At 32.7% G+C, this 59,905-nt stretch overlaps 1 protein-coding gene across 8 annotated transcripts; it reads left to right on the forward strand.

The window, feature by feature from the left end:
• The first annotated feature begins 2,577 nt into the window (after positions 1-2,577).
• On the forward strand, positions 2,578-56,428 carry LOC139502818 (voltage-dependent L-type calcium channel subunit beta-1-like). 8 transcript variants are annotated; one of them, XR_011658950.1, is made up of 13 exons: positions 2,578-2,888; positions 5,133-5,184; positions 18,842-18,912; positions 35,343-35,456; positions 36,331-36,453; positions 39,287-39,432; positions 39,764-40,004; positions 40,515-40,654; positions 41,341-41,447; positions 42,989-43,140; positions 50,916-51,011; positions 52,057-55,359; positions 55,508-56,428. XR_011658950.1 is itself a non-coding variant. In XM_071292429.1 (12 exons), the coding sequence occupies exons 3-12, from the start codon at positions 18,856-18,858 to the stop codon at positions 52,522-52,524; spliced, it is 1,644 nt and encodes a 547-aa protein (XP_071148530.1). In that variant the 5' UTR covers positions 2,593-2,888; positions 5,133-5,184; positions 18,842-18,855; the 3' UTR covers positions 52,525-56,428. The 8 variants fall into 8 exon arrangements, 4 of the variants coding, with proteins under 4 accessions (XP_071148530.1, XP_071148527.1, XP_071148526.1 ...); XM_071292429.1 differs by having other exon boundaries at positions 2,593-2,888; positions 52,057-56,428; XR_011658948.1 differs by lacking the exons at positions 2,578-2,888; positions 5,133-5,184 and adding an exon at positions 17,341-17,657.
• The last annotated feature ends 3,477 nt before the right edge of the window (positions 56,429-59,905 follow it).

Raw genomic sequence — 59,905 nt, forward strand, 5'->3', positions numbered from 1 at the left:
CATACATATACTACGAATAAAGAGTATTTTCTGTCTGATATCATTTTCAAGTTAACTATCCACGGCGGTCACAGAGTTTATCAGATAGAGATGGTCTGTATAATATATCAATGACCGCCGTGGATCGATTATTAAACTGAGAATTAAAGTAAAAACAAAATACACTTTATAGTAATGAATGAGAGGGGGGGGGGGGGGGCAGGACCTTTTCGGGACGTCGGAATCGGGTGCTTTTAAGATCGGAGTTTCGGGATGACGGGTTATTTAATTCTTATTAAATTCTGGACCTCGGGATTTCATGTTTGTACATGTAAGCCCGGGATATCGGGATCAGGAACCCTACGACACCACCACCCCCCTTTATGAATGTTCATAATATACAGTTAAGCGCTTAAATTATTCATGTGTTATTAAAATTAATAGAGAACATTTTTTTTTGGGAAAAGGAGGAACTGGGCTAGAAAAACAATTGTCCTGTCCTAAAGTACCTATGACTTTTGATACCTTTTCTGCAATTCTCCAGTCTTTAAATCCTTTACATAAATTCATTGATTACAAAAAAAAAAAGATGTGGTATGATTGCCAATAAGACACCTCTCCTTAAGAGACCAAAAATGACACCGAAATTAACAACTATAGGTCACCTTACGGTCTTCAACAATGAGCAAAGTCAATACCCATAGTCAGATATAAAAGGCCACGAAATGACAATGTAAAAAAATTCAAATGAGAAAACTAACGGCCTTATGTGTGTACAAAAAACAAATATATAACACATAAACAAACGACAACCGCAGAATTACAGGCTCCTTCCTTGAATGCTCATAATATACTAAATGTATGTTCATAATGAAATAAATAGAAAACCAAAACTTGGGAATTTCGGAAATAGGAGGAGGGATACAAAAAACTTTTTCCTGTCCCCAAGTACCTATGACTTTTGATACTTTTCCTAAAATTCTCAAGTCATTAAATATTTTACAAAATTCTTCCTACAACACTTTACATACTTTCAACCACGCTCTGAATGCCCGCGATTTCGCGGGTGTGTTCTAGTAGCAAATTGAATTAAGGATATACTAAAATCAATTAAGTGTATACTAAAATCGTTATTTCAGTATGATCTTGATTCCGCGCCAATATTTCTGTATATGCCAGGGGCGGATGCAGGAATTTTCGAAAGGGGGGGGGTGCTAACCCAGGGCACCCAGGGCAAAGGGGGGGGGGGGGGGGGTGCAAAACATATGTCCCGATACAAATGCATTGATCGGCAAAAATAAAGGGGGGGTGCGCACCCCCGGAACACCCCCCCCCCCCCCCCTGGATCCGCCACTGTATGCTGAATATTTCAGTATATACATTCTTAATTGATTTTAGGGTATCCTAACTTGAATGATTTTAGTATATACTAAAATCATTTTAGTATATACTGAATTGACTTTAGGATATCCTAAAATCAATTTAGGGTATGCTAAAATGTAATTTAGTATATACTGAAATCATTTTAGGATATACTAAAATCGATATTTATGACCCTGATTCCGCGCCATATGAAAGGTTAGTAAAGGCTGGATTGTATGTTAGAACAAACGGGACTATTTTGCTGCGCTAACATACAATCCAGCCTTTACTAACCTTTCACGTTTGATCCGTGCCAATACACCTTATCACTATTTGTCCGACATTACTGCATGGATATCACACAGGTTCCCATAAAATATTGACGTCACAAAGCAAAATATCTGACGCCACAATGGAAAAGTGATTGTTGTATGCGTCAAAAGTTCAAGCGGCCGGGTCAACCGGGATTAGCGATAAGGGGTATTTGGCAAATTATTGCCAAACACCCTAAACTATTCAAGATCTTTCCAGAGACATATATATATATATACACATATGTGTATATATGTCTCTGATCTTTCCCACTGCCGTGGCAATCCTCCTGTCTTACTTTTCGGAGACCAGCAAGTCTGAAAGACTTATTTGTAAGAGCTGACGTCTCCTCAAATAAAAGCTGTTCAATATGCAGGACGATATATGTCTAACTTGCAACAAAAACTATAAATACTCAATGTAACGTTATAGTACATGTCTCTGACGGTATCTATGCTAATCAATGTTCATTTTCCTAATACTCTATATATACCTTAATAATAAAAAAAAAAAATATCTTATCTTATTATTATAATATCTAAATCTTTAATATGAATGTTCTTGCTATATTACGGGTCAGTTGTGCACATGGAGCCTCTAGTAAGAATTCCAGCATCTGAATCTGTATTTTATCAAACAAGTTTTGATTAGTTAGTATTTTGAGATGTAAAATAAGCACCAATGAAATTATGTGTTATATTAGAGTTCATGTCGTCACGATAACTTATGCAGTAATGAGGACCAGAAGGTAATCTTTTTCAAGGGTAACATTAAAAAATCCACACCTTGATAATCTTCTGTAACAACTATAATAAATTATATGTTATTATATGAAATATTTACAAACACATGTGTCATGCAATTAACAAAATTAAGAAAGCAAATATTGAAAGTAATTTTCTAAAAATTATATTCGGAAACGATATAGTTCATCCGGGCGGTTTTCAAAATCGAGGACCTGCTTCTTCATTCATCGCAAAAGTACACACAAAATAAAAAAAAGTTGAATTAAGATAGAATGAACAGTCTGTGAAACAGAGACGAACCTCTGCAAACAATTTAACACAAAGACTGATAACTTCTGATTAAAATTGGTTTGATAGCATAAGAGAAAGGCACAAGAGATAGACAAAAATAGCTCTAAGATCATTTTGGAAAATGCATAATGATACAGAACACTTTTAGATTTTGAGGAGGATTTTTTGTGTATTTCGATTATGTGTAACAACAAACAGGTAATGGTTATTGATATTGTCATATCCCGTGCTCATAAAATCATTATCAGTTCTGCTGAATGCATTTCAGGACTCTCTTCATCTCATTATTAATATCTTGACCATTTTCATCATCAAAAGCTAAATGGCAAAGACAAATGAAAGAAATGTAACAGATTAATGTCCAAATGACTTCAAACAACATGCCTTCTTACCAACTTATTGTATAAGTGTTTTTCACCATACTTATCTATAAAAATATGGAGCATTGGCCTTTATTATTATGATCGGGATATTATTTTCCTTCAATTTTTTAATCAGTTCAAATACAACAATCTTGAGTTGTATTTTTTAATGCGTTATATTGGGTGACCTTAGGTCAATCTGTGTGAATGACATCATAGAACAATTGGATTCTATTGTAATGTACACTACATTTTTTATAACATAGGCAGTGTGACAGGTACATGTAGTCCAAATAATAGTCCAAATAATTATGACGTCTTGGAAGGCTATTTTAAATTTTAGCTTGGACGACTTCCTGCGAATAATTATGACATCTTGAAAGGCTATAATATTTTTTTTCTTTGGCTCATCGATGTTACTATGCGTCAAAGAAAAAAATCTTATAGCCTTTCAAAACGTCGTAATTATTTGGACTATATGATAATGACAGGAAAATAAAGGGAAAACTGCAGAAAATCAATATCATATATATTACATTTGTAGTTTAAACATATTTATTAATCATGTTACATGTAATAGTGGATTGGGAAACAAGTTATTACAACTTTTATCAATTTCATTCCACTTTGTGGTTGCGAGTGCTGCCTTCTAGCGGCATTAGCTATATATAGCCTGCTCTTTTTCATAATCTACAATGATGTCTTTTACGTGCAAGAGATATAAGCCTTATATACATGTATGATACGTGTTAAGCGAGAGCAATATCTCTTGCACGTAAAAGACATCATTGTAGATTATGAAAAAGAGCAGGCTATATGCTTAAAGGTTGGTGTTACCTGTGAATTGGTACGAAGACTGCAAAGCTATAGAATACTTTACTATATCCTGTTAACGGTAGATTTATATATGTGAACTTTTATTGTAAAATATGTCCCAGGATAAGGTATGGTGAAAAGTATCTGAATCCAATTGTTGTTAAAATCTATTTCAAAACTATGCAACCATTGTGGGGGTCATTTGTGTAAAAATTGTAGAATATACATGTACAATGTAGATCTGACGGATTTAGAGTATTTGTTTATGAAAGAGTTGCTCCAGTTGAATTCGTGTTATTCATTAACCAACTCTTTGACTGTGTAAATGTAATTATATAATAACATTACTCAGAAGCATTGATGATGAAAATATACAAGGAAATACATGAATGCAATTTATCTAAAATGAAAAAGATGCTAACACACAGTCATCTGATATTTAAGAGATTTGAGTAGGAAGAAAAGTGGAAGTTTCTTAGAGCCTCAGAGATCGGTAGTCACTCATAGGTGGTGGTTTTATCAAAAAAAAACATTGACAATTTGTTCCCAATAGTGAACAACAGATCATTTTGAAAATTTTACTAAAGAATATTAGCTTGCTATTCAGTGTGAGCCAAAGCTCTGTGTTGAAGACCGTACTTTGACTTATGATGATATACTTTTACAAATTGTGACTTGGATGGAGTCCGACAGTTGTCTCAAAGGCACTCTGACATACCACATCTTATTACTGTATACATGTATATACCTATTAAGAACATAATGCATCTTTCAATCATACAAATTACAATGTGACTTTCAAATAAAAAATTCAATAAATTAACTTTCTACTTAAAGTTTTTGACAATAAAGTTTTCTGACTTTACCAAAAAATGTGTTACAATGTATATTGATAAGCATGCAAGCAAAATTTGCATTATTTATAGGGAAAGGGAAATAAACAATGACCTGATAAAGAAAGAATAGAGAACTTGATTATTACAAATAAAGGCAACTTTTGAAGATTTCAGCAGGTAGCTGTGTACTAAGCATGCTAAATTTTATGAATACTTACATTTTATATCTGTTATTTGTCATGTATGTAAATATTAACCCTTACATCAATGCAGGTCATTGATCAATAACTACATTTTGATGCTGTTTTTGTTTCAACATATAATCATCTCCTTTTATTCATATATCATGTACAATGTATATAAAACACAAATTCAGTCTTTAGTCTATTGTTGAAAAATCTATAATTAATAAATATATATAATTTCAGGCAATCAAAAAGATTTGAAGAAATATCAAATGGAAATAAATTTAGAATGCAGGTATGTTTTGTTCATAAGAGTCATGTCATCCAAAATACCTGTACATGTATATACTCACAGTGATCTTTTACCAGCAAAGATTCTGGCAATCTGTAACTGTGGTGTTCTGTTGTTTTTCATATGATCTTTCAAATTGAAAAGAAAATATGAATACATTTGTATACTTGATAAAGCATGCTAGGCTTTCCCATAGAATACATGTACCTTTTTGTACATAAACTTTCTTTAAAAGAAAATCCTTTATTTTGTTCAAATCATCTGAAAAGTATTGCTATTGAATTTTTTGTCTTTCCGTAATCTTATCCAACCAAGTGCAATAGATTGTCAATATGCAGTGATTAAATTCAGTATTGAAGAGCAAAGAGAAAGAATGATTGCAAAAGAGGAGAAAAATCAAACGAAGATCTAGTATTAATATTAACCAATTTTTAAATGAAAATTTTAATACACCAAAACTTTTATCAATAGACAACTTTCGAGTTCGATTCATTTCTGTCTAAAACTTTGGTTTTAGTGAACATCATTTGTGTGTTTAGGGGCATCATCACTTCCATTCTCATTTTAAGCGAGTGGTTAGAAAACTATGATGCTATATTGCACGAAATAATCGGCAAATTGAATTCTCATAATTGAAAATCAGAATGCTGTCATTAGAGAATTGCGATTAAGTAACTACAGAACATTGAACAAATATTATTTCAAGTTTATCCTCCACATTGACGATCACTAAGACGCTTGATGAACGTTGATAGTGCAGGGATACAGGCAATCCCCTCAGGTAAATGATGTCATAAAGGCGCGCATAAATGAACAGTTTTTTTGGGTGACGACAAACACAAAAGTGGTCTCTTGTTTTGACAAAGTTAAGTGTACAAATGTACACGTGTACTCATAAAATTATAACATCACTCATTAACTCACTTAATATAAACAATTTATACAATGTACATGTGCATCATAGTGATTATGTGTTAATTATTCATTAAGGTCCCAAATGATAAACTTTCAGTACCAAAACATAAAAGTTAAGAAGCAGGCAAATTTCATTGATCTTTGTGTAATGGTATGATGTTGCTGTCGTCTGTGTCATCCAAAGACACATTTGATTTCCAGACAATTAATTTAGTTTAGTGCATGGATCTCTATGAAATTTTACAAGAAGGTTCAATACCACAAAAGGAAGGTCCGGATTTATTTTTGAGGTTATGGTACCAATTCAACAGTTTAGGAATTCAGGGGCCAAAAGGGGCCAACAAGCATTTTTGTAGTTTCTGGACAATTACTTATGTGTAATTGTATGGATCTCATTGACATTGTTTTTCAATGTTCCATATCACAAAAGGAAGACAGGGATTGAGTTTGGGGGTAATTGTCTCATACATGCAGGAATTAGAAGCAAAAAAGGAGCCAAAGTAAGCATTTTTCTAGTTTCCATACAATAACTTGAGTTTAAGTGTATGGATCTCTCTTAATTTGTACTACAAGGTTCCGTACTTGAAAGGGAAGGCTGTGATTACGTTTAGGGGTCATTGGTTCAAAGGGAGGGTGGTTAAAAATTAAAAGTTGGGGAGGTGGTTTTTAATTATAAGGGGTTCATATTTTTTTTCATTTGTTGAAATCTTCAATTACACATTTATTTTGTGTCAGAAACCTATATGATGCCATTTTTTTTTTTATCAGAATCCAAATGCAGTCAGCATCAAGCTTGAATATTGTCCAAATTTGCACTGTTCAGGGTTCAACCTCTGTTGTTATATCTGGCTTCAGCTGGAAGCATTTTATTTTTTATTACACTGTTTCATATGAATTAAAGCAGGTAGCATTCTAATAAGGGATCATGTTCATTTGTCTGTATGCAAGTGCAAGATGTACATATTGTTTTTTCGGGGCCTTTTATAGCTGATAGTTATTAATGTCTGTGTCATTTTTGTCTCTTGTGGAGAGTTGTCTCATTGGCAATCATACCTCATCTTCTTTTTATACGACCGCAAAATTTGAAAAATTTTTCGTCGTATATTGCTATCACGTTGGCGTCGTCGTCGTCGGCGTCCGAATACTTTTAGTTTTCGCACTCTAACTTTAGTAAAAGTGAATAGAAATCTATGAAATTTTAACACATGGTTTATGACCAGAAAAGGAAGGTTGGGATTGATTTTGGGAGTTTTAGTCCCAACATTTTAGGAATTAGGGGCCAAAAAGGGCCCAAATAAGCATTTTCTTGGTTTTCGCACTATAACTTTAGTTTAAGTGAATAGAAATCTATGAAATTTTGACATAAGGTTTATGACCACAAAAGAAAGGTTGGGATTGATTTTGGGAGTTTTGATTCCAACAGTTTAGGAATTAGGGGCCAAAAAGGGACCCAAATAAGCATTTTTTTTGGTTTTCGCACCATAACTTTAGTATAAGTAAATAGAAATCTATGAAATTTAAACACAAGGTTTATGACCATAAAAGGAAGGTTGGTATTGATTTTGGGAGTTTTGGTCCCAACAGTTTAGGAATAAAGGGCCCAAAGGGTTCAGATTTAAACTTTGTTTGATTTTATCAAAAATTGAATAATTGGGGTTCTTTGATATGCCGAATCTAACTGTGTATGTAGATTCTTAATTTTTGGTCCCGTTTTCAAATTGGTCTACATTAAGGTCCAAAGGGTCCAAAATTAAACTTAGTTTGATTTTAACAAAAATTGAATCCTTGGGGTTCTTTGATATGCTGAATCTAAAAATGTACTTAGATTTTTTATTATTGGCCCAGTTTTCAAGTTGGTCCAAATCGGGGTCCAAAATTAAACTTTGTTTGATTTCATCAAAAATTGAATAATAGGGGTTCTTTGATATGCCAAATCTAACTGTGTATGTAGATTCTTAATTTTTGGTCCCGTTTTCAAATTGGTTTACATTAACGTCCAAAGGGTCCAAAATTAAACTAAGTTTGATTTTAACAAAAATTAAATTCTTGGGCTTATTTGATATGCTTTATCTAAATATGTACTTTGATTTTTGATTATGGGCCCAGTTTTCAAGTTGGTCCAAATCAGGATTCCATATCAAGTATTGTGCAATAGCAAGAAATTTTCAATTGCACAGTATTGCACAATAGCAAGAAATATCTAATTGCACAATATTGTGCAATAGCAATTAATTTTCAATTGGAGTTATCTTTCTTTGTATAGAATAGTAGTTGATAATATATGTTGGAAATTTACCAGACATGACTATGATGTCATTTTCTATTTTTATTTGGCAATAACTTTATGTAAATAACTTCATTGGAAATTTGCCAATATAAAATGTTGCTGATGAAGCTTTTTTTCCTTATCTTATCTAAAATGTTTTTAGATAATGTATGTTGGACATTTGCCAGACATGACTATGATGTCATTTTCCATTTTTATTTGCCAATAACTTTATGTAAATAACTTCATTGGAAATTTGCCAATATAAAATGTTGCTGATGAAGTTTTTTTTATTGTTTTATACAATAAACAATGTATATTCACTTTTACTACCAACCAATCTTTACCATTCAGTGATAACAAGCACTTTATTTTACATTTTAATATCTTATGATGTATTTAAAAGAGTAGTTATTGTTGCAAACTCCATTAGAAATTTGAATTGATATCAGTTTTGGAAAAAGGGAAACGGGGATGTGAAAAAAAAGGGGGGGTTTAAATTTTTCTCATTTCAGATTTCATAAATAAAAAGAAAATTTCTTCAAACATTTTTTGGAGAGGATTAATATTCAACAGCATAGTGAATTGCTCAAAGGCAAAAAAACAAACTTTTAAGTTCATTAGACCACATTCATTCTGTGTCAGAAACCTATGCTGTGTCAACTATTTAATTTTAGATTTAAAAAGTTTGAAGAAATCTTTAATTGATTTGTAAAATCTTGACATTTGTTTTGTGTAAAAAAAAAACCATATAATGTCAAAAATTTGATCACAATCCAAATTCAGAGCTGTATCACGCTTGAATGTCTTGTCCATACTTGCCCCAACTGTTCAGGGTTCGACCTCTGCGGTCGTATAAAGCTGCGCCCTGCGGAGCACCTGGTTATATATATGTCCAGATTATATATTGACAGGTTCATTTATAAAAAAAAATCTACACAATAACTTTTTTAAAATATCCTGGATTTCTACCAAGCTTGGACAGAAGCTGTGATATTATGATATTAAGATAGTGTCCAGAAGTAAACATTGTAAAAAAAAAATCCTGTTTTTCTGTATTTTACTTACAAATGTACTTTGTTTGTCCTCCAGTTAACAATACATACATGTACAGTGCAGTTAAAGTTTTTAAAACATTCATAAGAATCATATACCATCCTGGAGTCGATTTCACAAAAAAACTTACGACTAAGATTGGTCGTAAGTATACTGAATTGTTAATGACTTACGATCAATCTTAGTCTTAAGTTTTTTTGTGAAATCGAATCCTGGATATTTACTCAACTTGGACAGAAGCTTCTTACAATCAAAAGACAGTGTTCAGAGGAAAATTTTTAATAATTTTTTGCCATTTTTATTGAGCCTGCAACTAACAGCAAAAGTAGGTGAAACACTTGGTTAACACGGAACCCTTATTCCCCCCGGGCCTTAAGAATTTTATGTCAATCATTGTTTTAATATGTGATGCTCAACTTTTACCAAGATTGATTTTTATTACTAAGTCTTAAGAGATTTATCCAGCTGGCTCAAATATTTTTTGGAACACTGGTTCATTTGTACATGTATTGTAACCTTTACAAAACGTTCAGGTTCCTGAGAGCCTGCTGCCTAGCTATGATGGTTACTTGACATCATTTGTACATGTATTGTAACCTTTACAATGAGTTCAGGTTCCTGAGAGCCTAGCTGTGATGGTCACTTGGTATCATTTGTACATGTGTTGTAACCTTTACAATGAGTTCAGGTTCCTGAGAGCCTAGCTATCATGGTTACTTGACATCATTTGTACATGTATTGTAACCTTTACAATGAGTTCAGGTTCCTGGGAGCCTAGCTATGATGGTCACTTGATATCATTTGTACATGTGTTGTAACCTATACAATGAGTTTAGGTTCCTTGGAGCCTAGCTATGAAGGTCACTTAATATCATTTGTACATGTGTTGTAACATCTACAATGAGTTCAGGTTCACTGGAGCCTAGCTATAATGGTCACTTGATATCATTTGTACATGTGTTGTAACTATACAATGAGTTCAGGTTCCTCGGAGCCTAGCTATAATGGTCACTTGATATCATTTGTACATGTGTTGTAACTATACAATGAGTTCAGGTTCCTCGGAGCCTAGCTATAATGGTCACTTGATATCATTTGTACATGTATTGTAACTATACAATGAGTTCAGGTTCCTCGGAGCCTAGCTATAATGGTCACTTGATATCATTTGTACATGTGTTGTAACTATACAATGAGTTCAGGTTCACTGGAGCCTAGCTATAATGGTCACTTGATATCATTTGTACATGTATTGTAACCTTTACAATGAGTTCAGGTTCACTGGAGCCTAGCTATGAAGGTCACTTGATATCATTTGTACATGTGTTGTAACTATACAATGAGTTCAGGTTCACTGGAGCCTAGCTATAATGGTCACTTGATATCATTTGTACATGTGTTGTAACTATACAATGAGTTCAGGTTCACTGGAGCCTAGCTATAATGGTCACTTGATATCATTTGTACATGTATTGTAACCTTTACAATCAGTTCAGGTTCCTCGGAGCCTAGCTATGATGGTCACTTGATATCATTTGTACATGTGTTGTAACCTTTACAATGAGTACCTAGGAGCCTCTAGTTTATAGAACTGTCATGCCTTTGTAACATGTTGTGCTGCAATAGACTTTATTGATTTACATGGTAATTAGTCCAATTGTCCTCTGCTTAATGAATTAATCATGTATTAAAACACAAAGTATTCTCCTATGGCCTCACATGGTAGTCAATTAGTTATACACACAGGAATTCATACCACAAAATATTCATCATGTACACCTTGTAGAGTTTTACATACAAAGAACCATGTCCCCATAATTAAGCTTGGAGCCTGGAGAAAGTCAAGTGATACTTGGATCTATATTAAACCTTTTAGAATGACCCAAGATAGTTCTGATATTGTAGCATGTGTTTGTTAGAAAGGCTTTTACAACTTATAAATACTTGTAGTTAAGACTCTTGGCAATTCTTAACAAGCCTTTTTAATTAATACTCAGGTATATACATTCATACTTTATTAACCTATATTTAGTATAATTACATACTTAAGTAATTCGTGTAATTATACATGTAGCAGTTCAAAATAGATTTAGACTATTTTTTGAAAATGATTGAAATTGTTTTCTATAAAGTAGACTCCTTTTTGGTCACGTTAAACGTTGTTGTCTCTTTGACACCATGGTTGCCCAAAACTTTAGGAAATATAACCAGAGTTATGCCACTTAATTACATATATTCTATATTTATAAAACAAAAATTGACTCAGTATCTGACAGTTTCACTTGTTAAGTCTTTATGATCTAGATATCGGGTCAAAAAATAGTTTTTTTTGTGGTTGACAGAACACATGTTCACTGTCTCCATTAGTCTCAGAGTTTCCTTGAAAAATTTTGATGTTTTGGTTGCTCGCTCATCAACTGGTAGCCTAGGCCGTGATTCATCCATAGCTTTTAGTTCTGAAGTTGGGTGAATTATTAAAATCATTGCATAATAAAATAAATCAGTAACAAAATAGAAGGCAGGTTTCCATCCTGGGAAAACAATTCATTCTTTGTAGTAACTTAACATGTTATGATTTAAAAATTTGTTTTTTCTCTCAACTTATTGGTCTCAATTGATCTGTTTTACAGTTGTTGCAATTTACCAAATACGGTACAAAATGTACTTTGAATTTTGTACGTATCAGTTTTTTTAACCAAAATAATTAAATATAACCTATGATTACTTTAAGCTGGCAGTTAAACATCAACTGTCACTCTGACGCTGATATAAAATATTCTTGGATTGGAAATTTGTAGTTGACAGTTACTGCACTGTAATGAGCTGAAGTTATCTCCCTTTGACCTCACCAGAAAATTATGGAATATTGTGATTTACAACTGAAATTTCTACCATTTCATTCGTAAGCAAATATGTTTTCAATTTTCAAATGATTTCAGTCAAAAAATTATCTTTTAGATGTGTATAAATTTTCATTCATAAATAACCTTTACATGTAGTATGGATTAGAATATGTAGTTTTGAAAGGAAAGTTTGCATCCTCTGCAAAAGAACAATGGAATTAAAGTCAAAGTGAATCATAAGTTTAAAAAGTAAGGGGACAAAAAATGTTGACCTGATAACTTTTAAATTATTTCTGAAAAAGGATTCCTATATGAAAGTCAACATTTTGAAGTTTCTTGAAAAAGGATGTCAACATTGAAAGTGAAACAAAGGTAAATAATTTGATTAAATGATTCGATCCACACAAAATTATTCTTTTAAAGGTAAAAACGACAATAAATGACGATAAACATAAATTTTGAATCTATAATACAAAATTTAATAGACCTATAAAAATGGATGGCGTCTTGGCTAAAATTTAAACGAAAAAAAGCTACATCTAATTGAGACCATGTCCTGTAAGTTGTTTATTTTATACTTTTGATAGTTTGGAAAAATGTTTTACATTATTATAAATAAAATATGAGAATTTGAGTCAAATGGGTGAACATGAATTTGGCAGCTAGTGCCCCTATGAAATGTTCATCAAAATGATTTATTAACTATTCTATTTGATCAACAATTATAGGATCCAAATTAAACAAAAGTTTATTCAATCATCAAAATAGTTGTTTGTTGGATAGAGGTTATTAGATAGAAGGTTGATAGGTCCAAGAAGTTGTTATATTTGGCTTGGACGGTTATTTATTACCTTTCAATCTTTAATCCTTAATTTAGTTTCTGTATGGACCAGTGATCTTCAATTGAGGTTAAATGTATGTAAGGTAAGCAAGGTTAATAGACATAGGCAGTTGTGAGTTCCTGTGATATTTATCTAATGTATTTTATGTGTGTAAGCTGCATTTCATTTTGTATTCACAAAGTTATATTTATATATATGTATCTATACTATTAAACGAGAAGACCTCATTTTGTGTGTCGCTTCTCTTCCTTCCATAATAAATTAATCATCATGACTCTGTGTTCTTTAGGTAACATGCATAGTCGCATTTGTCATCCATTCTTATGATTATTAGGGCCCAGCCTTTAGGCGGGTCACCATATAGTGATCAGTCTGTCCGTCCGTCTGTCTGTGCGTCCGTCCGTTCAGGTTAAAGTTTTTGGTCAAGGTAGTTTTTGATGAAGCTGAAGTCCAATCAACTTGAAACTTAGTACACTTGTTGCTTGTGATATGATCTTTTTAATTTTAAAGCCAAATTAGTCTTTTGACCCCAATTTCACGGTCCACTGAACATAATAAATGAAAGTGAGAGTTTCAGGTTAAAGTTTTTGGTCAAGGTAGTTTTTGATGAAGTTGAAGTCCAATCAACTTGAAACTTAGTACACATGTTCCATATGATATGATCTTTATAATTTTAATGCCAAATTAGATTTTTTACCCAATTTCACGGTCATGAAAAATGATAGTGCGAGTGGGGCATCCGTGTACTTTGGACACATTCTTGTTAATTTTAAATACATTTGACTTTTACCAAAAAATGCATTGTAGCAAAGGGGAAGAATAATTGTGGTGTAAGGCCAGAAACACGAAAAATAATTGAATTTAACAGAAAGGAAACACATAACGGACTTTGGAAAAAAGGGAGAGGGCTTTTGATAACCCAGTCATAATATCTTTTACAAAAATTCATCCTACAACACTTTACAAGATGTATATGCCCGCAATTTTGCGGGTGTGTTCTAGTATATTTAAATATTATTAGTTACATAGTGTGCTAGTAACCTATTATGGTATATATTGGGTGAGAGCGACCCCATATATACCGTATTACGGCACTAGCACACTATGTAACGAATTTATCTTACCAACTCCACGACTAACTGTGTATGAAATAAGCCCTGCCTCCCTTCTAACCTAATATGGAATATAAAGGGACGTAACACCACTACTAACCGTGTATGAAATAAGCCCCGCCTCCCTTCTAACCTAATATGGAATATAAAGGGACGTAACACCACGACTAACTGTGTATGAAATAAGCCCTGCCTCCCTTCTAACCTAATATGGAATATAAAGGGACATAACACCACGACTAACTGTGTATGAAATAAGCCCTGCCTCCCTTCTAACCTAATATGGAATATAAAGGGACGTAACACCACTACTAACCGTGTATGAAATAAGCCCCGCCTCCCTACTAACCTAGTATGAAGTATACACGGTCTCCACGTGGATGCTTTTAACCAATCATTCCTAGAAATGTATAGGAGGTAAGATAAATATATTTACCTACAGCAAAATTCATTAGGAGAAATGCACTACACAAAAAGTAGATATATACAGTACTATAATGAAAGATACCAATTTAAAAGTAACTTGTCCTGACTGTCAATTTTTTGCTTAAAACATTAAAATTGACAAAAAGTAGAGACCTGCTGTCATTTTGAATTTTATAAAAGAACAATATAGAAATCTGTTCTAACACTAATTTACTGTTCTGAATAAAATTTTACTAGTCTGGGGAAAAAAAGAGTTGGGTTTAAGGTTGAAAGTTTTTATTGTCACTTCATGGATGAACTATACTAGAGGAGTTTGAATATTTGTCAAAATTCTAAAACAAGAGTAGGTTGGTAGTGTTGTGCCATGTATCCACATACATGTACATCTATATGAAAACCACATGTAAAAAGCATATAATTACATGCAATACTGCCAAATGTTCCCCACATCTGTAAATAATCAGTATAATACATAGGAGGGAGAGTAAATTGGAGAAAAGTACTAGCTAGGTATATGTGGGGTGGAGAATACGTTTGGGGAGGAATTCAAAACTAAAATGGTTGAATGGTTTTGATCTGACAAAGTTCCATCCATGGATATTAAGTCTTTGTATAAAATATAGAATAGAAATCAAATGGGGAATGTTTCAAAGAGACAACAACCCAACATTTATAAAATTCATTCTTTATTTTTGTAGTTGTCCAGTGAGTACATTTCTTTTTATTCCACCTCCAAATTTTCCTCTTTTTCCTGATGGACTTGTCAATTTTTACACACATATATATATATATATATATATTTTACTTTTTTAAATTGTTATTTGGATGGAGAGTTGTCTCATTGGCACTCACACCACATCTGCCTTTATCTATATATAATGGGAAGTAATTTTTTTTTTAATCAAAACAAAAACAAATCTGCAATCATTGATATGCAGCAGATGCACTTGAAAGATCAAGTGAAAACATGGTTGAAAATCATTTATAAATTTTATGCATGTCATAAAATTTTCAGAGAGAATTCAATAATCATCTAAATAAAATTGTAAATTTATTCTGTTTCTACAATAAAAAAAATAAATCACAATATATAGAAAGAAATGCATAACTTTGCTATAAAAAAGAAAAACAAGAAAATCTAGTTTGTCATGTTTCATGATAAAGTTTGCTAAAAATAGCTTATAGTTTAAATATATATATTCTAAAGTGGAACTTTGTTCAAGGTAGGGGATAATAATGAGTTTGTACCTACATAACTATTAATGAAATCATATTTACGAACTAATGTAATTAGAATTGTATATATATAAAAAACCAATTCCAAGGAAAAAAACTAAAATAAAAACTTCCAAGGAGAAAATTAATTTGGAAACAAAATTTGCTGCAAGGTAAAATAGTATTTTTAATTCCAAAAGTAAATATTATTTATACTTTCCATTTGGTTAAACATTTTGTAAACACTATTGAAAGTTCATAGTGTGACTGTCTTGTGATGTACTTTAAATTTGTAAAAAGATATACATGTAGGTATGTATTTATGTTATATAATGACCCTAAAATTTAACCTACTGTTGTACTGGTAAGTTCTAAGACATATTCAAAGGAAAATGAGATAATTTGTATGCATGTACTATTGTGTAGAGTTTTATAGTCAGAGGACAAAGGGATAAATTTATACAGTTTTGTAATCAAATGACAAAGGGGTACAATTGTACACAGTTTTGTTATCAACACACAAAGGGGTACAATTGTACACAGTTTTGTTATCAACACACAAAGGGGTACAATTGTACACAGTTTTGTTATCAACACACAAAGGCGTACAATTGTACAGTTTTGTAATCAAGACTCAAAGGGGTACAATTGTACACAGTTTTGTTATCAACACACAAAGGCGTACAATTGTACACAGTTTTGTAATCAAAACACAAAGGGGTACAATTGTACACAGTTTTGTTATCAACACAAAAATGGGTACAAAGTTTTGTAGTCAAAGGACAAAGTGATTCATTTGTACATATTTTCATGTGCTCATATATAGGATACATTTAGTACAAAGATTTGTATATTTGTAGTCGAAGCACAAAGTGATTCATTTGTACATAGTTTTTAAGTCAATGGAACCAAAGTTAAATTGGTACATTATTTTGTATTCAAAAGTCCAAGTGGTTCATCATCTTCATGTACGCATTATTTTGTAATTAAGGACAAAGTGGTACAATAGTACATATTTTTGTAGCTTTTCTAGTATAAGGAAAAAGTAGTTGTACAATTTGTAGTCTAAAGTAAAAGGTCGACAAAGTGGTGCAATTGCAAATGGACAAAGGGTGGTCAAGGACAAAGTGGTGCAATTGCAAATGGACAAAGGGTGGTCAAGGACAAAGGGTGGTCAAGAACAAAGTGGTAAATTTGTAAATGGATTTTTTTTCAAAGGACAAATGTATAAATTATTGTACAAAGTTTTGAAGTCTTATGCCAAAGTGACACAGTTGTACATAGTTCAGTAGTTTTTTGTTGCATATGAATTATGTCAATACATATAATGTTAATGGGTAAAGTTTTTTAGTGAATTGAAAAAGATTTAGAAAGTTTACTGGTATTACATGTACTAGTTAAACGATGGTGAAGATAAAGTGATTATATTCTTACGCTATTTGATATTACAGATAGGGCTAGTACACTCACAGACTTATCCTGTTGTGAGCCCCTGATTAAAACAACACACATACTAGAGTACTCATTAATGAACACTTCTTATTTATATATAGTTATTATCATAATTTAGGTGTGAAAAAGTGTGAAAATTATTTTTCACCTCAAATTGGATATTGCTTTTAACTTCTTCAGGATTTTATGTGAAATTCATATGATGAAAGTTATAGTTGAGAATTTAAGGAATTTTTGTGTGTAATTTGTGAATAAGATAATTTTCTGGGATGGTACCGATTTGTAGTGAATTTGGTGCTGTGTATAATTATCTACAATAGATGAAAATATATGATGACAATAGATTTTGGTAAGTCAGCTTGACAATTTATTTCTGAATTATATAGATTTTTCTTTATCATCAAAAACCAGATTTTATCATATATATATATGTATATAGTTTGAGATGGGGAATGACTGACACTAGCTGACAGTACAGTATTTATATATTTTATTCACTTTCACAAGAAAAATGTTTGAAGTTTATGGAGATTTGAATAATATTCAACACAATATATAATCAAACATTATATTTTTTCTCACTTATAAGAAGGCTATCCTTTTATTTTAAAGTGATCTGTTCATAGTTCAACTTATATAGGACTTGTATGAACAATTTATGAACATGCTTCAAAATCGTAAAAATACTCTTATCAAAAGTGGTTGGCATCTCAATGAAGAGGAATAATTTGGAAGTTTAATATAAATGTCTACTGTTAATATTTTTTTATGGAGAAACCTCTGCTATTTATCAATTCAAAAAAAGGGCCTCCGTTACGGTGTGTCTAAGTTGCTCATCTGCTGTGTCTCTAGTAAAGACTCCAGTGGTTGATTTTGAACCCAGCACATGGCACCTTCTCTGAACTCTTAAAAAAGCCTTGCCACTGAGTTCTTTGAATAGAAACTAAATTTAATTAAATGTATATATATATAATACTAAACTCAGTTTAAGTTCAAATTTTGGCAGCTTCACTTTTATAGTTCTTGAGTTATGTCCCTTTATAACATTGTATTCTAACTGGGACATCATCTGTGTCCCCTATGGAGACATTCCCCATATACTATTTCACAATAAATGGTTAGAAGCAGATTGTCATTGTGATCTTTTGTACATCTTTAAACGGGTCAGACTACTATAAAAAAAGTTTTAACAAACCTTCATTGGATATATCAGAGGCTACACTGGTTCTATAAATGCTTGTTGAAGTACCTAGTTATTTGAAAGACAATTTTCATGTGATTTAAACTGAGTGTCTGGATCGACCACTGTTTGAGGTGTTCCAAATGAATTTTTATCAAAGCTGATAACTGTATTTTCAACTCTTTTTTTTCAGTTGTAGTACATGTAATGGCCTCAGATAATTGTATTTTTTCCTCTTTCATTTCAGATGTAGACATGTAGTGGCCTCAGATAATTGTATTTTTCCTCTTTCATTTCAGATGTAGTACATGTAATGGCCTCAGATAATTGTATTTTCCCCTCTTTCATTTCAGATGTAGTACATGTAATGGCCTCAGATAAAGCCTTCCATAAGAGAGATTCCTCAAATGTTCTAGTCAAACAGGTAATACATAAAGTTATATAAAGTTTTATTAAAGTAACTATGATGGCATGAATAAAGTCTTCTGAAAGGTCTCAGGGTATGCCATGTGTTAGTAGACTTTTTATAAGTTAACTATTTAGAACTTGGTAATTTGTACTCTGCCTACAATAGTTGTGATTTTTTTGAAATTTATGCTTGGTAAGGGTTTCCACCTAACTGTCCAACCTCATCTCTTGATAGCTGAAGTATGCTTCTTGTTTTTATACCCACCCAGTTTATGGTGTGCGTCTGTCAGTTCTGTATCAGGTTATAGCTTTGGTTTAGTGTAGTTTGAGGTCATATTAACATGAAACCTTGCACTGTACAATTCATTTAAAAGTGAACTGTATGTTATGTTTATGCTACATAACTTGTTTGACCACAATTTCACTGGGAAGTGAAAATGGATAAGTGGGGCATGTTGTCCTATGAACAAATATTCATGTTACAATCTGTTCCTTGAGAAAAAAACATTCTTATTCGTTGGATACCAATCTTCATGGGTTTCATGGGTGCAGTTGAACCACAAAATAAAATGTTCAACAAATTACAAACCCACTAAAAAAAGAATAATACTCACTAAAATAAATGAATCCACAGTAATTACTTGTACATGTATTAACATGATGACTTTAGGTAGAAGTAGGGTGTATCATGTCCTCATAGTGTAGCTGTGTATTTTATACTGATCAACTCGATAGAAAAAATGCTAAAAGAATCATCTGTTACAAATAACTGTCAGATGTAAAAAAAATAAAAGAATAACTTGAGGTCAATTTGAAGACATTTGATTTGACCTTGATTATTAGTTGATATGTACATGTGTAGAATGCTGAACATTTGAGGAAAGAGGACAATCATGTTTATCTTATTAAGCTAATTATTATCTACAGAAAGATTGGAGATCTTCCAAATGAAACAGACTCTGTCTGCTAACATATGTTATAATAATGATAATATTCTGATAATATTCATTCATGTAATTATGATGGCAAATTGATGGCATCAGGTCATTTTACTAAATACTTGGCATCACAATAATGTAAAGTTGCCAGGCACACATTTAGGCTCCGGGCTGTTTAACTTAATGTTAGAGATAAACCATTGCCCCCAATCCCCAACTATAGTCTTAATTGATGGCATAGGGTCATTTTACTAAGAGTGCATTTGTTTCTAACCCGAAATTTTGTCATCGATGACTATCGTTTAGTAAACGTTAAACTGCTAGAAACAAATACATCGTTTAATAAACTTTATCGACCCCACTGTGTCAGACAAAAATAGATTACACTCACGCACTGTAAACAAATAGGTAAAAGTGCGGGAAATAAATAACCAGGACTTTGCGAAAACAACACGTTCTCGTAATTATTTAAACGACAGATGCAGAAACAAATGTATCGTTTACACGTCTCAACGATAAACGATCAACGACTACGCGACTATTTTGCGCGTACATCGTTTATGTGAACGATGTCAACGTTGACCAAAAAATGTAAGAAACAAATGGATTAAACGACTACGCGCGTAGTCGTTTACATCGTTTAGGTTAGAAACAAATGCGCTCTAAATACTTGGCATCACAATAATGTAAAGTTGCCAGGGACACATTTAGGCTGTTTAACTTAATGTTAGAGATAAACCATTGCCCCCAATCCCCAACTATAGTCTTAATTGATGGCATAGGGTCATTTTACTAAATACTTGGCATCACAATAAGGTAAAGTTGCCAGGGACACATTTAGGCTGTTTAACTTAATGTTAGAGATAAACCATTGCCCCCAATCCCCAACTATAGTCTTAATTGATGGCATCAGGTCATTTTACTAAATACTTGGCATCACAATAATGTAAAGTTGCCAGGGACACATTTAGGCTCCAGGCTGTTTAACTTAATGTTAGAGATAAACCATTGCCCCCAATCCCCCAACTATAGTCTTAATTGATGGCATCAGGTCATTTTACTAAATACTTGGCATCACAATAATGTAAAGTTGCCAGGGACACATTTAGGCTGTTTAACTTAATGTTAGAGATAAACCATTGTCCCCAATCCCCAACTATAGTCTTAATTGATGGCATAGGGTCATTTTACTAAATACTTGGCATCACAATAAGGTAAAGTTGCCAGGGACACATTTAGGCTCTGGGCTGTTTAACTTAATGTTAGAGATAAACCATTGCCCCCAATCCCCAACTATAGTCTTAATTGATGGCATAGGGTCATTTTACTAAATACTTGGCATCACAATGTAAAGTTGCCAGGCACTAGGTTTGGTGGCTGTTAACTTAATATAAGAGACTTATAACCAATTGCCTCAAATCCCAACTATAGTCTTAATTGCTACAGCCATTCTTTTACACCTATATCCCAAATGACCTACATATGTTTTGTAAGAAATGCCCCAGCTGAACTGTGTTGGCAGCAGGGAGTTCACTTCCTGGTGTTTTCAGATATGTTGTTACAAAAATATTAAACCATTATTAATGTATGTTCTTCTTAGAGATAAAATTTAAAAAACTGAAATGTAGCTGAAATCAGATGAGGTAAGAGCTATTTGAAGTTAGTAGGTTTATGGTTTAGGTCCTAGGTAATAACTGTTATCATTAACACATTCAAAGGATGCAAGGAGGTATGATCATGATTATATAGAGAAAGTTGGTCTGTAAAGACCATAAGGGGAGATAACTGTTATGTTCAAGACATATAAAAAGAGGCATTTTAGCAGACTTGGCTTGCCATTTTTCACTAGAGAGTCAATTGTACTTCCAATCAGTATGCATGGATAGGTTGCTATGAAGTAATAATTGAATGAAGAAAAAAAACATGTCATCTCCACAGGTCATGAAGAGTGTATGTATTTAAATGGAAAATTGGACTTAAAATGATTTTTATACGACCGCAAAATTTGAAAATTTTTTCGTCGTATATTGCTATCACGTTGGCGTCGTCGTCTGCGTCGTCGTCGTCGTCCGAATACTTTTAGTTTTCGCACTCTAACTTTAGTAAAAGTGAATGGAAATCTATGAAATTTTAACACAAGGTTTATGACCACAAAATGAAGGTTGGTATTGATTTTGGGAGTTTTGGTCCCAACATTTTAGGAATTAGGTGCCAAAAAGGGCCCAAATAAGCATTTTCTTGGTTTTCGCACTATAACTTTAGTTTAAGTTAATAGAAATCTATGAAATTTTGACACAAGGTTTATGACCACAAAAGAACGGTTGGGATTGATTTGGGGAGTTTTGGTTTCAACAGTTAAGAATTAGGGGCCAAAAAAGGGCCCAAATAAGCATTATTCTTGGTTTTCGCACAATAACTTTAGTTTAAGTTAGTAGAAATCAATGAAATTTAAACACAATGTTTATGACCACAAAAGGAAGGTTGGTATTGATTTTGGGAGTTGAGGTCCCAACAGTTTAGGAATTAGGGGCCAAAAAGGGACCCAAATAAGCATTATTCTTGGTTTTCGCACCATAACTTTAGTATAAGTAAATAGAAATGTATGAAATTTAAACACAAGGTTTATGACCATAAAAGGAAGGTTGGTATTGATTTTGGGAGTTTTGGTCCCAACAGAATAAGGGGCCCAAAGGGTCCAAAATTAAACTTTGTTTGATTTCATCAAAATTGAATAATTGGGGTTCTTTGATATGCCGAATCTAACTGTCATGACTGTGTATGTAGATTCTTAACTTTTGGTCCCGTTTTCAAATTGGTCTACATTAAGGTCCAAAGGGTTCAAAATTAAACTTAGTTTGATTTTGACAAAAAATGAATCAGTTAGGTTCTTTGATATGCTGAATCTAAAAATGTACTTAGACTTTGATTATTGGCCCAGTTTTCAAGTTGGTCCAAATCAGGGTCCAAAATTAAACTTTGTTTGATTTCATCAAAAATTGAATAAATGGGGTTCTTTGATATACCAAATCTAACTGTGTATGTAGATTCTTCATTTTTGGTCCTGTTTTCAAATTGGTCTACACTAAAGTCCAAAGGGTCCAAAATTAAACTTAGTCTGATTTTAACAAAAATTGAAATCTTGGGGTTCTTTGATATGCTGAATCCAAAAATGTACTTAGATTTTTTATTATGGGCCCAGTTTTCAAGTTGGTCCAAATCAGGATCTAAAATTATTATATTAAGTATTGTGCAATAGCAAGTCTTTTCAATTGCACAGTATTGCGCAATGGCAAGAAATATCTAATTGCACAATATTGTGAAATAGCAAATTTTTTTTTAATTAGAGTTATCTTTCTTTGGCCAGAATAGTAAGCAAGAAATATCTAATTGCAAAATATTGTGCAATAGCAAGATTTTTTTTTAATTGGAGTTATCTTTCTTTGTCCAGAATCAACTTAAATCTTTGTTATATACAATATACAATGTATATTCACTTTTTACTACCAACTGATAAATTAAAATAATCTTTACCATTCAGTGATAACAAGCAGTTTTTTTTACATCTTAATATTTTATGATGTATTTAAATGAGTAGTTATTGTTGCAAACTCCATTAGAAATTTTAATTGAGATTAGTTTTGGAATAAGGGAAAGGGGGATGTGATTAAAAAAATTGGGTTCAATTTTTCTCATTTGAAATTTCATAAATAAAAAAGAAAATTTCTTCAAACATTTTTTTGAGAGGATTAATATTCAACAGCATAGTGAATTGCTCTAAGAGAAAACAAAAATTTTAAGTTCATTAGAACACATTCATTCTGTGTCAGAAACCTATGCTGTGTCAACTATTTAATCACAATCCAAATTTAGAGCTGAATCCAGCTTGAATGCTGTGTCCATACTTGCCCCAACTGTTTAGGGTTCAACCTCTGCGGTCGTATAAAGCTACGCCCTGTGGAGCATCTGGTTTTTTCTACAGGAGTTTCTTCGCATATACCTTTTGCAATACACATACCATGTATACCACCAACCACCAGCTGCCATCTACCCCTCATCTCCTTTGCCATCTTGCCCCCTTTACATACCCACCCATCCTTTTCTTGAATAAAAGAGGAAATAAATATAATATTTAGACCATTTGAACAAACCATCAAAATATTCTTTAGATGTTATAGACATCGATTCTGTCAAATATACATTCTTTTTATACGACAGCAAAAATTGAAAATGTTTTGGTCGTATATTGGTATGACGTTGTCGTCGTAGTCGACTGAAGACATTTGGTTTTCGCACTATAACTTTAGTATAAGTAAATAGAAATCTATGAAATTTAAACACAAGGTTAATGACCATAAAAGGAAGGTTGGGATTGATTTTGGGAGTTTTGGTTCCAACAGTTTAGGAATTAGGGGCCATAAAGGGCCCAAATAAGCATTTTTCTTGTTTTTCCCACAATGACTTTAGTATAAGTAAACAGAAATCTATGAAATTTAAACACAAGGTTTATGACCACTAAAGGAAGGTTGAGATTGATTTTGGGAGTTTTGGTCCCAACAGTTTAGAAATTAGGGGCCAAAAGGGTCCAAAGATAAACTTTGTTTGATTTCATCAAAAAATGAATTATTGGGGTTCTTTGTTATGCCAAATCTAACCTTGTATCTAGATTCTTAATTTTTGGTCCTGTTTTCAAATTGTTCTACATTAAGGTCCAAAGGGTTCAAAATTAAACTTAATTTGATATCAACAAAAATTGAATCCTTTGGGTTCTTTGATATGCTGAATCTAAACATGTACTTAGATTTTTTATTAAGGGCCCAGTTTTCAAGTTGGTCCAAATCGAGTTCTAAAATTAAACTTTGTTTGATATCAACAAAAAATGAATCCTTGGGGTTCTTTTATATGCTGAATCTAAACATGTACTTAGATTTTTAATTTTGGGCCCAGTTTTCAAGTTGGTCCAAATCAGGGTCCAAAGTTAAACTTTGTTTCAACAAAAATTGAATATATGGGGTTCTTCAATATGCTGAATCTAACCATGTATTTAGATTTTTAACATTTGGGAACGGTTATCAAATTGGTCCACATTGAGGTTTAGAGGGTCTAAAATTGAACATTATTTGATTTCATCAAAAATTGAATTCTTGGAGTTCTATGATATGCTGAATCTAACCAAATTGTATTTAGATTTTGATATTGGACCATAATAGGTTAATGTCCAATTTAAAATTTTTAAGTTTTTAAGTTTAAGTTCTTAGACCAGACATTTATTCTGTGTCAGAAACCTATGTTGTGTCAACTATTTAATCACAATCCAAATTCAGAGCTGTATCAAGCTTAAATGTTGTGTCCATACTTGCCCCAACTGTTCAGGGTTCCACCTCTGCGGTCGTATAAAGCTGTGCCCTGTGGAGCATCTGGTTTTAATTTGTATCAGATAATTTAGAATAACAAGAGGTTGTGTTTATTTCCAGCAGAGAAACAAACTGAGAGTGATATGTGGTTATATTAAATCCTGATATGTCATGTTTAGGTTTTCTGCCCTTTGACCTTTGCAATCATATGAATGGTTTGACCAAATAAATGAATTATTCATTACAAATATCTGACTTGTGAAATATATTGACATTTAGTTGTAATGAATTAATGATATTCATTGTTGTATAATTATGTCTTTTTATAACTGACTCTCATCCTCCAGCCAGCCATGTCAATTGGAGTATTGATTTTCTTGTGTGTTACTTCCCCTTTCTGAAGCCATCATTATGGAAAGGACAGGAATAATTATCATTGTCTAAACGTAAATAACCCTATTGGTAGTGAATTGCTGTGGAATTGGGCGACATTTTGTTTCTATATTAGGTTCTGGGACATCTTTCACTTTCAAAATGCAATTTTGTTGAAGATGGTGTCGTCTGCTAATTGGAGAAAACCTTTAATGTGATGTATATATTAGTTAGACGAGACTGTTGTGCAAATGTAATTCAAGTATAAACAGTTATAAATTGTAGTTAGACACAAACTTTGGCTCAAATTGTATGGACCAGAATATATATCAAGTATTTCCACCATATTACTGCTGGATATTGTGTATTAATGAGGATTTATGACTCTAAATGTCGTGTGACTGCTTTCCTAGACAGATGGACAAAAATTAACAGATATTAAAATGTCTTAATGGATGTTTAAAGGTTGATGTTAACTTTTGTGAGGTATTCTTTTAAGTGGAAAGATTGATAGCTACATTACTTTTGCTATTCTTTGACAGATATTTTCAGTATTATTTTTATCGCTCAAACTTATAGGAAAAGGCATGCTTCAAACACAGACATCTATAGTATTCAGTATCTATACTAGTATATAAAAACAAAATTGTATTAAGTTGAAAAAAAGGAAAAAAGGTGAACTGACATGACTGAGCATTGTTACTGATCTGCCAACATGTCCCAGAACCATGCTGGAATAATAAGATTGCTAACTCAGGAAGTAAATTAATATGGTGATCAATGAAGTGGAACGTTTCACAGGATGAACCCCTCCTCGATATGGGAAGGATTAGGAAAGTTGTTTCAGGACTCAGCGATAATGACTCCCTTGTGGTAAGGTCATATTGAACATTGCACCTTATATTTGGGGGAGGGGGGATGTTGCAAACGACAGAATTTATTAGTATTACAGAGTAAATTCATATATGGAGGGGATAGAATTTATTTTGTTCTCAGCACGAAAAAAAATACCAATGGACTAGGTAAATATCAATGAGACATAGTAGACAGTGGTGTAATACTCAACTTTTTTATGACAAATCTTCGTCAAGACTATGTGCCTAGGGTAATCATGGTATGCTTCTAAGATGGGAAATTTCTTATTATATTGGTGTATGCAAGTACATATGTATACTGTTTTCCAAAGAATGTGGCTTACATGGAATGACTCAATCAGGTTAAGAACTTTTCTCTTTTGTACAGTTTTCTAAAAATATTTACACAATGACTAGTAAATACATATATATGTTAATGGATTTCATTGGTTTCTAGTAGTCATTTACACTCTGACACTGGCCTAAAAGTGATTTTAAAGTCTAGGATGATGTGTCAATATTCCTACGATTCATTTTGTCTTAACTTTTATTTGAGTAAAACGTAAAGGCTTCTTCAGCCACTGACTGAAATTTAGCCAATTTTTGTGGATTTCGTGGGTACATACTTAAACTTACAACTCTCCTTATCGCCATGTGTCGCATAGGGCGCGAATTTGTGGGTACAAGTGAACCATGAATTCAAATGTTCAACCAAAAACAAATTTTCTTTAGGCTTTGCTTGTCATTATATGTAGAGATTGGCAAAACCACGAAATCAAATATCCACGAATATGTAAGTTTTCAGCAATCCACGAAAATTTATACATACGAAAATAAATGAATGTACAGTATATGGATAAAGGCAGTTCTGACACCTTTGATGGCTAAATTAAGATCTGCAATGTTGCTGTAAAGTGCTATTTCATGATATACAACAGGGGCGGATGCAGGAATTTTCGAAAGGGGGGGTGCTAACCCAGGGCAAACAGGGCAAAGGGGGGGTGCAAAACATATGTCCCGATACAAATGCATTGATCGGCAAAAATAAAGGGGGGGTGCGCACCCCTGGAACCCCCCCCCTGGATCCGCCACTGTACAACTTTAGAATGCAGGTGCACTCAACTTCAATCTTAATTGACTAGGATTGTTAGTTTTCCTATCGAAGGTATGTGATTTTCTCCAGGCACTCAGGCTTCCTTCACCAATAAAAACTAGAGACCACAAAATAGCCCAAAAGTGGTGCTTAAAAGTGGCGTTTAAACACTAAAAATCAGATCACATCATCTAGCATGTGCTTCAGTTTATGTATTCACATCACCTAGTATGTGCTTCATTTATGTGTTCACATCATCATAACATGTGCTTCAGTTCACATGTTCACATCATCTATAATGTGCTGCAGTTCACATGTTCACATCATCTTTAATGTGCTTCAGCTCACATGTTCACATCATCTATAATGTGCTTCAGTTCACATGTTCACATCATATATAATGTGCTTCAGTTCACATGTTCACATCATCTATAATATGCTTCAGTTTATGTGTTCACATCATCATAACATATGGTTCAGTTCACATCAGCGTAACATGCATGTGCTTCAGCTTACATGTTCACATCATCATATCCTGTGCTTCAGTTCACATTTTCACATCAGCATAACATGTGCTTCGGTTCACGTATTAATATAATCATATTCTGTATCACTGACACTAAAAACATCATTTTCCAAAATTTTATAAGCCGGTAGTTAGTGATTTACATGTTGATACTGTAATTAATACAGTTAAACCATTTTATTTGAAAAAAATAAGAAGCCCCAGTTTGAATACATCTGTATCCTTAAGTTATATGATTGATGTTCCCTGCGACATAGAAATACAGGGTGTGTGTGCATCTGTCTGTCCGATCTTGTAAGTAAAATTCTGTCCAGATTTTTATGAAACTTATATCATAGGTTTATATATATCAACATTGTCTCTGACAATTTCAAAAAACAGTGCCGATCAACAATTTTAATATGACCGCAAAAAAAATTGCGGTCTAATATTGGTATCATGTCGTATAATATATATATTATATAATATTTTAATAGGTTGTAAAAAAATTTTAAAGTTATACACAAGTGCCAAATTTAATTGGCTTTTTATTCAAGAAAACCTAGAGGTATTACAAAATATTGCTATTTATATTAATAAATGTTTGGAACTGAGAAAACTATCAATATAGTATAGATATTGTTTTATTTAAGACGTTGAAAATATTTGCCAGTTAATAATAGATATATTGTTATGCCTTTTTTATGTGTATGGCTCTGATAAGTCCGAGATTACTCTGACGTCCAATGGCTGTTTGGCCAGTCAAGCTGGGGCAGTGGTTGACTTTCACTTTCAAATGGACGTCAAGTTACGAGAGAGTTCGTGGCCTCGAGACTCAAATATGCAAATATTTATATTTTTTCATCTCCTTTATAGGAGATCGATGTTTAACATTTAGTAGCCAACCATGATTTTTCACCTCCTTCACAGGAGATTGGTATTAAGCATTTAGTTCCGACCACGAGAATAATCGGAAGCTCTCGGATATTTAGATAACTTGCATCGTAAATGAACGAGGTGTTACATTATGGTCATTTGCATAAATCATAACTGTTTTCTCATGGTCACGTGATCATCTTTGAAAATGAAAGGCAAAATGCAGAAATCGATGGGTCTATGTGAAAACTGTAAATATGGAAAAATAAAGGTTGGCAGGTAGGTGAAACTTACATAAATGAAAAGATAAATGAAAAAGGAACAGATTGAACCCGATTTATATAATTTCAAGGCTGTCAGTTGGCACCAGAAGTGAGGTCAGAGTAATCTCGGACTACAGCCCCAGCTTGTCTGGCAAAACAGCTGTTGGCCGTCAGAGTAATCTCGGACTAGGCTCTGATCTGGCTGTGGATTAACATCTAAGAATTGAAATAGTTAAATTCATATTTATGATTTATGTCAACATTATTGTAACAATTATAAAAATCTTTGTATTAAATTACTTTGCTCTTCATGAGCCCTTTGATTGGAATAAAAATATCTTATCATATCTTATCTGTCGGTGTCGTCCGAAGACGGATGGTTTCCGGATAATAATTTTAGTATAAGTAAACAGAAATCAATAAAATTTAACACAATGTTTATAATCACAAAAGGAAGCTTGTGATTGATTTTGGGGGTAATGGTCCCTAAGGTTTCGGAATTAGGGGCCCAATGGGCCCAAAAATAGCATTTATCTAGTGTCAGAACAATAAGTTGTTTATAAGTATTTCAATTGTTCTGAAATTGTACCACAATGTTTAATACCATAAGTAGAAGGTTGAGATATATTTTAAGGGTTATGGGGCAAACAGTCTAGGAATAAAGGCCCCTTTAAAGGCCAAGGGGCCAAAAACAAGCATTTTTGTAGTTTCAAGTCAATAAATTGGAGTCATCTTTGTCCAGAATGGTTGTTGAATCACCTAAAACCAAAGCTTGAAATAATCTTCTTTGAAAATTGGAGTTATCTTTCTTTGTCCAGAAAAGAAGTTGAATCAACTTAAATCAATGCTATATTATATACAATATATAATGCAATATTCACTTTACTACCAACTGATAAATTAAAGCAATCTTTACCATTCAGTGATTACAAGCACTTTGATTACCATTCTAGGGTTATGCCCCTTTACAAGTGGAAAAATTGAATTTTTTAGTTTCTGTTCTCTTAACTTAAGTTTGTCTCAACTAAATTTAATGAAATGTGAATTAAGTTCACTAGACTACATTCATTCTGTGTCAGAAACCTATGCCAGAGTTCGCAAAAATGGTCGGTCCTGTCGGTCCTATTGATCAAAATGAGGCTCGGACCAGTATTTTGAAAGCTAGTGCTGGTCCCGATGACCAATGTAAAAACAGCCGTTGCAGTGCCTTTTTATCGGTAATTAGTTGTACCGCAACTAATTCCTATATGTGTTTACATCGGTCTTCAGATGTACCTGCTGCTAATTTCCGGTACTGGTCTCCTGTTATAAACAAACTGAAACCTATAGAAACCAAAGTGCTGATCTACACGTGCATGGCCTGCTGTTCATGGCAAACAATCGGCGATTGAAATCTTAGATGGAGATAACAAATACTGAGAAAATGATTCAGATGATGAAATGGATAGAGAAAATGACTTTAATTAAGAACAATCAGAAGATCAGAACTGGTCCTGCATTATTAATTTGTCTGTGGCTGTGAAAAATAAAACTAATAATAATAAAGTTATTTTTGGATAAAATATGTTATTACCGGGTATTTTTATTTTAGAATCAAATTGACAGATGTTTTAGGACTGGCTAAAATTTTGTAGGACTGACAAATAATCTTGCTTTGTCGGTCCCATGACCAACGGGTCAAACAAAGTTTTCGCGAACTCTGCTATGCTGTGTCAACTATTTAATCACAATCCAAATTAAGAGCTGTAACCAGCTTCAATGTTGTGTCCATTCTTGCCCCAACCGTTCAGGGTTCGATCTCTGCGGTCGTATAAAGCTGCGCCCTGTGGAGCATCTGGTTACAAGAGTTATGGCCCTTAGTAATATTATTCTATGGAAAATTTCATTTGTTAGCACTCTCTTGTGTTCAATTCTTTCAAGAGTTTTATGAAACTTATATCATAGGTTTTTATCTGGAATGTCTAGTATAAGTTTGAAAATCAGTGCTGATCAACTATTTTTGATAGAGTTAAGCCCCTTGGAAATATTAATTATAATGGAATTTTCTCTACATTTATAAAAAAAAAAATTAGGAACAAAACATATTTTTTAGACATTGCCCTTGAACAGATATCATATGTGCAACATTGGAACTCTTTTCTCATTGTATAATATAGTTGAAAGAACAAGCCTTTAGTTAATAGACAAATTATAACCCTTTATATTACTTCATATTGTATTTTAGAAATGGATCTTCTTGTGTATAAACTAATGTAGATGTTACTTACAATGTATCACATATTTTAAGTGAAAAAAGAAGCCTCAAGTTTATAATGGGAAAAAGGATTCCCTTATTTTACTCTTATTTACTTAAATTTGAGAAAGTTATGGCCTATAGATTTTAGACAAACAACCCCAGATGTTGCTATATGAAGAGGGATCCTTCATTTGTAGGCATATGCATATGGATCCCCAGAGATTTCTATGCACTGTACTATGCAAGATATGTTTACTGGTGATTGATTTACAAGATATTCTCCCCAGTTCTATTGACTTTGAGATATTGATTTTCTTCTGTCATCCATTTGTGAACATTGTCACATAACCATATGTGTGCCATTTCATTGGCGATGACCTCATTTTAATGTTGCAGTGCATAATTCAGCACTTAACTTCCTCTTTGATGTTATATAAATATTCTAGAATGGCTATATGAATGATATAAGCAATATGATTCAGAATAAGCACAATTAAATATTTATATATCATATTCCTAACAAAATAGATTAATGAATTATGCAAGATAAAATTTCCCATCATCACATATTGTGTTTCCCTTCTACCCATAGATGACTAAGTACTTAAGTGTAGGAAGCAGATTCTCAACTTTAATTATTCAATTCCTCATGCAAACAAGAAAGTGAGATATTCACTTTTTACAGGGGTTTTGGCCAATAACTAAAATTGAATTAACCTTGACTAATTTTTTAAGCCAAAGATAAAAAATACACATTTTCAGGTTAAAATATTTAATTTTTCCCTGTCTGAAGATAGATAAAAAATTAAGGGGGATTTGTTTTTGTCGAGCCTGGATTTTGTCCCAGAAAACTCGACATAGGGATAGTGATTTGATGGTGGTGGGGGCGGCAATGTTAACTAACTTCTTAAAAGCTTTATATTTTAGAAGTTTCGGTCTGTCACATCTATGAACATTGAACCTGTGTTTGCTTAGTCACTACTGAACATTGAATCTGTGTTGGTTATATACTAGCTGTAATTGAATCAATTCTATGTTTTCCCCAACAGATTTTTATTCTGCTGTTTCTGTTGTTGGACAAAGTGTTAATATGTCCGTCGTGGGTGTGCATCTGAGGTTTCAATCATTATTTAATCAACTTTTCCAATTGATTATATATGATTATCTCCCTTGGTTGACATTGATCTGTTTATTGAGAGGAAGGAATAAAAGAATGGATGGTAGTCTCAAGAGAGTTTGACTTGATTAAAAATGACAATAGATAGAAAATGACATGTTTGATTGTCAATTGTTTGATTGAGTGTGGAGAACTAGTAATGATTCATAGATTTTTATAAAAATCAATAAGAAAACTGATCATTTTGTGTATGCATATTATTGTGTGTAATGTTTCAAGTTGAGTGATCTGAGGAATTTATTGGAAAATCAACATGTACAGTGAAATGCTGTTTTGAGTTTGGTGTTCTATGGAAACAAGCAGATTATACACAGTAGTAACTGAAATCACAGGAGAATTTGTGCAGTGTTTAAATATTTGTTAACCAGATTGCTTAGTGTTCGATGATATCTATTTATTAAGGACTTCAATAAAGTACGTAGAATTTTCTAGAATTTGATTGTATTGACTTTGTTGAAGTGATGTATAGGATATTTGATTAAGCAATGAATGATTCAACAGATTGGGATTATAGACAGACAAGTTGTCATTGTATTTCAAATCAAAAACAAATTACAAGTCTTCCAGTAGTATACTGTATTTTCCTAGAAATCTGACGAAAGGATTTACGAACAGGAAATTCACCAAAAGTGTCAAGGGAGATAATGAACATTGTCTTAAGATTATATTATTATTATGGTTGCTGTAAAACTTCAGTCACAGGATCAGTATAATTTGTTAGATAGCTCATCTTCAATATCACAGGTAAGTCTGTGGCCGTCTATAAATAACCTGCTAGTTGTGGTTTATCTGGATCACCGGTAATGGCCTCTGGCTAAATTATCTGGTTGAGACTGCTTTACATCTCTGTTTTTCTGAATACATGGCCTCAGTCTAGATTGTCTGGTTGTTACTGCTTTACTTTGTTGTTTATCGGCCTAAGTGACCTCAAGCTTTGTCAAGATAACCTTGTGGTTACTGCTTCAATTCCTTGTCTTATGGACTTTGGCGGTGTGTTGACTTATTGACAATCATACCACAACTTATTGAGTTTATATTTATGGTAAAATTAGATTCTTATTTTTACCTATATTGTGTTTTGAATTTAAGCAAATCAGCACAAATATTTTAACCATTCATCTTAAAAGTATGATTAATCAAGTTAAACATTTACAATATTTAGATTGTAAAAATTAAATCTGACCTATTTATGAGTGACTAAGGGGGAAAACAAAACTGGAAATGAGTGACAATGAATAAAATCTTGCCAATGCATAAATGACTAGGAGTTAAATCATAAATCTTGCCTATAAATGAGAGACTATTGGTGAATATTGTCTGTCAATGAGTGCATGACGTGACTTAGTATATAATATTGCTTATGAATGAGTGACTAAGGATAAAATCTTACCTTTCAATTAGTGCCTAAAGCATACAATCTAACCTCTAAATGAGTATCAAAGGTTAATCCCTTATATTTTAATGACTATAAGGGTAAATTTTACCTACGAATGAGTGACTACAGGTAAAAATCTTAAGTATGAATGAGTGACTACAGGTAAAAATCTTAAGTATGAATGAGTGACTACAGGTAAAATCTGACCTAGGAATGAGTGACTACAGGTAAAAATCTTAAGTATGAATGAGTGACTACAGGTAAAAATCTTAAGTATGAATGAGTGACTACAGGTAAAAATCTTAAGTATGAATGAGTGACTACAGGTAAAATCTTACCTATGAATGAGTGACTACAGGTAAAATCTGACCTAGGAATGAGTGACTACAGGTAAAAATATTACCTATGAATGAGTGACTACAGGAAAAATCTTACCTATGAATGAGTGACTACAGGTAAAAATCTAAGTATGAAAGTGACTACAGGTAAAATCTTACCTATGAATGAGTGACTACAGGTAAAATCTTACCTATGAATGAGTGACTTAGGTTAAAATCGTGAGTATGAATGAGTGACTACAGGTAAAATCTTACCTATGAATGAGTGACTAAGAGTAAAATCTTACCTACGAATGAGTGACAACTGGTAAAATCTTACCTTTGAATGAGTGACAAAGGATAAAACTTACCAATGAATGAGTGACTTAGAGTATGCAGCAGTCTCTTGACAGATAGAACACTACTTATTGACAAGAAATACCTAACGAACTTGAATGTTTTAAAATTTAATGCTATTATGAACCAAAAACAGAAATCTAAACTTCGAAAATTGTGCCAATTTATTAGAATTATAAATGAAAAACTGGATTCTCTCTGATGTTAACCTGTCGGCTATACTGATCATACCGTTGTAAAAAACTCATATTTAATGCTTCCTCAACAAATGTACATTTATGCAATGTAATGTAAACTAATGTGTTTTTCTGTATACCTTTGTCCAACTTAGGTGATACCAGAATAAAATGATATATAGTAAAAACCTTACTTATGAATGAGTGACTAAAGTTAAAATCTTTCCTATCAATGAGTGAATACGAGTAAAATCTTAGCTACAAATGAGTGACTACACGTAAAATGTTACCTTTGAATGAGTGACCAAGAGTGAATTCTTTCCTATGGGTGAGTGACTTAGCGTAAAATCTATTAATGTTAATGATTCATTTGATAATAAGCATTCAATAGTATAGTCATACAGCTTAAACTTAGCTATAAAAAAACAATATTTTTCCTTTCCATTGACTTGTGGAATATAGAATTTAGAAGGGATATTATATGTTATATGTTATGCATTATAAGCATTTTCTTCATGTTTTACCTATATAATGACATTATATTTTTATATTCCAGGGCTCTGCTGATTCCAATTACAGTCAAGACTCAGACATTTCACTTCAGGACGACAGAGAGGCCCTTAGAAGGGAAACCACACGGCAGGCTTTGGAACAACTGACAAAAGCAAAGGTGAATATCATTGAAATGATCATTTTGTGTAAATAAACTGTTTATAAAATGTATAATCAAAACACTACGGTTAATCTTTCCCAAAGAATATATTTCCTTTTAGGATAACAATTCCAAGGGGGGGTGTTAACAATTTGTATAAAACTTATACAAGTATAGTTTTCATGTAAATTTCTTGGATAATAATATTTTGTAAATGGGATGTTTAAGGTCTACACATCTGTCACACAGGATTCATCTGACATTGATAAGGAAGTGCTGAATGTTAAATGAAAAGTAGGTCCATTTATCAGATACTATAAGAAGTAGGTCAATTATATTTGGTATAGGGAATGATTATACTGTGTACATTTCATCTGACCATGACCTCATTTCTATGGTTCATTGGCCAATATTAATATTACTGGTTTATTTCTAAAATAGATGCTATAAGCAATAAGTCACCCTCAACTATATATGAAAATTAGATGCTGGGCTGTCTAATTAGTCCAACTGCTGTATCACTAGCCTGTCAAAAGTACCAGGATTATAATTTAGTATGCCAGACACGCGTTTTGTCTACATAAGACTCATCAGTGACGCTCATATCAAAATAGTTATAAAGCCAAACAATACAAAGTTGAAGAGCATAGAGGATCCAAAATTCCAAAAATTTGTGCCAAATACGGCTAAGGTAATCTATTCCTGGGACAAGAAAATCCTTAATTTTTTGAGAAATTCAAAGTTTTGGTCAGGACTGAGGGTGTCAGTGTGATTCAAATATGTATTAAACAAACAACAATCTGTTGGGCTTATAAGATCTTGTTATAAGTTACAGTGAAAAGTGAATTATATAAACAAAATAATTTCAACCTTATAACTTTTTGAATTATAGACAAAACCAGTTGCTTTTGCGGTTCGTACCAACGTAGCATACAATGGCTCGGGTGATATGGATTGTCCCGTACACGACCACCATGTTAATTTCGATGTTAAAGATTTCTTACATATAAAAGAGGTAAGACGTTTACACGTTCTTTCAATATGTTGTAACTAATTAATCTGATACATCTATAACAAATCTTAGCTTCATTTATTTTGGTCAGCTGTCAAGAAGAAAATCTTAATTGCTTGGTATTTCTTGGCTCATTCCCCTGCCATTACATAACTATAATCATCCCTCATTAAATCATGAATTTTGCATGGTTCATTTGCCCTAACCTGCAACTGTTTGCATATAAATTATTTGTAAATTTTATTGATGGTAAATTATATGCCATGCTAAGTTCTTTCCCCCTTATCCTGGGCTAATAGTGGTTATATATTACATCTGTGTACAGATATGGATTAAGCTGTGTATGTTGTAAATTGTTGGTGGTTCTTATCAGAGCATTAACTTCTCCTACTGCACCTGAACTGGATGTACTCTACCACACAAATCAATAACATCACTGTAACAGCTATTGTTAACTAATTATTGATTCTCAGACACACAGTCTCTACAACATTTATACATTACATATTAGTGGTGTGTTTCATGTGTATTGCATTAAAGGCATACACATACATAATATTACACATTTGAAAAAAATTAAAACAACAAACAATTTAAGCTGTGATTGATTATGTATTACATAGGAATATAAAATCAATATTTACAAAGCAGCAACCCAATCACAAACTTCTTATACTGTAGTTCAGAATTATTTATTAATTTAAGATATAATATTGAGAGGAGGTAGGAGGGATCCTGATCCCGAAATCCCGGGCTTAAAAACACGAAATCCTGAGGTCCCGAAATTCGAAAAAAAGAATTCCCTGATCCCAAAAGGGTCAATCCCGAAATCCCGAGCTTAAAAGCACCCGATCCCGGAGTCCCGATAAAGGTCCTATCCTCCCTCAATATTTGATGATTTCCTGGTTATTGAGGAACCCGAGGGGGAACCACAAAATGGAATTGTTTAACAAAGTTCAACTTCACTACAAAAGGCTTAACTTGTATAGGGACTTTGGCAAAATGAAATTGAATATTACTTTTTTCCCAATACACAAAAAAATGCTACTCCAGTAATAAAAAAGACATCTTGTGGAGATCACTGTGTGTCTTAAATATTGGACAAGACACAATTCCATACATTTTGACATGTAGCATGTCAAACTCTACATGTCAACTGTTTCTGGTAAATGCGTACCTTGGGAGGTCCTCATGCAGATCAGACAGTTTTCCATTGACCTTGACCTCATTTCATGGATCAGTGAACAAGGTTAAGTGTTGATGGTCAAGTCAATATATCACAACTATTAACAATAGGTCTACTTTATTAGATGTATGGAAGAATTGTAAGGTGTATATATATCTGTCTGGCAATAATCATCTGACCATGACCTCATTTTTCATTGTTCATTGCTCAATCTTTAGTGTTTCTAGATATGTTTGTTTCTTAAATCCTATATATGCAAAAGGTCAACTATACTTAAAGCATGTAAAGATTATACGGTGTAAATGTCTGACTGGCAGGGTTCATCTGACCTTGACCTCATTTTCATGGTTCATTGATCAATGTTTAGTTTTCTTGGTTAAGTTTGTTTCTTAGATGTGCAAAAGGTCATCTATGTTTCAAGCATATTTCGTGTAAGGAATGATTGTAAGGTGTATATGCATTTCAAATTTGGTTTATCTGACCTTGTTCTTATTTCTTTTCAATCATGTTAAGTTTATATGATAGATGTATTAAAGATTTATTATTAGGACTATCAACATAATATCAATAGTTAGTAAAGGAGGCGAGACATTTCAGCGTGTGCACTCTTGTTTAAATATCTCCTTTTCTTGGATTACATGATGTTCATACAAACATAGCAGTATGACAAGTATGGATTGCTAGACAATTGGGTAAAAGGCTTTTGGTCAGACAATATTAAAAACTTTATTTGGACCAGACAATATCAAAAACTTGATTACTGCTAATTTTAATTTAGATTTAACAGAAAATGTGTTTAACAATGAATCAAATTATGAAGTATTTTTGCTGCAGAACAACACAGTTAGTTTTGAGTTAAAATTGTCATGTATACAGAGCCAGACCATTTGTTGTAAACTTCATCTACCAAAGTAGATTAAAGATTTTCAGTTTCCTAACATTCACAGGAACTGCTTTATTTAAAGAGTTTTGCCTGTCTGACAATGTCTGATATTAAATTTTACATCATATTCCAGTCATTGATTAAGCTAATAGATCTGTCATTTTCAGTTTGAACATATTATAAATAGCATTGAGAAGATGCATGGTTTATAAGTTGATATTGATTGCATTCTCCTGCATTAAGTCTGCACTTGGTTACATATGAATACTGTCCTATGTATTATCACATGGAATGAAATATTCTAGACTTTCAAGGAGATCTGAATTATTTATGTGGATTGTCAGTCGCATACAAATTAACTTGAACTGTGTTGTCCTATAAAAGCGTTTTTAGTATTATTGGTGATATGATAGCTGTGCATTATTATGCGCCACCTACATTAGTAAAGGGGAGGGGGAATTATATTATTTAGGCTAATTTTCCATCCATCTGTCTTTCCTATAACAGAGTAAAGCTTAAGTTTAAAGTAGCTATATATAGTTTACCATAATAAACTTGTGGTCACAACTTAAAAATTTGTATACATATTTTTTATGATGTGAACTTTATAAAATATATACCATAATACAGTTTTTCGACCAAGATTTCATGATTAATTGCACGTGAAAATACTATAATTTGAGCTGGGTGTGTAACATATGGACACATTTTCTTGTTTAGTTATTTTAGAATTAAAACAATAACTGTATGTTTTATATCTTTTCTAGAAATTTAACAATGAATGGTGGATAGGTCGTCTGGTAAAGGAGGGCTGTCCTGTTGGATTTATACCAAGTCCTGCCAAACTAGAAAACATGAAAGTTCAACAGCAGCCTGGGACAGCCGGTGGAAGGGGGGCAAAACTTTACACAGCGTAAGATTGATACAGAAAACTTTATTATAAAATTTAAATAAGAGTCTGCACCATAATCTTTTTCACCTACTTAGTCGGAAGACCAATATTAAAATATTGTTCTTGTTAGTCAGTTATATAAAATTTAATATTTTCAACATTTTTAGTACTTTGTATGAGTCCCATACTTAGACATTTGTCCCAGCAAACTATTTTGTTGTTGTTGTAAATAATGAATAAGATACATGATATATGTCTATATCAATGGGTTTCATTGAAAAGCTCTTTAGGATAGAATTTTGATCTTCATTTAACTGATAGTTATAAAAAATATGAACTTATACTTTTTCAGTAAAAACCCTTCATCGTCTAATATAGAGAGTTTATTAGGTGGTGGGGGGACGAACCCATCTAATTCACGTGGCTCAACTCCTCCCACACCAGATTTAGGGGTGATTGGGATGGACACAGAGAATGGGATGGATGGAGGGCAGAGTACAGTGGACGACAGTGATAGTGTCGGAAACTCTAAACAGTCCAGCAGTGTAACGCCTCCTAGTGGCAAGGAGAAAAAGAAACCATTTTTCAAAAAGGTATTTTATAATAAAAATCTATTTTAAAGGAGAATGAATAATTCAACGAAAAAAAATGTGTCCAATACCAAATACACTTAAAAAACCTCTTTTAATGTAAGATAATGAGATGTGGTATGATTATCAATGAGACAACAGTTATTACCCACTAAAGTTCAAATAAAGTGGATGCAACCAATTATAGGCAACCGTATGGCCTTCAACTACAACGAAAACTAGTTCCTAGTGTCAAAAATTGTTCATCTGTTGCCATTTTTTTATGACTGCAAAAATTTTGGTTTTGTTCGTATAATGCTAAGATGTCGTCAGGGGCATCATTGTCTTGAGATAGTCAAGCTATGAATACATGGGCAGGATTTCATTATAACATAAGCACAGATATTAACATTTCAACAGATACAACACAAAGCATCGCTGTAAGGCATCAAAGCTAAAAAATATAATAGCCTTTCAAGACATCATACTTCTTTTGATTAGTCATTCATTTGACATATGTTAATTTTTTTTCAGTCTGATAGTATTCCACCGTATGAAGTAGTGCCTTCTATGCGACCTATAGTACTAGTAGGACCTTCATTAAAGGGATATGAAGTAACAGATATGATGCAGAAAGCTTTATTTGATTTTCTCAAACATCGGTTTGAGGGCAAGTAAGTACTCAATTAAAGTGAAAATTCACTGTCTTATTTGAAAAAAATCCTATTAGATCTGCATAGGGATGATTCACTCAATAAAAAGATTATTACTATCAATGAAAATTAGTTCTAGTTATCTGCAGACGTAAAAGACATATGTGCACTTAAGTTAAACACAATAAGATGATGATATGAATACACTAAAGGCAGCAAAAGTGCAAATATCATAAATTCATTAAAAAAAAATAAAACAAAAGTAACTTAAACTGAACACCACAACGCTATGTATATGCATCATCTGCCGTGCGAATTCACACAAAGTGTTGTAATCAGAAGCTGAACACAATCAATAAATTTAAAGATCAGACAACTATTCTGGTATCTAAATATGCATGTGAGATCTCCATAGTTTGTCGGAGAGAGAGGCCTTTGATAGAAGTCTCAACTTTCAGAAAGTAGTTTACAGAACTGCATACCTTTTATCTGTAGTACAAATCAGTTTGATTATTAAAGGACTTTTATTATTGAAAATAGAAGACTTAAGAATCTGTTATCTACTTTCTAGATCACATTATCACACATTTTAAAGGGCTTGAATTTAAAATAGGTTATTAAGAAATCATGCCTATGTATCCATCTCCATCTTTGAAGTCTTGATATATGCTTATATTTAAAAAATTTCATTTATTTTTGTTTTTCAGAATCATCATAACTAGAGTATCTGTAGATATATCTTTAGCTAGGAAATCAATAGTTAACAAACCAAATAGGGTACTTGGTACTGGTACCAATAAAATGACTGCTGTAGGTAAGTCACTTACAAACTAAATAGGGAACCAGGTAATGGTACCATTGGTAAGTTTACATGACTCAGCTTTTAAAGTGCCAATCTGCCTAAGAATCAGGCAGTGGTGAAAATATGACAAACTCAAGTTGACATTAATTTATGTTGAAATTGTATAATGGTACACGAATATAGTATTCGTTTCCTTTTCTTGTTCTGGTAATTCAAGATAATATTTGGCTGAAATGCATTAGAAAATAAAAATTAAGGGGAGCTTACTCCGTAATTTGCTATCATTCTAACCAATAGTTAACTGGAGATTTCTCGAATTACCAGACACGCAGAAACAAAAGACCTACCATTTCTAACTCAGGATGAGAGTAACTTCAAAATAGGATGGTTAGGTCGGTGGGTTTTTTTCGGCCATGTTTTGAAATTTTTCTAAATTGCCTGATCCTTACAAAGACTGGCACTTAAGCAGGCATTGTTACCACATCTATTTGATCAACAAACAAAATTTTGTGTTGGTCATGATAGCCATCATTAACATATCCAAATTGAATCTATTCCCAATAGAATTTTTAAGATGAGAAGACATTTCTTTGAAATCATTTATAAGACATTGAAGCACCTCCCTTGCCATTTAACAATTATTAAAAGCATATAAACGTAACAAGTGGATATGAAAAAATATAAATAACAAAATACAAACATTAGAAAAGTATTCGTAATAGTTCAGAGAAGGTTTAAATTTGAGAGGGACAGGTAGCAATACACAGTTAGGAGTTTAGTTTCGCATTTTGGCCCCTGTGAATTTTTCAAATAGGAAAGTTATTGTGTAATAAAATTCATTTTTAGACAGATGAGTGCTAATTTAGCCTTCAAAGATGGTTTATAAGTGCATCAAGATTATTTTTTACATGTTTTATGGGCTGTTTTCTGTTTGACAATCCGTATTTTCATAGCTAGACCGGCCATCGGTCCAGAAATTAATGTACTGTTTACAAACACTCTTTTTCTACACGAAGTTTTTGACACAATTTTACAAAAAAATGAGACGAAAGACATATGATTTTCATTGGATTTGCTGAATGATATATGTACACAGTTTCAGAAAAGGTATTACTTCAAGCGATTGAAATTCTACTTTTAGCCAAATTTTGGTGTAAAACGTGACATCTCCCCCCCCCCCCCCTTTTTGCAATATTTTATAACAAATAAATGCAGATTGTTGCCATGGATACACCAAAAAAAATTATATTTTACCATTTTATATACTGGATATTAAATCTATGGAAGATTCTGAGTACATACATATGCCAATATATGACACAAACAGTAAGCTTGATATTGCAAGAAAGCAATGAAAAGGGGATGGTAAAATTCATAAGGGCAAATTTTAGTATTTGTTCCTAACTGTTTATTGCTACCTGAAAAACAGAATGGCCTGAATAGAAACCTGGTAACAGTCAATTGATTTTCAAATCATCTGTTTAAAAGTGAGGAAAAAAAACAATAAGCAATTGAAACTGAAATGAATATTAATCAAAATGTTTTATTTTCAGGCGAGGTTCAGGAAGAAATTGAAAGAATTTTCGGCTTGTGTAGACAACTACAATTAGTAGCATTAGATTGTGACACTATAAACCACCCCTCTCAACTAGCCAAGACTTCATTAGCACCCATTATAGTTTATGTAAAAATAGCTTCACCAAAGGTAAGTCACATGACTTCTATCACATGACAGCATTAGATTGTGACACTATAAACCACCCCTCTCAACTAGCCAAGACTCCATTAGCACCCATTATAGTTTATGTAAAAAAAGCTTCACTAAAGGTAAGTCACATGACTTCTATCACATGACAGCATTGATATCCTGACATTAGTTGTAAACCAACTGTGAACAACTAATGTCAAGTTCAGTGTTTATATAGGAATAACTTGTTCACTCTGTGTAAGTTATGTCTGGTTCAGAACTTTTGATTGGCTTTAGGAATTTCAATTATACCTGGAATTATTTGGTTTGATTGTTGCCATTCAACACATATAAATGGTTACACATGCTTCCATTTCCATCCCCATATTTAAATTCCTACTAAAAATTGAATATCTTAAAGGATATTATGAATGATACTTTGTTTTATTTTTGAAAATAAGACTTGAAGAAATTTTTTTTAATATCAGGACAGAAGTTTGGATCTGCAGTATATGATTTTCATGCATTATAACTGAATTACCCAAGCACAGTTTTGTGTAAAAAGTAAAATAACAAAAATACTGAACGCCAAGCAAAAACTTAAAACAGAAAGACTCGTAACAAATGGCAAAATCAAAAGCTCAAACACATAAAAAATATAATGGAAAGAAGGATCAGAAATAAAGATTTCCCTTTTAGTCCGGCCGATTGGTGCAGATATAGAGCAGAATTGCTCACTTGATGAGGAAAGCATGAAACTTTGCATAGTAGTTCTTGGTTATATACCCTTTGATTTCAGCTATGGACCCACTCTGAAAATCCAATATGGCTGCCATTTTCAAGATGGCGGAAAAACGGTATAAAATTCAAGATTTTCCTAAAAGTATTCTATATAATTTCGGAAATTAAAGAAATGATTTTTCAAAAATGGACTTCATGTTCTTGAATTTGTTATCAATTACAGTGAGTTGCTTGTAGGTGTTATGGTAAAATTTTACCTATAGCTCAACCTGTTTTTAAAATTGTCAACACAATAGGGACATTTAAATTGACCAGTTGGTATTGTTAGATTTAAATCTACCTTGATGCTACCTGTAAAAAAATTTATTCACCTAACCAAAAGTTTCAGCATGCTTTTTTCCTGAACTTTTTTTTACCTAGGATTATTCTATTGAGAAATTTTTATTTTACTGTCATTCAAAATCTTATGAGTGATCAAGCCAAACAAGAATGACTATATCATATATTTTATTTTCTTGCAGTTACATATGTAATTTAAAATTGCATGACCTAAAATGCACTACATTTCATCTAAATGTTTGCATAGCCACTACTAGCAGTGTTTAATACCCTAAATAATCCAGCCGTTATATTTCACTGACTTTAATGAAACCTCAAAATCATATTTGAATAAACAATTTCATTTATTTATTTACACTAATATTTGACATCTCATCCAGAATTCCAATGATTTTAAATAATTCCCAATTTTATTCATTTTTCACTACTTCACTAGATTTTTTTCTAAATCCATAGTATAAATTCTGATTAACTTCCAATTATATACATCCTAATTTAACAGGTGCAGAATCTATACATAATTCAGAATCATTTCCATTACTATATTCCAAATAGTTATCCTCACTTATATTTTGTAATATTTTATTTATATTTTTACTATATATCACCTGGTTTTAAGGTTCATGTGGACCCTATGGCTAAAATGGCCGTATTTTCACCTCAAAATTTTCTCTGAGTACAGGCAAACCTGTGCATCTGGAAAAGTTTTAAGGCATGGCATGCCCTAGATAAATAGAATTCAAATGCATTGTATGATTTAGAAAATTCATAACTTAACTGGATTTTGCCGTACACTTTTTTTCGTCTCTGCAGAAGATGATAAAATTAACAAACAGTTGAGTTTACCTTGATATGGTCCACTCAGGTACACAGTTTAAATAACCAATTATTGTCAGGTATCTATTGTCCATCTTATGTCCATGTCAACTAAAAATGCTCACTTTAAGTTTTACCTGTGGGGAAGTTCTCAAACCTGTTTCCCAACTTACATGTAGTTTATTTTGGCACCTTCTGGAGGAATGAAAAAAAGTGCACCGCAAAATCCTGGTAAGTTTTTATTTTTCTAAAACATAAAACATATTTAAAATTCATTTATCTAGGGCATGCCATGCCTTAAAACTTTTCCAGATGCACAGGTTTGCCTGTACTCAGAGAAAATTTTGAGGTGAAAATACTACCATTTTAGCCATAGGGTCCACATGAACCTTAATATATCCACAGTAAACATTTTATTTCATTTCCTATAATAAATTTCCAAATCAAACAATATTTGATTCAGAATTTTATAATGACTATTTCCAATTTCACATTCACTTAAAACATTTCCTCATGTTAGGAATATTTTAGAATATTTTACTTTCATTTTTCACTTTATCACTAGATTAGACTATATCCACTGCATTACTTCAACATTTTATTTCATTTCCTATAATAATTTCCAAATCAAACAATATTTGATTCAGAATTTTATAATGACTATTTCCAATTTCACATTCACTTTTAAAAAACATTTCCTCACGTTAGGAATATTTTAGAATATTTTACTTTTATTTTTCACTTTATCACTAGATTAGACTATATCCACTGCATTACTTTAACATTTTATTTCATTTCCAAGATCCCATTTAAATAGGGAATCATCTTAAATTTGTAATAGATCCCAAAATTAATAATGAATATTTCAAAAATCACATTTAAAGCCACAGAAACATGTTGGATGAACTCACACTAAATCTCCTACTTGAATTTCAGTTTTGAAATCTTGAAATCTTTGACATAACTAAATCCCATCGTATGAAAAATTGAATTCCTTTAGTGAACACAGCATTTTATGCACAAAACTCCCACTAATATTATAATAGATTTCAAAGAAAAAACACAGCAAGGTATACTCCAAAATTATTTCGAATTTTATATGTACAACATCATATGTAAGCCCCACAAAACGGTTTGAATGAATTATTTCCTCCTTGATGTCCTTCATGACAATAAAATCTTGAAAGAAACACATCACATTTTAAGAAGCAAAATTGCTATAAAAAGTCTGAGTAGTGAATTCAAATAAAATAAATCCAATATTGTATGCACAATGACACCAAAAGATTTAAAACATTGCAAATAATAATCCAAAATGAGAATCTTGAAGGGTCATGTGAAGAAAAAAACAACATATCCCTCTGAAAATTTAAACTGTAAACACCCTGAACAGCTATTTCTTGTTTCACTGGCAGCTGGACAATACTATGTATAAGGGTTCGAATTTTAAAGAAGCATTTTGGTGTAAAAACAGTTTAAATTTTCAAACATAGTAATACATATTTATTTTAATCTTTTACTGATTTAGAATTTTAGGTAAAAAATAGATAAATCAAATATATCAGGGATTTAAAACAATGAAAACCAAATTATTTTCTTCCCTATCAATTTTTAATAGAATAATCCTAGGTAAGAAAATCTTCAGGAAAAAAGCATGCTGAAACTTTTGGTTAGGTGAATAAATTTTTTTACAGGTAGCATCAAGGTAGATTTAAATCTAACAATACCAACTGGTCAATTTAAATGTCCCTATTGTGTTGACAATTTTAAAAACAGGTTGAGCTATAGGTAAAATTTTACCATAACACCTACAAGCAACTCACTGTAATTCTTAAGTATAAAAAGAATAATTTTGGTATTTTTATAAAACATAAGTTGGAAATATAGCTGCATATACAAGAACAAATAGTGAAATTCAAAATGTTAATCAATATGTTACATGTTATTGTAATTGTTCTTTAAACGCTTTCAGTTTTAATGGTTGAAATGAAATAGGTCGAGTCGATTGACGTTAATATAGGTCGGGTAAATGTGGTGGAATAGTAGGTAACTCATCTGAACCTTGAGGCAGTGCCGAGGGCACCTTGTCTCGTGTCTCTTCAATTCCACGTCTTACGTCACTTATTGCGTTTTCATCTGCCGTACCCACTACATCGTCAAATTATTCTATGTAATCAATAGGTGTACCTTTCTTCAGGTGGATTGGACGATTGCCATCATTTAAAATGGTTAAGGGGCAACTATTTCCTTTTCCAACTACGTGCGTAACCAATTTGCAACATTTCAGCGAGCATGGTCCTAAAATGCACTCCTGGTCAGCACTTTTATTAGTTTTAATGGTAACAGTCATGTTTTAATTTGACGGAACTGTGATGGTTCATTTTATGCAAACTAGCTGATTTAAAATCTCGTTTCCACTATTAACAAATGGCGCATTTATCACTTGATTGTTGATGGTATTTGTGGGAGTACTCATGTTTATCACCGCGATCAGTGTGTCCAAAATAACTAGCCTAACTATAACATCGTCTATTAATGGCTCTTTGCACACATCCCATTGAATGTTTACTCTATTAATGTCGAGAGTCGTTCCTTATAATCTTCCCAATAACAAGCTGTTAACCCAAACCACGTAGCGTTACGTTCTCCAAATATCAATTTTCTGCCGCAATTATGTTCTCATTTACTAATGTTATCATTGCAGCAGTGTCCACAATCATGCTCATATTTTGGTCATGTATAGTACCTCGTACTACTAAGCTCTTTCAAATGTTTCGTCTGATGACAATATTGGACGAGGCAGTGGGCCTGTGTTCGATTTTGTGATAAGGTGATGTTTCATTGCCAATAGATTTTGGAATCTGAGTTGTCCTACTGGCCCGACCCTTTGCTCCATTGGTGGGCTTACACTTTGATTTGCTCCGTATCCTGGTGAAGGTGACCGTTGTCTGAAAAAATCGGGATTTTTGGAGTTTATCAGAGATGCTAACCGTTGTCTTTAGGGACTATATGATCTCTAGCTTAGTGGGGGTGTTCCTGATTGATAGGCCTTAAGCTTTGGTGTACTTCTATCTGCCGATTTACCGTGATTGTATTGCTCAAGAGATCTTCCACGTTTATATTGATCAGGTGATCTTCCATTGAACTGGTGATCTTTCATGATTTTTTTATCAGAAGAACCGAGATTATATTGATCGACCAATCCAAAGTTATGCTGATTATTTGAAAGCATAACATCAGCTAGTTTTGTGACATTTTGTGTGAGGTTATGCAACTCATAATCCAAAGGACTACTCATATTTTCTTTACTGTTCGGTGATACTGCGCCATCAGCAAAGTAGACTTGTCGATGGTCATAATTGGCACTTTATTATCCATATATCGCCATCTGGTTTGCTTTTGAGGTTTTCAATTGTTTTAACGCCTTGTTGAATGTTTCTGGGCTACTCTCTATTACATGCCTTGAAGAATCTTTGTCTTTACATCCTCGACGGAATGTTTTGGTTCCAATCTGGTTTGATCGTCTTTCTTGCTGGAGCGCTACTCCAAATGAATGCTTTTTTAAGGCCTTGGAATCATCATCTGTGTTTACCATGCGAGTGTACTCAAAGCCAACATCGGCCTGGCAATCTGGGGCCTACACACATTTTTCCTGATTTCCCATTGTCATCTACCGGCAGTTCGTTCAAATTGGTAAATGAACGCCTCCCAAGTGATGGATCCTCTTCAATTGAGTTTTTGCATTTTTGGCAGCTGTGGGCTTCGGTCCGGTCCCTTGCACAAAGATTTTCTTGCCATCGGGTATATTCTCTCTCCAGTGAATAGTCTTAAGAAGAGGTGTTGTCACACTCTTTTTCTTTCCTCTGCCCTTTCCTAGATCGGTCAATGGAGTCAACTTGCTGTTATGGGAAGCATATTAAAGCTCCAGAAGCGGACGAGGTTGTCATAATTGGAGTGATAAATGTGGGAATTGCCATTGACTCGACGGGGAATCGATGATACCGAAAGTAGGCACTGCATTCAGCATTGGAGAAACTTTATAGAATCCACTTGCAACCAATTGTTTCTGTAATGGTGTGCTGATCTGAAACAAATATTATTGAATCATAGTAGATGGTAAGTGTGCGTAAGAAGACACATAAGCCTTTTGCTGGTATCCTTGATTAGTACTAGAGGTTTATAGTATGTTCTTAAATGGAGATTGTTGTTGAACAATTTGAACTGTCTCATGCAGGGCCAAGGGCCCTGGCATAGGACTTTTGACTTAAGGTGAAAACATCTTCAACAGAGTTGGCGCGGTTTATGGTTCATGCGAACTACAATTGGGGAAAGACCCACGGCATGGATTTTGTTGTGTACTTTTGGTAAACTTGCGTTGTACAGGCTAAGGTCAAATTTTGGCTAAGATGATGTGTCCATTGCAGAAATATTAACTTCTTTATTTCGATTGTCCACTGATTCATTTACAACAGATGCCAGTTGTTGGAAGGTACCCTGCTGTTCAAACGCACTTGTAAATAGAACTGTGTCACCTTTCTCAGTTGTTGTCAGCTTGTCCATTTGTCTCACAACAACATTGAATATCTTATTGGTCTGACCATCAATTCCGCCAATGCAAGCAATTATTACTTGCCTTGTGGTCTATCCTGTCTTCAGACTGCTGAAGTTGCTGAGATATTGCTTTTAACTGTTTGTTATTAATATTCATTGCCTCTTTCTGTTCAGCTTGAAACGTAATGAGACCAACACATATTTTATATATTCGCGCTTCGCTCTGTTTTATATTGCGGTAAATCTCAGCTGTTCTTTGAGCATTTGATTTTCTATCTGTTAAATATTCTTAGTACAATTGTTTAATAGTCATTTCTGAGCTGTCCTCTGTTAAAGCGTCTTCAGCTGTGGGTTTCTACATATCCCAAGTGATTCCATTTCTGCCATTTCAATGTTCTTGTCCTTATTGTCCTCAATTCCTGCCATTTCACTGATATGTGTTTAACTGATTTTCAATTTACAGTTTAATGTCTCAAATTGCAAAATATGGCGACCCAAGAGATAAGATAGGCACTGAATAATATCTTAAGGCAGATAAATCCCAAATCACAGCTTTTATGTGTGACCCAAGACAACAAATAGTGCAGCTTTTAATGAAAGCTACTACTTCAGCTTTTTATGAAAGCTACTACTTTGTGTATGAAATGACAAGCAAGGCAAAATCAGAAAGGGCAGAACTTGGAGAGATACCAAATGACACTATACATCAATAAAATGCTTATATTCAGGTCAATTCTCAATAATGAATATTTGCTTATTTTTCAAGGCGGCCATTTTGAACATAGCCGCCATCTTGTATTTCAAAAATAGATCAAAACAAAATCTTGCTAAGTACACCAAGTTATTCATTGCAAATATGTTGATTTTTGTGCACCCAGCATCAAATCCACTGTGATTTGTGCAATACTGGAAAATATTTTAGAACGTACGGCAGCCATCTTGAAATAAGCCGCCATATTGAATTTTGAGGGTGGGTCCATAGCTAATATTGCTCAGTACACAAAAGTTTACCATCATGCAAAAATTAGTGCTTTCCTCAATATTTGAGCAATTTTTTCACAGATCGGCCGGACTATTTAGGCATTTTACACAAAAGCTTGATTTAATCTATTCACACAGGTTTGGTGTGAAAATGTTTTAACAGTATCTAGCTTTATTTATAGAATCAATGCAACTTGTATACATTATTAAAATCAGTATATCAGACAACAGATTGTATAAGTGAAAAAATTATAGTGAAAAATACAATTTTTTTGATGGTTTTTTGTACAAGTATACACTCAAATAACCCTGGTTCATATAGCCTAGATTCCGACCAAGTAGTAATTGATACTTTTATATTTCAGGTATTACAGCGATTAATCAAATCTCGTGGGAAAGCCCAGAGTCGTAACATGAATGTTCAGCTGGTAGCTGCAGATAAGTTAAACCAGTGTAGTTCTGTAAGTACATTGATGTCATTTTGATAGATTGTTATGGAGAATAGATGACTATCCCTGACTAGTGCAGTGATTTCTTTTGTATTTGTTATTTGATTTTGGTTTATTCTGGGAAAGACATAAGAAAACATGGAAAGGTCTTACCTGTTAATAATAATACTGTCTAGAAACATTTTTTCACCAGTCAATTTTCAAAGCTTGAAATTCAGGTTTTATTTAAAGTTTCAGAGAAAGAAAGTTGCATTTTTAAGCAGAGTTCTAAAGAGTTGAAATTTCAATAATCAGACATATTTACTTTGTTTGCATTTTGATAATGAAAACTAATGTTAATATAGAAAAGCAACTGTGGTCTTGAAAGATAGCTAGATCTTCATATAGATTTACTATTGTTGTGTGTAACCTAAAGAAGATCATTTAAGACAAGTTGTAATCAGGAATTAAATGTTAAATTACATTTCTGTTTAGCAAAAAATTGTGTAGTGAAATGTGCATACATCAAGAAAATATTTTATGAATTGAAAAAATATTTATTTCTGAATGTGTATGAGTATTATGATACTTCTGAAATAAAGGGAAATGATGCACATTTTCAACTTGTCATAAACTCTTAATCTGGTAATAAGAAAAGGAAACATTCAGGAGTAAGGGTTAATGATTGGTCATGATAAGAAAAGGAAACATTCAGGAGTAGGGGATTATGATTGTTCGTAATAAGAAAAGGAAACAATTAAGAGTAAGGGTTTATGATTGGTTGTAATTAGGGAAGGAAACATTCAAGAGTAAGGGTTTATGATTGGTTGTAATAAGGGAAGGAAACATTCAAGAGTAAGGGTTTATGATCTTGCAATTTTTGTGTTGTAAGAGATGCAAGATCTTTAACAAAAAATATTATCTCAGAGAATAATGAACTATTCCAGTTCATTTATCATAAAATTAGAATGTCAAAAAAATATTTATATATTTGAAATAGAGCTGGGTCGTGATGTTAAAAATATCAAATTTAGTTATGTCCTATATGATATAAGATGTTATTTATTTGTATTTCCAGGACATGTTTGATGTGATTCTGGATGAAAACCAATTAGAAGATGCATGTGAACATTTAGCTGAATATTTAGAAGTTTATTATCGCGCTGCTAATCCTCCTGATCTGACACCTCATCATACGCCACGTCATCACGGGCACAGCCCTCACTCGCCGACGTCTCTCAGCCGGCATAATACAATGCCTGCCCCCCATGGTTCACAACATCATCGTCATTCAATGTCTCCAGAACGTGGACATGATAGACGTGATAGACACTCACATGAACATGATGCAGGACGAACTTACGATAAAATGCATGAACGTGATATAAGGAATGAACATAGGGAATATGATAGACGTAGGGAGCATGAATATAAACATGATGACAGGCTTTATAGTGATGAACAAGATTCTATAGATCCCAGGTACGGATCACCGTCAAGAAACTCAAAGTTTAAACCAATTAAACAAGCCAGTATAGACATTTAACCAATCAATTTTTGTCTGTTTGAATATTCAATTTATCCAATCACCATGGTTATACTGTTAACCAATCAACTAAGACATGATACATAGCAGACCTAACCAATCAACATGTTTGTTACTGTATAGATATGGAATTGTTATGGAGTAGCACAGCCATTTTATTAACTGATTTCCAATTTAACCAATCAACATTGCTTGTAACTGGATGATTATCCAATCAACAATGACTGAGAGTTATCTCCCTCTTTCAAATAAAATCATGTGATTTTTGAATTTTTTCACCTTTTAACTTATAATATTAACACATGAATGGAAAGTTTTATGCTATGTTTTATTGAGTATGAATGTGTTTTGTATACATGGATAAGAAGTAGTATATAGTACAGCTGCTGAAATGAAAACATGAAGCCTTCATCCTTTTTACATGTGGAAAAACATAGAAATCATTTGTAATTCATTTATTTTCAGTATGTTAATTTAAAATGAGATAACAATCGGTTGTTATAATTTTCTGTTATCTGTTCTTTTAAAATTTGTAATAAAGCAGTTGTCTTATGTAAAACAATAATTACACTGCAAGATTTGCAAATCAGATATTTTCAGTCAAACATATATTTACTTAGAAATATTCTTGTCTTTTATGTATACATGTAGTATATATTATTTTAAGGGGCAACTCAAGCCTGCCACCAGGTAAAGAATGTTTTTGGCTGGGTTGAAGACCATAGGTGGCCTTGGCTCATTAGTCATGTTGTTGATCCATGACACATTCTCTATATATTCTATGTGAAGTTAAGTAGTTATCTTCCGTGAAGGAGGTGAAATTTTGCATTCATTAATCTTAAGTTGATGGCATTCAGTCTGAGGAAAAAAAAGGTTGTATGATTGGCATTTGTTAGCTATTATTTTATTGTTTATGTTTCTTTTTGACATAAACTCAACTTTGTCAATCATCTTCAGTAGTTTTCACACGATGTTTTTTATAAACTGATTTATACCATTAATGTATAGAATAGTGGAAAAATATTTTCCCAAATTAATTAAATGTTTATTTAACATTTTACAAATATTTGGAAAGGATGGAGGCTTTATAAAAATTGATGCATATAAAAATGTATTTGATTTTTAAAAATTTATTTGATTTAAAATACAATTTTTCTAATTAATTTATACTGTATGTGCAATAGGTGATCTACACAAAAATGCAATGATTTTTTTATTCTGTATATTACTTACGTGCAATCTGCTACAAGTAAGTGTAAATGTAGGTTTATGTTGCATTACTTCACATTAAACTTTGTTTAATTCTTTACTATGAGAGATTCTTCTTGCAGGGAATGATAGTAAAAACTTTATGACATTGAATATTAATAAGTTGGTTAAGATGATACCTAGCTACTTTTTAGTGAAAAATATTTAGGAATCCTTTAATTTGCAAGTAAAGTACATGTCAATTTACCTACTGATAAATACAAATTTAAATGAGGCTTTTTGTAGTAGTTGTAGTTACTTTTATTATTGAATAATAGAGAGATTTATAGAGGAAATTTTTAAGATATTTTGAAAACAAATTTTCAAATACAATGTAAGGGTTGAATGTGTAAACCAATTTACTACAAGCATAATAATAAACTTTCTCATAAACATATACTCCACATCTTTCATCATAATATTTGTGTAGGAATCTCAGTTCTAATGGTTAAGAATCTCAATTTTTATAAAGTATTTATAAATCAAAATGAAATTTATACTATAATATAACACCCTGATATTTTTGTTTTTCAATTTTACATGTAAGTCATAGCATACATGTGATATACTAGAGACGAATTTATTTAAGCTGGACAATGCTGTGGATGTTTTCAAAATCCTTTAAAATAGAAATATCTGGTTGTTTGACTAGCCTTCCTCATCTGTGAAACTGCTCTAACTTGTCATCATTGCAAAAGGAGGGTTTTAAATTATTTCAGGTTATTTACATATACTCTCCAAATGTTTTTGAATTATATTGGTCATTCAAAATTTTCTAACTTAAATCTGACCAGTATGATGTTTTACAAACACATTAGAAGTGGGATAAAAACAAAACAAGCATGGCGGACAATCATTATCATAAAAAGCCTACAGGTACTTCTAACAAACAGCAATGTGATGAATAATGGTACATTCAAAATTGAATTAGTTTTAAAATCTAAGGTATCACATGTATGTTAATGAGATAATTATATATATATTTTCTTTGTATAAAATGTTTACTGTTATTTTAAGTGCAATATTTGATTGTTTACATATTCATTGACCAAAAGAAGATTTGTTATTTCTATTAAACCGGTTTTAGTAAAAACAACAAATCAGTACTTCAAATGGAAACTTGCTATTTTGGCTTTACCCTTTGGTTTTAGGGAAAATGAAAAGTATATAATAATGTAAAACAAACTTATTTTTAGTGACAAAACTGCATATACTTGAGAAATCTGCTCACAAAATTGTCTGTCTGAATATTGTGGGATTGGACAGTAACAGTGCAACATATAATTGTAAACAATATTAAACAATTAGTGGTTTAAAGGTCTGCATTATACAATTACTCACTAGTAAATGTGAAATTTCTAAATTAGTATACTTAAACTGTGAAAATAACAGAACAATGATTTGGTTTAGGTTGTGACATATATACATACTTAATATTTACTTTGAATTTAATGGTTGTGAGATATTAAAACATCAGAAAAGATCTTATTTATGCTTAATAAACTGAAATTTAAGATTTAAAGTACTGGTATACAAAGTTGATGGATTTTGGAAAACAGACGTGCATAATAAAACTCTGTATTTTGGGTTGTTTTCATAGATTTTTTTCACATTTGATAATTAATATTTAAATTGTACAGTTTGAATTATTTTTTGTCTTTGGTACAGTTGTAAGTCATCTCAGATCAGAGGTCTCCCCCCCCTTTTTTGGAAAAAAATTTGGTTGCTTATATAGGGAATCACTGAAGCGTGACTATAGCAGGCCCCCTCTTAGGTCAGTCAGTGGGCCCCACTTATGAAAATTTCTGGATCCGCCACTGCAGATGATTCTTTATGGAAGACATCACACAATGGATGGATAACTAAAATGACCCCATGTAATTTTACTCCAATCCTACATACAGATCTGGTTAAATGAGCATTGAGTTCTTTATTAAAATCAAAGGGTACAAACAAAATCCCAAGAGAAATCCAGAAACATGAATACATCATGTTGTGTTGACAGAAATCCCAAGAGGCTTTTCTCTAACATATTTACAAGTAATTTCATTTGACTGTAATTTACATGTGTCTTAAGATAACTATATTATAAAACAGACTTAAATGCAGGTAAATCCATTTAAAAAAAAACATATTTACCTGTGATAATAGCACACATGATTACCTGACAAGTAAAAATTATATCACTACATATATATACTTTTTTTTTTAAATTTGTGAAAAATGTGACTAAATCCTGGATTTTACATGGTCATTCTATCTATTGTGAACATTTAAACTTTTTTGTTCCAATGAAACAAAGAAAACTAAATAAAGACTTTTGTCTTTAACCTTCTGGAAACCGGAAATTGATGTTCAGTTGTGCAAGTACAAAATAAATAAGAAATTTCATATTGACAATAATAGACAACTAACAACTTAGACTGTTTAAACTTTTTTGTTTGTTAATGACATAATATATTGCAAGGACTTGATATTGGATATTACCAATGACATTTAGTTTATTTTGCAGAATGTTTGGTTGTTAAAGTGTGTGTAAGGTTGTTCACTAATGTTATATATGAAATCATTTAAGCTTCTACAAACTTGTACAATTTTTCACTCATATTACTCCATTTTTGTTGGATTTGTAAATAAAAACGGATTTTTATCTCCAGATGTGTTGTTTTTACAGTTTTTGTCCAAGATGAAGCAGCAGTGGTTTAAGGGTTAAAAGTTGCAAATACCTAATTATCCTATCCCTTTTTGTCACCTTAGGGCCTCAAATTTGTATGAGAGTTAAGGGGATAGCTTCATTGTTGTGAGTTAAGGGGATAGCTTCATTGCTTTGCTGTGAGTTAAGGGGATAGCTTCATTGCTGTGAGTTAAGGGGATAGCTTCATTGCTTTGCTGTGAGTTAAGGGGATAGCTTCATTGCTGTGAGTTAAGGGGATAGCTTCATTGCTGTGAGTTAAGGGGATAGCTTCATTGCTGCGAGTTAAGGGGATAGCTTCATTGCTGCGAGTTAAGGGGATAGCTTCATTGCTGTGAGTTAAGGGGATAGCTTCATTGCTGTGAGTTAAGGGGATAGCTTCATTGCTGTGAGTTAAGGAGATAGCTTCATTGCTGTGAGTTAAGGGGATAGCTTCATTGCTGTGAGTTAAGGGGATAGCTTCATTGCTGTGAGTTAAGGGGATAGCTTCATTGCTGAGAGTTAAGGGGATAGCTTCATTGCTGTGAGTTAAGGGGATAGCTTCATTGCTGTGAGTTAAGGGGATACCTTCATTGCTGTATGGATTACAAAATTAATGTCTACATGTAAGCTCCATTTATCACAGTCACTTTGAGACCTAGAGGAAACTTAACTTGACCAGTGTAAATTGAACTTCTCAGCAATTATATATACACATTTACCATAGACAAATTCTACATTTATTTAACTTTACCAAATAATTGTGGATACATGTACAAACCTTAGATATATGACTTAAGATTTGTTTAAATGAGGACAGAAGCAGCCTGATTTACAAAACAATAAAAAACAAATATGATAGATAGCATCAAAGCACCAATGGCAACCACTGAAATACAGGCCCCTGACTAGGGACAGCTACATGAAGAATGTGTCGGGGTAAAATATGTTTGTTAGCGCTCAACTCTTCCCTTACCTGTGACCGTTGTAAAATATTAGAAAAGTTAAAAATCAGCAAATATCATGTCAAAATACAATACATTCTCGGACGAGAGTATTGCCACCATGGGAGCAATACAGGACCTTACTTTCTATGATGGGAGTACAACAACACCAAATTTAAATGTCATCCATTGGACCTTACGGTGAATTACTACACCTCAAAAATGGAAACAATTACAGGTTACAAAAAATCTACTGGATTCTTTATCAAACTGATTGTATTAATGGATTATCTTCCTTGACTTTGTCCTGTTTTATGTATAGCATATAAAGAAAAATATATAAGTACTGTTGTTGACTCAAATTCAATTCCTTTTAATGAAATAATAAAATAAGATTAAAATTTGTTATGGATTCCTGTTATAAAGACCTTGGGCTCCATATTCATCACATTATTTTAAGAATTTGTAACTACTCCAATAAATTATAGTACTCTAAAATGAGATATTGTTTTTCGATAGAGAAACTACTTAAAAGACTGTTCATTGGCGGATGGTTCCGGGGTTGGAACCCCCCTTTTTTGTTTGGCTGATCAATGCATTTGAATGAGGACATATAGTTGGAACCCCCCCTTTTTAAAATGACTGGATCTGCCCCTGCTGTTAATAGATTTGATTAACTATCATATAAAAGGGGTGCCATTTTCGGGATGAGGCGCTATCAATTTATCTCTTGCAAACTGCTAAATTTATCATAGCAGCATTATGATCCTGAAATACAAGTTGTATTTTAAACAAGCATTCTGTGGGTATTGCCTGATCTTGCCTGGCAATACATAGATATAGGAAGATGTTGTATGAGTGCCAATGAGACAACTATCCATCCAAGTAACAATTGATAAAAGTAAACCATTATAGGTCAAATGAATGGCCTTCAATACGGAGCCTTGGCTCTCACCGAACAGCAAGCTATAAAGGGCCCCAAAAATTACTAGTGTAAAACCATTCAAATGGGAAAATCGGGGGTCTAATCTATATGAAAACATAGTAGCATCGTTCCCTACCAGATAAAAATTCATTGTACTGGAACCAAATGCTAACTTGTCACTGTGTACACCAAATAATAAATATTATGTCAAATTGATAGGCTGATTTCAATACATTCAAAAATACTGAAAAAAAAAGTGCAAAAATTGATCAGACCAAAACAAAACTCGAACTTGGATCTTAAACTTGGTATGATAAATCTATATACAAATTATCAAATTAATCTTGATCTTCAAGCATTGAATCTACGAAGTCCAAGAACCATTATTTTGAACAACATCATTAGACCTGACCAAAGTTTGAAATTGACCTGTAACTTGTCATGATAAAACTATATACAAAATATCAAATCAATATCTTTAAGCATGAAGAAAAAAATGAGTGTTGAAAACTGATTTGCCAGTATTTTGTAAATCAGACTTCTTTTGAGACAAGTTTGAGAACAGAACCCAAAATTCAGCAATTCAGCAATTTTTATACGACCGCAAAAATCTAAAAACTTTCGGTCGTATATTGGTATCACGTTGTCATCGTCCGCGTGTGTAACTGTATGGATCTCTCTGACATTGTACCACAAGTTTCCATATAACACAGGGAAGGCTGGGATTCAGTTTGGGGTTAATTTTCCCCAACTATGTAGGAATAAGGGGCCAAAAAAAGGGTTTAAAGAAGCATTTTTATACTTTACAGACAATAACTTGTGTTAAATTGTATGGATCTCTATAAATTTTTACAAGAAGGTTCAATACCACTAAAGGAAGGTTGGGATTGATTTTGGGGGTTATGGTCCCAATAGTTTAGGGGCCCTAAATAATCATTTTTGTAGTTTTCAAACAATAACTTATGTTTAAGTGTATGAATCTCTCTGAAAGTAAACCACAAGTTTCCATACCATGAAGGGATGGTTAGTATTGACTGTGGGGGGTTATTGCTCAAAATGTTTCGGAATTGGGGGCAAAAAAGGGGAAAAACTAGGTATTTCTGGTAAACGGACAATTAAGACAATTTAAAAGCAGTGTAAGGGAGGTAATTCTAAAACATTTAATATACAATGTTGGGTATGTTCAGATTTACCACCCTTACACTACTTGTATATTATGTAAAGAAATGTCAGGTTTTGGACTAATTGCCAAAAAAGGGGGAGGGTAGGTGTTTTCAATTTTTTTTCCTTCAAAATTTCTCAAATTCCAAATTTTTGAAAAGTTAAAAGAAATCTTTAATTGTACAATATTGCGCAATAGATTTGTAAGATCTTGATATTTGTTTTGTGTCAGAAACTCATATTATGTCAAAAATTTTATCACAATCCAAATTCAGAGCTGTATCAAGCTTGAATGTTGTGTCCATTCTTGCCCTAACTGATAAGGGTTCGACTTCTGCGGTCGTATAAAGCTGCGCCCTGCGGCGCACCTGGTTCCATTTGTAAAGGGGCATAACTCTAGAACGGTAAAAGTGACACCACCGAAATTCAAAC

This window comes from Mytilus edulis, chromosome 14 (assembly GCF_963676685.1).
Source record: "Mytilus edulis chromosome 14, xbMytEdul2.2, whole genome shotgun sequence".
Lineage (NCBI taxonomy): Eukaryota > Metazoa > Mollusca > Bivalvia > Mytilida > Mytilidae > Mytilus > Mytilus edulis.

What these genes read in the sequence shown, in the direction of transcription:
- LOC139502818 (XM_071292425.1), top strand. Translation starts at nt 26,338, where the DNA reads ATGAAGTGGAACGTTTCACAGGATGAACCCCTCCTCGATATGGGAAGG. An exon ending in ATTTCTTACATATAAAAGAG is followed by an intron (nt 36,454 to 39,286) that starts GTAAGACGTTTA and finishes TATCTTTTCTAG; the next exon opens with AAATTTAACAATGAATGGTG. An exon ending in AGAAACCATTTTTCAAAAAG is followed by an intron (nt 40,005 to 40,514) that starts GTATTTTATAAT and finishes ATTTTTTTTCAG; the next exon opens with TCTGATAGTATTCCACCGTA.